General features: G+C 46.6%; 1 protein-coding gene and 2 long non-coding RNA genes across 10 annotated transcripts; 1 reads left to right on the forward strand and 2 right to left on the reverse strand.

Annotated features, from left to right (window-relative positions):
* Nucleotides 1–908: 908 nt before the first annotated feature.
* TSEN2 (tRNA splicing endonuclease subunit 2) lies at nt 909–41,282 on the reverse strand. 6 transcript variants are annotated; one of them, XR_011527340.1, is made up of 13 exons: nt 41,188–41,279; nt 35,886–36,087; nt 34,298–34,379; nt 28,442–28,478; nt 22,546–23,071; nt 21,616–21,693; nt 15,384–15,434; nt 12,651–12,789; nt 11,296–11,384; nt 9,596–9,632; nt 8,934–9,045; nt 7,712–7,801; nt 5,080–6,715 (listed from the first exon to the last, which is right to left on the reverse strand). XR_011527340.1 is itself a non-coding variant. In XM_008525648.2 (12 exons), exons 2-12 carry the CDS (start codon nt 36,072–36,074, stop codon nt 6,656–6,658), a joined length of 1,401 nt encoding a protein of 466 aa, XP_008523870.1. In that variant the 5' UTR covers nt 36,075–36,092; nt 41,188–41,282; the 3' UTR covers nt 909–6,655. The 6 variants fall into 6 exon arrangements, 4 of the variants coding, with proteins under 4 accessions (XP_008523870.1, XP_008523871.1, XP_070432587.1 ...); XR_011527339.1 differs by having other exon boundaries at nt 35,886–36,092; nt 41,188–41,262; XM_008525648.2 differs by lacking the exon at nt 11,296–11,384 and having other exon boundaries at nt 909–6,715; nt 35,886–36,092; nt 41,188–41,282.
* A 3,214-nt stretch (nt 41,283–44,496) lies between these two features.
* On the forward strand, nt 44,497–53,041 carry LOC103554546 (uncharacterized). 3 transcript variants are annotated; one of them, XR_011527341.1, is made up of 6 exons: nt 44,520–44,733; nt 46,133–46,283; nt 47,658–47,716; nt 48,422–48,591; nt 48,881–49,335; nt 52,523–53,041. It is a non-coding gene; the product is annotated as an uncharacterized lncRNA (long non-coding RNA). The 3 variants fall into 3 exon arrangements; XR_011527342.1 differs by having other exon boundaries at nt 44,523–44,733; nt 49,013–49,335; XR_545724.2 differs by lacking the exons at nt 48,422–48,591; nt 48,881–49,335; nt 52,523–53,041 and having other exon boundaries at nt 44,497–44,733; nt 47,658–47,937.
* Nucleotides 53,042–54,315: 1,274 nt separating this feature from the next.
* Nucleotides 54,316–58,412, reverse strand: LOC139076090 (uncharacterized). The gene is made up of 2 exons (XR_011527343.1): nt 58,298–58,412; nt 54,316–55,628 (listed from the first exon to the last, which is right to left on the reverse strand). It is a non-coding gene; the product is annotated as an uncharacterized lncRNA (long non-coding RNA).
* Nucleotides 58,413–71,192: the final 12,780 nt, after the last annotated feature.

Here is a 71,192-nt window from a genome sequence, read left to right on the forward strand (position 1 = left end):
TCTGCCCCATCTCCAGAGCTCACTTCATTACTTTACTTCCAACTCTTTCTACCACCTCCTTCTCTTCCACTGTTACCTACCAGGGCATAAAACAGGCTTCTCACTTCCTAGAGAAAATAATTATGGCAATGCTTACACTTTGGTTTATCTGAAAGGGAAGAACGAATACCTACAATGTGCCAGACCCTTTCATATGTCATCTCACTTAGTCCGTGAACAAACTCAGGCGGCAGTAATTATGCCCACTTCGCAGGTAAGGGAACCAAGGCTCAGAGTGATTCGGCAGTGTTCCCAGGGTCACCACTATTTTCCTGGTGTAGACTTGGAATTTGGACCCAGGTTTTTCTGATTCCACTTTCTACTCTGTCAGGACGTGCCATTTAAAAATTAGGAAGAAGAATATCTACCTTTCAAACACTGTTTCTGAAAAGGTAAAAAATTTTAAATGCTAGAACATGTTCACTTAAATGATAGTGAATTGCTTTCAAATCAAAACTACCTCAGTTTAACAATTTCACAGATGTGCTTTCTCATATCATGTATTCTTAAGGGAAGCATCCCTATATTTTACAAAATAGTAAACAGATTTTAAAAATGTTCAGCCTACATAAAAAAAGCAAAGATTTAGGATAAATTGATGGGTTTATGTATCTCTAAATTTTAGAAATGGGTCTCAGTTACAGTTTTAAGGAATTTAACACACAGGGGACAATTATTTGAGTCTGTAATTCAATTTTTAAAAGTTCACTTCAGTTGGTAAAAACACACTTGGAAGGCGGGTGGTGGGGAGACAGTTCATTTCTTTTTAACCCAAGTACTTCCCCACAAGGGGAAAACTAAGTTAAGAGCCACAGTCAAGTAAATGGAAACTTTTTAAGAGAAAATGAAAATGCTTTAACAATGTAAAATAAGACAAGATAAAAACTTTATTAAGTAACAATGAATTTTCAGATTTGTATACTATGCTCAAAAGCATAAGGAAACCTAACCAGCTCCAGCCTGGTAAACCTGCCTAAAACCACGTCCCCTTCACATCGATTTAACCCCTGCCAAGTGTTCCGTATGAGCTAATGACTTTATAGAGGTCACTCTTTATGAGAACCTACGACAGTAAAGGCACAGGCGTCGCCACTGCCCCTTAAACTTTGGGGATGAGATCAGAAAACGTCAGCCTCTAAAACGGAAGCTAAGAGAATCAACACGCAAGGACTGACTCCACAGTAACCGCTGTCGTCATGGCGTCAGCTGTGGCTCTTAGGACACCGGGATTCCCCGCCCCCAAACGAACCATCACAGCTGCAAATTACTGAGGGGGTCTCAGGGGCCAGGCACTGTGCTAAGCACCGTGTAAGGATCAACCAGCCCACCCAATCCTCCAGCAGCTCGCTGAGGTCGAGAACATTATCAGTGATTCACTTATTTTGATTGCAGTGACACTCATAGCACGTAAACCTATTTTAAAGTGGACAATTCCGTGGCAGTTAGCACATTCATAATGTTGTGCAACCACCACCTCTCTAGTTCCAGAACATTTCATCACCCCAAAAGGAAGCTCTGGACCCACTAACTGGTGGCTCCCATTCTTTCCTCCCCCTGCCCTGGTAACCACCAATCTGCGTTCTCTATGGATTTACCTATTTTAGGTATATAACTCGAATCATGTGACCTTCTGCAACTGGCTTCTTTCACTTGGCATGTTTTCAAGGTTTATCCGTGTTGTAGCATGTGTCAGTACTTTCTTTCTTTTTGTGGCTGAATAATATTCTACTGTGTGTATGTTGATAACATTAACTACGTTTAACAGATGAGGAAACAGAGGTCAGGATTGCACAATCAGTAACTGGATGAGCTGGGATGCAAACCTGGGTGTGACTTCAAACCCAGCACGTACCCATCTTGCTCTCCACCTAAGAACAATCAGAGACCAAGGGACTGCTGAAGCCTGATGCTGAAACCAGTCTCATAGTTAAAAATCCTGAAAACTGCAAGCTACTGACTCTGACCCGAGGACGGGGTGCCTTAAAGGCAGAGCAGGCTTGCAGTTGCAGCACCATTTACTGGCGCCCCTGCTCCCTGGGCTGGTCCGGCACCTTCCAAGGGTGACCACCCAAGTCTACCTGCAGGTTCTTCAGAAGGCAGGATGACAGTAATCCGGCTCGCTCCATTGACAGAACAGCCCCTCCGGCATGTAGAAGGCCCTCAACAAACATCCCCTTACCTCTCTCCACTTTCTGTGCACAAAGCATGCCTGCATTTATCAGATGGGCCTAACTTCCACAGGCACATTTTAGTTCTCAACCCAGATTTAGCTCAGAATATAAATAAATCCACTGTCTTCTTGGACTCTTGCCAGTTTGGTGGGTTTGAGTCACTCCTTCTGGAAGGGAGGAGAAACTCTGCTATGTGTCAGGTGCTTTCTGAGTTCTCCCCCTTTATCCACATAACCACACAATGAGGTAAATATTATCATTGGCTCCATTTTAGAGATAAGATGATTGAGGCTCACAAAGGGCAAGTGAAATCATCCAGGGTCACATAATCACCGAGAGGGAGAGCTGAGATTTGAACGGTTCCTTTCTAGAAGGCTCCTTCCACTACCTAGCCTTCAATAAAATTCTCTGGGGAACCTAATTAAAAGCTAAGAACCATGCATTGTACCAAGGTTCTTAACCTTGGATCCAGATGGTCTTCACAGAATTTGTGAACTTCCTGACACTGTATGCAAAATCACATGCACAAGCATGTTCCTGGTGACAGGAGCCTCAAGCTGTACCCCAACCTTGAGGTGGGGGACCACTGCCCAGCCGTACCAGCAAATACCCAGCCCTGCCATGGGCGGCCTTTCTCTCTAACCTCTACCCAGACAAGGCCTAACAGGCTGTATTTCTGACTTCACGTGATTTTCTAGGCTGGTGTCACTTCAGCTGTGGTGATCTTGTAAAGTTACTGAGGGCTCAGGTTAAGTCCTCTGCTTGCACATCCTGGCAGTGGCGTATGGCAGCCACATCTCTGAGCCTCAAACCTTCCTCCTCTGGAATGCCTCATGACCTGAACTCAGAAAGCTGTTGTAGGATAAGAACAACGGCCCCATCTCAACTCCCACTATCTGACTATTTGCTATAACGATTTGCAAAAAACATTACCCTATATTGGCCATCCAAATAGAAAACAACCAACACGGAAGAGCCTGCAGCAAAATCATTCAAGTTGAGCGTGTGAACTGGACCGAGCACATGGCACACGCTGCTCTTAGCAGACAGCCCGATGCTTATGCTGTTTAGACATGTGGTGTGTTATCACCTCATTTTTCCCACTTTAAGCGAAAATGTCTCCTACAGAAGTGGAAAAGCCTGTGAAGAAAGTAGGTGAGTTTTAGAGCCTAGGAAATTTCCTATGTTAGACAAAAAGAGAAGTGATAATGTATTGAGAAAGGTGATTACATAAAAGATATAATCCTGGCCAGGCATGTGTCCCCAGTTTCTTGTGTTTTTTTGCATTGGGTGACAAAATATAACTTGGGAATAGTGTCAATTCCGCAAGCTTTCACAGTGTTCTTGAGCATGGTGTGCTGCTTTTATAAAACTAGTTAAATTCTTGTATGGAGGATGCATGGCCAGTCAGTGTGATGCCACTGGGCACATGCTGGCACAATGGGAGGATGTGAACGCTTGGGGAGAGCGGGAAAAGTGATGGACTAGAGAGAGGATCTGGGGAAGGATTTCAGTTTTAAAGCAAGTCTGGAGGGCTCAAGAGATTTAAGAACCACGTAAGCCTGATGCTCTGAAGGGTGTGGGTGAAGGAATTTCCGTTCTCTGTGAGGCTGCAGCATCTCCTCCAGTGACCTGTACAAACTCCCAAAGGTGGTTTTATCGCAAAGCAAATTTCCAATCTTGATGAATGTGAGCTTTTTTTTGAAAACGAATGCCATCTTGTACATTTATTTCAGAAGGCAAGAAAAAACTGCTAGGATATAATACTTCCAAAAATAAGCTAATACTGCTCTTAGCTGGAAATTATGAGGGTGACTGATGTAAACCAAAACCTTTGCTTGTGTGGCATTCCAGAACCCCCAAAGACGGCCCTTGGGTAATGCTGAAGAGCGCACGGCCTGCTACATGGTGTTCAAACCGTATACATGAAGAAGGAAAGTCTTTCACACAAGGCTTCTTTGACTAAAGATGCTGCTTTTGGACATTCTTCCAGAGCTTTCAGTTAAAAGTAATATCTGCATGGTCTTTTGGCTTTTCTACATCTTTACTGTAGTCTTCATACCAAGGAGTCACCACAACCCTCAAGGCACATTAGCTGATGGGAAAGCACTTTACGTGGGGCGCTGATGGAATGAAGGACTTTGAGGATTCACAGAACAGTTTTTACCATAAAGGCATTTGATGCACTGATCAGGCTTGGAAAGAAGTGTCACCACAAATGATGAACGAAATAGGGAAGAAATGGCTCCTGAAATTTTTTGCTGACTTACAAGGTTTTGAGAAAGTGATGATTCAAGACAAAGTCTTTTACTTTGCTAAGGAGCCTGGAGTGAGCAAAGAGGACAGTGAAAATTCTGAAGCACTATTAGCATCACTAATGAAGAGCGAAGAACTTACACTGAGAAGCTCCTTCAAACTGATGGTCGTTATCGGTCTGAGGCAGGGGAGGAAGAGGAGCTCCGTTATTCGAACGTCAAATCTTAAAAGTGTAGAGCGTGCAGACATGCTTTTGTTGCGAGAACAGGATCACGACATTAACAGAAGCACTGTGTGAAAACACACATCTCTAAGCAGAATCTAGGTTGACAGAAGCTCTAAGATCACACATCAAGGGAATGCAAACAGATGCCCATTTTGGCTTTTTTCATCTCGCAGCTTCCAAAGATGGTTTAGCCATCCAGTTCCGGAGCCTTGAGTGCTGAGGAAAAGTCTGTCCGCCTTCGATTTGGACACTGGATGGATCTCTGACGTTTGTCTCCCTCACACCTTCACTGGCCCTCTCCTGCTCATCTTCCCCCACCCTGTGTCCTCTGTCCGTCTCCCTCTTCTTGCCTCCAAATGCAGCCCCTCAGGCAACTCTTCACCGACATCAAGCCAATTAAAAAAGGCTTTATTTATTGCGTCTTATTAAATGTTCGTTGCATTTATTATGCATCTTCATACATTATTTCACCACATATTTTTATAACAAGTTCACTGACGCAAGATGCAATTTTTATCTAAAGTGGTACAATATTGTTGTGTACTGTACACAAACATGCCCAGCACTGAGCTCATTGAGAAATAAATAATTAGGTAATTGGTTTTTTTTTTAAAGATTTTATTTTTCCTTTTTCTCCCAAAGCACCCTGGTACATAGTTGTGTATTTTTAGTTGTGGGTCCTTCTAGTTGTGGCATGTGGGACGCTGCCTCAGCATGGCTTGATGAGCGGTGCCATGTCTGCGCCCAGGATTTGAACTGGTGAAACCCTGGGCCGCCGAAGCAGAGTGCATGAATTTAACCAGTCGGCCACAGGACTGGCCCCGGTAATTCATGTTTTAAATACTTTCTATGATACAGAAATCCTTTGTTGGTATTAAATGGATTTTAAAGTATTTGAGTAATTGGTTAAGTTCTTGGACAAGCTGAGACATGTTATTATTTTTCCATTTAAAATAATGGAACATAGGGTCCTGCAATCCCCAACTCTGCTCTCCGGCTCTCTTTTAGGAACACACGGGATATGGATAACGAGATGCATGTGCACCAAAGTGCCCTGGAAACTGCAGCGTGCCGCATAAACATAAATTATCATTTTCAGGTAAAATCAGAGAGTAAGAGAATTTCCTTGTTGCTGGAAGAGTCCACTTAGGACTCATTTAGTCCAAGCTCCTCAATGAGTGGATGAGGACACAGAGGCCCAGAGATGAGAAGCTCAGGGTCAGTCAGTCAGTGACAGATTCCACGATGGATTCCGGCTCAGGGCTCTTTTTTCTCCCCAGGGTAATTGTATCTTCTTTTTTTTTTCCAGTTTCAGATATTTATTAATCAGTGTAAACCCCAACACAACACACCAACATGATTTCATGCATTTAGAGGGGGAATATTTCCTGGTTAAGTGGAAAATTGTGCGGATGGCTTCTGGAAGACCTTCATTCTAAGTAGCTTTATAGTGAAACATTTCATTTAGAAGTCTAAAAGAAGTCTACCTTCTTTCTTCAGTTTGCTGTAATCTACATTCACTGAGAAGAGCTTGTATTGATCACTGGGACCCGGTTTGTTCCAGGGTTCTGGGTTATTCTTTCTGTCCCAACTGACATCTGGATTGAACACTGCCGGGCACAAGACACAGAGTGGTGCTCCAGCACCTCTGGCTCCAAGAAAGATAAAGAGGGGGATCAAGCTCGGATGTTTCTTGGCCGGAGTGAGGATCGGGCGGATTGCAGCAGAGGCCTCGAATCCGAAGGACAGAAAAACAAACCTGCAAACCTCGGGGCTCCTTAGTCACTGCTGGTAATTATATCTTTTAAAACACTAACGGTTTTCTGGTGCAGGGGGCACTAGGCCCTTTAAAACTTTTAAATTATTGGGCAATTACAATATAAGGACTCTTTACCTCGCCCTAAACTTGGTTTATCGCAGGAGACTCACTAAGAATTTGTTGGTGAAATGTGAGGTTGACTTGCTAAAGTTCGTCTTGGTCACTCCTCTCTCGTGAAGAAACCCAACGGCTTAGAATCACCTCCTGTAACCGATCAAAACAAAAAGGCGACTGAGCATCATAAACAGAAATGAAAGAACGGGCCAAGCATAGGATACTGCAGCTACATTTCACAAAGAGCTGTTTATATGACGATGCCTGCTCCCATCCCTTGTAACTGAACATTTGGAGAAAATGTGAATATAGCAAAACACACCTTACATGCAAATAGTATCAACCCTAATCACACAAAGACTGTAAAAGCTAAATTGCCTCAGCTGTGGGATTCTACTTGCACATTTCATGATTAGGAAGGCCAGTAAGAAACCTAGTATTTAACCCCAGAACCAGGTCTAAGATGGCACTGGTATATCTAGGTCATCACTGAGAAGGAGAAGAGGATCAGGACCAGCATTTGATGAAAAGCTAACCTGGTGGGGATGAGCAGGACAAACTGGGAGACGAGGCTCTGGGGCCCTGGAGACTGACCATCAGATGGGTGGTGTGAACAGGAGGAAGGGTGAGATGTTAGGGATGAAGAGAAACAAGGACGTGCTGGCTGCAGGGGAGGAGTCAAAGATGGGGGAGGTGGAAACATTAATAAACACTGAGTGACTGGACCAGGAATTTGGCAGCCCTGGCAGAGAAAAATCCGCCAGGAAGATTGGAGGATGCTCTGCTCAAAGCAGAACCCCAGAAGCCAGACGAGAAGTTCAGGGAGAGAGTGAGTCACAGTGACCCTTCGAGTCTCTGGGAATGAGACCCAGGGGAGGTCCCGGCCTGGCGAGGAGGTCCCCGGCTGTTTGCGAGAGCAGTTTCAGCTGTGTGGTGGGGACAGAAATCAGACGATATCGCAGGCATAGGAGCAACAGGAATTAAGGGGGAGTGACAGTGGGTTCAGTGGGGGAAGAGCCCGAGAGGGCCTTCTGTACCAAGGCAAGGTGATTTTCATTTCTTCTCTTGGGACCACGTGTCCCAGAGGATTCAGTACGATGGACAGCATGCTTAGGATGACGTGAATTTGTCTCCGAGTTCACCCACCTGAACTTTAATTCTTTTCATACATTCTGGTGACTCCATTTCTTTGTCAGTCATGGTAGAGGGTTTAATCAAATAGCACAGCATAAGTTCCTATTGAGAAACAAAAACAATCTCCATATCCCACAAAACAACACAAATTTGGGTGTGTCAGCAGGAGATGCAGGCAGCTTCACTCCCTCTCGCTGAGGCTCCCGGAAACATCACCGAGTGCAAACTCACAAGGCATGTCAGTTCCCTCCTGGGATCCTAACTGGGCTTGCCTTCTAGATTAAGGAGCTGCCATTTATCAGTGCTGATGTGGCAAGAGAAGGCAAATAAAGTAGATATACTGATTATAAACATAGCATTCAAAATATTAAATATAGGACACAAGTCCCATAAAATGGGCATAAAAACACTATAAACAGTATAGATTCCCTGTTTCTACAGGACAAAGCTACTTTTTAGAGGCTAAAGCCTAAGCAACTTAACTTGCACTCAAGACAGTTGTCATCTGGCCCCTGCTGGGCCCTCGGGCCTCCTCCCACCAGATCTCCAGCAGCAGGGGGACAGTGTTGGGGGGGACCCACAATTTGTTTCCAGTTAGCAAATTACTAAATAACAGAGAACACACAAAGCATTCAGTCCTACTAGTCCTGGTATAAGATGAAATTTCCCTCCTATCTTGATGGCAGCAGGAGACAGTGGAACACAAGCCAGGAAGTCAGATGGCTCTGGGTTTGAATCTCAGCTCTGCTTATGAGCTGCGTGATCCTGGGTGTGTCACTCAACATCTCTGATCCTTTGATTCCTCGCCCTCAGGAGGAAGATAATAACAGGGTGGTACAAAAGCATGTGGAGTGTTTAGCAATAAATACGAATCCCCTTCCTCTCTCAAGAGATGTCTAACTTTGAAGAGAAATGTGCCAATGTTTTGACTCCCTCATGAATGTGTATGAGTGAATTCTAAGCACATGCTGGCTGTGCTTCCAGCTGCACCCCTGGGCAGGAAGGCAATGCCCACCCCCATCAGTCACCACAGCAGCACAATTCCTGGGGCTTAGCACCAGTTGGTGGTGGGAGCCGACATGAAGGGAGGACAGCTTCTAGCCCAATCTTCCAGAACTTCACTGGAAGGAACACTTTGAAATTCCTACAAAGGACTTTTCTGATTCTACTACATTTAAGAAAGAAAAAATCCAATCATTTCAGCAACACTTGAATGCCAAAGATGATGTGTTACCTTGGACACGTTAACCGAAACTCTGCTCAAGGCAGCCAGTGACTTCCAACTGAAAGGTCTGCGGAGAGGGCCCTCGAAATGGTCGTCAACCAACTCAACAATGACAGAGTAACTGGAAAACACATGAAGGGCGTTTTAAAAATAAAAAGCATGAAGTCATGAATCAAAGCACGAAAGCATGGTTAAAAAGAATACTGTCTGTCTTACCAAGAACAAAGATACAGAAAATAAAACATATATCATCTGATCCTAAACTTCCCTAGACTTCCACTGAGAAAATATTAATGAAAAACTCACACTTTATGTTACAAATTTTCAGGCTGATTTCAACATTTACAGGAAAGGACCAGAAATATTTCTCCCAACATGAAAGCTGTGAATTCACTCAACTGTTTAGATATTAACACTCAATAACATTAAGATGAACAATTACTACATAGATTAACTCAATGTTTAGTATTAAAACACACATTATGATAACCTACTTATCATTTTATAAGTAGTATAACAACATTGGTATATAAGGCACAGACATATCGGATCTATCCCCATCAGGCTAGAGGAGCATGACTCTGTTTCTATGGCACTGAAAATTAAAGTTGAGGCCAGAAATTTCCTTGTGTCCCTTTAAGCCATTAACTTATTTAACAATCACTCCAAACCTTGCGTGGTAAAATGGAGGGCCTTTTCGATACAGCACTGCAAAGAAGAAAAAGAAAGAAAGAAAATTTATCATCACTCAAAACCAAAAGCTCACTTTATTATTTAAGTTTTTTCTTCTCCAAAGTGACAAACACCCAATTATCTCTCTGTGGGTAATCTGCAATATGCCCTGTGGTCTATTTTTAAAGCCCAAACTGTTTTCCCTGGAACAAAATGCAATTAGTAAAGCAAATCTGTTGCCAAGACCCTAACACCTTCATCCCACCCCAAGCCCACAAATGAGCCCCCAAGTCAAGTACAGAGATTCTCGTCTTGCCTCTTGTCTTCAACTCTCCAGATCAGAGTGTGAAATTATATCAAGAGTGTGAAGTTTGCATAATGTGGATCAACATTTTCTTATTCATTTCAAATCAATGTAATTCAAAGTGTCTGAGGAAAGGTGGCTGGGCAGCACCTTAGGTGTTGGTGCTAGAGATAAGACTCACGCCTATTTTTAAGAAATTCCACGTCTAGTTGGGGAAAAGAGTCACATGGCCATCAGGCCATCTTAGATCAGTCTACCCAACTATTGGGGACCAAAGGAGGTGGGGTCAATTCAATCTGTGGAGGTCAAGAGCTGCGGCCCAGTGAAGGAGCCTGGGGCCAGGGACTCTGCCACGTGCACTCTGAAAGTGACAGGGAGCCCTTCAGAGGCACACAGTCTGTGGCAGGGAGGGGCTAGCTGTTCACAAACCCATTCCTCTCTCCCCAGCATGTGGCTAGACTATGTCTCTGTCTCCCAAGCAGCCAGGCACGATGTATGTTATGTGGCACTTCCAGGCTGGCCCACAAAACTCTCTCATGTACCAAGCCTGTGCTCCTTCCTTTTTGAAGGTGACCTTGGAAGCCGTGTGTTGGAAGACTGTGCAGCCACAGGGAAGAAGCCTGGGCTCCTAAAGGACCTTTGGGAGTTGGTCTGCTGCCACTCAGACACTGGCTTTGGATTTAACTTTTATTGTTAAGCCCCTGAGATTTGGGGTTTATATGTAACTACAGCTATAGGAATTACCTTAACTAATACACGATTAAATCTGGAAGCTCTTGGCTGTCCCCTGCGCAAAAATCAGTGCAGAAAAGCTTTGTTTCCTTTGAGGAACTGGCGGAATTTTCCTTTTTGGCCTCATCAGTCCTGTAGCTACTCACACTTCCCTTTGGCTCAGGAAGCTCAGAACCAAGTTTGCGCATGAGGTTAGTATCAGTGCAGGACCCCATGGATGATACAGTAACCCCCCACCTAGTCTACATTTTCTTCGCTGCTAGCCTACAGCTTCCATGGTCAGGTTTCCTTTTTATATTTCCTATTTAAACTGTATTTAAAGTATTTGGCAAGACAGCTCAAATTCACTCTTTAAGGGCACAAATTTGAGTAAATATCCAAACATACAATTCTTAACTTTTTGAGATATGCTGTAGTGGAAGGAAACCATGTATTGGAATGAAATTGAATTCAGGAGTTTTGTTTCCTGCCCAATCTCTTCCACTCTTAGCTGTGTGAATTTAAGCGAGTTATTTACTTCGCTGAGCCTCAGTTTCCAAAATTACAAAATAAAGACATGAGGGGAAATTAAGATCTCTCTTCATACTATCTCCACGGGACTTACTTAATATGCCCAAAACACGAATCCAAATATCTAGGCATTATCCCTGATTCTTCTCTTACCCAAACATCCCACATCCATTCTGTCTGCAGGGCTGGTTGGGCTCAGCCTCCCCTACTAGCCACTCTGCTTCCATTGTTGCCCCTGCAGTCTATTAGTAAGAGAGCAGACAGAGGGTCCTGTTAAATTAAGTCATTAAATTTAAGTCACTCCTTTGCTCAAAATCTCCCAAGACTTCCAAACACCAGAATAACATTCAAAGTCTTTGCCAGGCCCTACATAACCTGCCCCAGCCTAATTCTCAGACATCACCTCATGCCACTGTACTCCTGGGATGTCTAAGTTCTAGACACACTGTCTATGCTGTTCCTGAGACTTGTTGAGTGTGTTCCTGCCTCAGGGCCTTTGCACTTGCTGTCCACTTTGTGCCTTACATGTTCTTGCCCAGATTCTCAAGTGACCCATTCCCTCACTGTGGTCACATTGTTTTGTTTGTTTGGTTTCTTTTCGGGTCACATCTTTTCAGAGTCCTTTCCTAACCATCCTAACTTCCTTTACTCTCCTTTATTTTTCTTAGTACTTAATTGTCCCTTACATTACATTACACATTTATCTGTGTGCCTGTTTGTCTCCCCCACCAGAATGTAAGTAGCTCCATCATCTTGTTCACCTCTGTACTCTTGGCACTAACAAGACCCGGCCCACAGGAGACCCTCAGTAAATATCTGTTGCGTGAAGCACTCGCCTGGTGCAGATGCCTTACATAAAGTAAAGATCCGGGGAGGCAGCACTGTGTAGAAGTTTCTAAGAGCCTGGGCTCCAGAATTCAAAGCCTGGCTCTATAGGTTACTGGCTCTGGAAACTATTGGGGTAAATGACCCATTCTCTCAAAACTGCAGTCTCCCTATGAGAAAAAACGAGTCGAGTAGGACGTCCGTCGCACAGCACTGCTGTCAGGGTTAAGTGAGACAAGAAATGTAAAACTCTCCGCAGTACGCTTGGCACACAGTAAGTGCTCAGTAAATGGCAGCTGTGCTTACTATTACCATTATATGATTACTCTCATTTGCTAGATGAGGCAATTGAGGCCCAGAGGATAAGGCACAGCCGCATATCATACGACCACACGGCTAACGAGAGGCGGGCGTGGGCGCTGGGGAACTCTTTTCTAAGGTTGCAGAGCGGACGAGAGAAACACCTGATGGAGGCGGCAGGCTGCTGCTCCCCAGCTTTTCTCTAGACTCACTTTTCACTCTTTCTGGACACACCCACCACCCCAATCCACATATTCTTATCTAAGTCAGAAGGAGGACATCTCAGAAAAAATCAGAAATGGCACACAGAACCAGTTCCATTTTCACCCTAGGATCTGACATAAAGCCTGGTTCTCACACCTACCAAACCAAGAATCACTTACACAAATCTGTCCCGTACTTAAGTCCCACTTTGGGCACCCAGCCCTTGCTTCGGAAGTGATGGTACGCCATGTACGTAGTCCTGAATGTGGGCTGAATTACGGTGAAAACTTTCCAGAGTTTCACAATCGTTAAAGGTTCCTAAAGTGATTGAAAAAGAGAGAAAAAAGGCAGTATTATGTATGTACTGACTCATCACTCAGCCAGTGAATCACCATCCACACTCGGCATGGAGCTGAAGCAGTGAACACAGCACACATGGATGTGACTAGAAGACCTGGACTGCTCTGTCCGAGGCGGCAGCCATCGGCCACCTGCCCCAGCTGAGCAGTGCTGCAGGTGGAAACACACACGGAACCTCAGAGACTTAGCGTGAACGAGGGAATGTAAACTAGCTCAGTAATTTTGGATATACTGGGTTAAATAAACTACGTAAATAATATAAATTAATCTCCCCTTCTTTTTTTAAAAACTTTTTAACGTGGCTACCAGAAGATTTAAAATTATACACGTGGCTTCCATCTGAGGCTCATGTTTCCATGGACAGTGCTGCTTCAGAGGACTTGGAAAGGCTTCCCTGAGAAGCGACAGCGAGACGAGGAGGAAGCAGCCAAGCGCGAGGAGGAGGTGGAGGGCACCTGGGCGGCGGGGGCTGCGGGAGCACACCCCAGCGCAGGAAGGGGCGAGGGCGGCGCTCAGGGCAGCAAGCCCGCCGGCCGCAGCACAGCAGGTCCCACACAGGCCACGGACCCTAATGAGCAGCTTCTGTATGTCAAGCCGTGGTCAGAAACGCCATAAATAATTTTGTAGAAGCTTAAAAAAAAAGCTCTATTTAGTGTTTGAAACTAGAGAATTTATCTCAGGGCATAAATTAATTATCCAATTGCTTAAAAGAGGATTTTGTTTCCAAGGTAGGACTTGAGGAGACTGAGAATGATTCTGCTCACAGAACATTCTGATGTATCAATACAAAAAATACAACAAAAAAATAAATTTGGAAAGTTTTCCACTTCATTTCAATGCTTAGTAAAATGGTCAATTCCTCAGCTGGTTTAGGGTTCACTCAAGGAGATTTGCTCAGTTTGTCTAAGATTTTAATACCATAAATACGAGCTAGAGCTGTTTCATTTGTGTTTTCTTCTTTTTGCAGTTGCTCCTAAGGTGGAAGCTCCACACGTGTGTTGCCTTCCAACCCCACTGTGAGGAAACGCTCAGGCCCTCCTCCAACAGCAAGCCTTGCAGAGACCGACCTTCCCACACGGACTGCCCACCACACTTCAGAGGCAGAGAACTCCGGTAGCAGCTAGAATGTTCTGACCAATTCCAGCTAAAGCCCAAAACAGGAGGCGGGTGGGGGGGATGGGCCTAGAATGGCCACCATGTGGGAAGATGAGTCACCCACCAGCCAGACACCTGTTTCCAAACCACTGGAATACTAGTGAAAAAGATCTATATAATTAGAATTTGATGAACGATAAAGGCATGTACTCCCAAGAACAGAATTAAATATCCTTTCTCTGTTCTATTCATTTATGAATTACCCTGAACAGGTATTATATTCACATGATCCAAAATTCAAAAAGCATAGTGGCTGGCCTCACGGCCGAGTGGTTAAGTTCGCGCCCTCTGCTTCGGTGGCCCAGGGTTTTGCTGGTTCGGATCCTGGGCGTGGACGTGGCACCGCTCCTCAGGCCATGCAGTGGTGGCATCCCACATAGCACAACCAGTGATACTCACAACTAAAGTATACAACTATGTACTGGGGGACTTTGGGGAGAAGAAGAAGGAAAAAGAGAGAGAGAAAAAAAAGCACAAAAGTGTCCAGTGACGCCTCCCCTCCCACTTGTGTGCCCAACCCCCACTTCCTCTACTAGGAGGCAAACAATGTAGCAACTTGCTGTGGGACCATCTTTCTTCTAAGGGCAGCAGGCTAGAGTGCAAAACCACAGGGTTTGCAGCTACCCTGGCATAGGCTCAAATACTAATTCTAACCAAGCAGCTGTGTGACCGTGGGTGAGTTACTTATTTCCTCTGGGCCTCAGTCACCTTATCTGTAAAATTCTTCCCAGGCAGAGGTAAGGATTAGAAGTATTGCATGCAGAGTGTCTAACACACAGGCCCCACCCAGGCTGGTACTAAACACTGGTAGTTTTCATTTTTTATTTTATTTATTTATTTTTTAAAAGACTGGTACCTCAGCTAACATCTGTTGCTAATCTTTTTTGCTTTTTCTTTTTCTTTCTTCTTCTCCCCAAAGCCCCTGAGAACATAGCTGTATATTCTAGTTGTAGGTCCTTCTGGCTCTGCTATGTCGCATGCCACCTCAGCACAGCTTGACGAGCAGTGCTAGGTCCGCGCCCAGGATCTGAACCAGTGAAGCCCTGGGCTGCTGAAGTGGAGTGCACAAACTTAACCACTCGGCCACGGGGCCAGCCCCGGTGGTTTTTATTTTTGTTGTTAATTTTCAGTACTGTTCTGACACAGATTTCCTGATCATCATATAAGATAGTGCTCTTCTCTCGTCTCTGGGAATGAAATTCAATCTAAAAGGGTTAAAGCTGGCTTTTGCATGAGTAGGACCAATTCAGAACCCAAAGCCTAAACTTCGAGAAAACATTCCAATTTTATTCAGTGAAAGTAGACACATTTGTATTAAAGCAACATGGAAATTATTACAATCTGCTTTTAACATCAGGAAAATTTTAAGTGGACTGGATCCAAACAAAACACCTTACCTTGTCATAGTAAATACTTAGACATCCCAGAGCGTAGACGAGGAAGAAGGCCTGAAAACAGAAAATGCTCTTTAAATTGTTTCACGTTCCTGAGAAATTAGTTTCCAGCTTGATTTCTCTTTGCCTTAAACACAAATTAATGTCCTTAAATCACCAAAATGGTCAAATATTTTTACCATAAACGGTGCATTCAAATTTCAAGGATTAAAAAAAACTAAGGAAATATGAATGTCACAAACTGGCTTAGAATCAGTAAAAAACAAAACATTTGTATGAATTTTCCACGTATTTTTTTCCTTAAAAAACTACAGCTAAACTGAAAAATGATGTAAATAGCTATAACAATAGAAACCTTTGCTCATTGGCTTTTCCTAATAAAATTAAATAACAATATTAAACTAAGAAAAAAATTTTCAGAAAGAAATATATAGGAATTTGTGCAAAGTTGGCTGCGTAGATTTGGCTTCTGTAACAAAATATGAGTTTCTCAGTCACCCTTGCTGTAAAGCGATTTCTTGGTAAGATTCTCGCTCTCATCTCTGTGGCCCGGGTTCGTTTCCCAGTCAGGGAACCACACCACCCGTCTGTCGGCTGTCATACTGTGGTGGCTGCGTGTTGCTGAAAGCTAAGCCACTGGTATTTCAAATAGCAGCAGGGTCACCCATGGTGGACAGGTTTCAGCAGAGCTTCCAGACTATGATAGACAAGGAAGAAGGACCTGGCCACCCACTTCCGAAAAAAGTGGCCGTGGAAACCCTAAGAATAGCAGCGGAGCGCTGTCTGACGTGACGCCGGAAGGTGAGAGGATGGCGGGGCAGGGTTCTGCTCTGCTGCACACAGGGTTGCTAGGAGTCGACGGCACTAACAACAAAACCTCTCTTTCCATTAACTTCATTACACACTAACATGTTTTACTCACATGGGGAAGCAGGAGGAACGGCAAAGAAAGTCGGCCCTAGCTGAGTAAAATCACACTTACATGGAAATAAAAATCACTTTTTGATAAAAGTAAGATGCTGTCAGATACCGGTGCCACCAAACAGGCCCTGCTGTTGGCTCCACACATAGAGGGAGGTCAGGATCCAGGTTTACACCTGGACAGACGCAGCTGAGACTGGCACATAGGAGGGAGTAACTAAATGGTGGTATTAGTAAAACTGGCTTACTTTCTTTTGAAATAAGAGGATGGAAGATTAGATTCATAACCAAATGTCAAATACTCCGCTGCCCCTGCCACCAGGCACAGACGAGGTGGGGCCCTTTCGTGTTAGTATGGCCACAGAAACACAGGTGCCTCCCTGAGCCCTCATGCTTCCTTCACCAGCATGCTGGCGAACAATACTTACTCAGCTTGTTTCCTCACTGCCCAGTACACAGGAACAAATGACAGGAGGACCTGAGAGAGCACAGGCTATGCAGGAGCATGGGTTTCAAGCAGCAACAAGGTCCTGCTAAGGAAACACCTCTGTGATCCCTGAGGCATCGCCTGCATCCACCCCACTGTTGTTCTCTCCTGGCCATCTGATGACTTCTTTTTACAGCTGCAGTTCTCAAAGTGTGGTCTGGGGATCATGGGCTCCTCGAGACCACTCCACGGGGTCTCAAGGTCAAAACTATTTCATGATATTAAGGCATTATTTGCCTTGTTTATGCTCATTCTCTCCAGAGGCTCATTCTCTCCAACAGACTGATACGGAAGCAGATGTGAGAATCCTGCCGACTTCTCTAAAGCCAGACCTTAAAGTGATTTGCAAAAATAAAAAATGCCATTCTCACTGGATTTGCTTTGAAAGAATATAGTTATTTTTCCAAAAAAAATTATTTATGTTAACATATAATGGGTTTATTATCATTATTTTAAACCACATAAAAATGCTCCTTGGGGTCCTCAATAATTTTTAAGAGAGTAAAGAGGTTTCAGAACAACCACTTTAGTTTTACCCAGATCCAAACCGGAGTGTTTCTGAAGACGCAGGGATCATCTGCTGGTCCCGCCCCCCTCTCCTGAGGCCTCTCTGCTCTCAGCCCTTGGAAGTCCACTCTCCCCCGCAGCCAGAGCCATCTTCTCAGCAAGCGAAGATCATGAGGCTCCCAGGACTAAAACCCCAAAGGGCTTCGCTGGCCTTTTGTTTCCCACCGCCTCCAGCCCCTGCATGATCTCACCACCACTCTTTCTAGCCATGTTGGCTTCACTTCTGCGCCCTGAACACACTAAGCTCGCTCCTGCCTTCGCCTCTGCAATTGCTATTCCTGCATCTGGCATGTTCCACCCCGGACTCAAAGGTCACTTCTCAGAGAGGTCTTCCCTGATCACTCAGTTTAAGCAACCACCGCCCCCCACCCCCCACCCCGCCATAGCCTTCTTCAGAGCACTTACTTTTGTCTGAAAATATCTTTCATATATGTCTCTCCAACCAGAACGTAAACTCGGTGAGAACAGAAACTCTGCCTGCTGTTTCCTTGGCCTAGAAGGGGGTCTAACACATGGTGGATGCTCAGCGCTTGTGTTGAAAGAATACAGAAATAGGTCTCTGGATCCTGCCCTTGGTTTAGGGCCAAACTGCCAGAGCCACCTGGAGCAGGCCTCTGCAGGCCAGCCCTTTCAGCTCCTTTCTCCTCTGTGTGGACACTATGAGCTACCTCTCCTTTCAGCCACGGGTGGCAGCCTTCCCAGGTGTCCTACAATCTTATTTTGACCTTTTCTCTCCCCATGGCCCACTGCTTATTAACACAGAATACCACTGTTCTTCAGGTGGACAGAGACGGTGGCCAAAAGCTGCAGTGGAAAGACAAAGTTGTGTCTTCAAACAGCCGCGTCCTGCTTTCCCTTTCTTTTCCTCACAATTTTCACTTCTTGGTTCAGAATGGTGTAGAGGAAGCATGAACTCTGAGATATGACAGACTGGGCTGAAATCTTCGTTAATAGCTATGGCCTTGGAAGTTATCACTTAAACTCTCCTACCTCATTATAAGATGGAGATGATAATGCCTTCTTAGTTAAAAGATTTAACGAGCGATGCAAAGCACCTAACTGCTCAGTTCATTTGAGTTCCCTTCCCTTCCTAAAAGCCATTTGGATATTGTAGCCAGGGAAAGTTCGATCCAATCCTTGCCTAGCAAGAGATTCCCTCCTGGTATCTGTTAGGATTTGAGTTCCTCAGAAACTGACCAGTGTCTTTGTATTCTCAGCAAATACACATTTCTCTAAGAACTGATGAAACCAATGCCTCGTTTTTATTTGCCTAAAATGGTGGTGGCTTCTATGACTCCATGTAAACTCCTATTAGGTACTTATTACAGATGGAGAGGATCTTAATTCCACTGAGTTGGTTTTATCTATAATTAAACCATCAGTAGACTGGGGAGGTCTTGGTCCCTTGAGATCTCACAGTTGTTTTTACTTGGATATACTAATAAGATGGAAGGAGAAGTTTAATGATGGTTTTTAATGTCCTATCGCTAGATCTAGTTACGGCCCCAGGCATTATAATGGAAAACCAGTAACAATAACAGGTCTCTGAGAGCAGATCTTCAAGCCAGCTGTGGTATTATCATTCTCAACCCCCAAAAGAACTGCCATGAATCAGCACAGCGGGGCTGACGGGCATTTATGGAAACACATTCAACCGCACAATGGATGCGCCAACCACGGGTGATTCATTCAAAGGAAATCTGCCAAAACAGAACTGAGAAGCAGAGCTAAGTTTAACTGTGTGGTCCTTGAAAACTTCAGCAACACATCTCCGGAATGCTCTCAGGAACCAAGTAGCTTCCAAGAACACAGAGCAACCTCATCTCCTATCTTTCTCCTTCCATCTCCTGCCTTTCTTCAGGGAGTGTTTGGAAAGAGGAAGCAGACAGCAGCATCTTTTTTTGTCAGTAAAAAGCATCAACCAGATCAGTGGGGGTGAACGCCCAGTTTCTGACACTCAATTCTCTCTCTCCGCCTACTGCTGCCATCTCTCAGAGCTGACAGGCTGGCAGGCTCCTACCGGCCTCAGGCCTCCCGCCCACCATCACATCGATGTCATCTTTGGTCACTGCCACCCCCCTACTTAACCTCCTGCGGTGCCCCAGTGTCACCAGGATCAGGTCAGACTCCTACTTGCAGATCTGCCCTTCTTGATCTAGCCCTTCTGTGCTGTCACCTTCAGGACTGAGCTGCATGAAAGAGCCCATGCCGCCCCCTGTGTCCACGTGGCAAGCCCCTATTTATCCTTTAGCATCTGCAGGCATCACTGATTCAGCAAAGTCTTTCCAACTTCTCTCTCCCTTTGGACCCCACCAGTTTCTGTGCAAATCCCACAGCTCGTACACACCCATTTAACAAATAATTATTAAGCACCTAACAGCTGTCAGGCATTGGGACCAGCGATACGAGAGGAGCAACACTGGCACAATCTGGACAGCACACTGAACTGTGATTACTTCTGGGCTGTCTTTAGGACCAGAGCCAGATTCTGTTCATTTCTCTATTGTTAGTACTTAGTCCGGTGCCTGGCACATAGTAAGTACCCAGTGAATATTTTTTTTGTGATGGTAAAGGAAGGAGTTCCAATTAGCTACTAAATATCTTTTACTAGTAACTTAATAATCATAGTGACAAGAATAGCAGGCACTAACACTTACTGAGCATTTGCCACATACAGGCACTGTGCTGAACCCATTACATGCATTGTTTAATTTCCAGAACATCTTATGAACAAGGTGTTATATAACTCTCATTTTACAGAGAAGAAACCTGAGGCTCTGAGAGGTCAAGCGCCCAGAGAATGGGCGTCCACAGTGCTCCCAGGAGAACCTCCTGTGATGACGGGAACATTCTACACGTGCGCTGCCCGACAGGAGCCACTGCCACACGCGGCTGCTGAGTGTCTGAAATGTAGCTGGCACAAATGAGAAGCAGAATTTTGAATTTTGTTCAGTTTTAATTAGTTTAAATTATGGTCACACGTGGTTAGTGGCTACTGTATTTGACAGCACACTAAGCTATCTCATTTGTAAAATGAGGAGATAAAGTAAATAATCCTAAACATCCTTTCTAGCTCTGAAGGTCTGTTCTTTGTACCACTGGCCTCACCACAAGGAAGGAAGCCAGAGCAGGAGGTGAAGGGAATATGGAGACACGATTTCTTCTCTGTGGACATCTATAAAATTACCTGTGTGGATGCATTCAACAAGCACTTCTTGAGACCTAGACACACACCAAGAACTGTGCTAGACACTGCAGGAGCTATCGATGACGGGCAGGAGTGCTCCTGGAGGGGAGGCACGCTCAAGGGCACGAGACCGAGGAAGGGTGCTACCTTCAAGGGCAGGAAGGACATTTCTGCGCACAGCACAAACATAAGCAAAAAAGGAGGGACTGAACATCACATGACCAGAGACAGAGGAACTCCAAATCAGAGGGAAAATATGATGCAGTTTCTAGAAAGCCACTTTTAGCCAACTTTCGAGAATGCAGCTATTGCATTAAATAAAGGAAATTCGTATTAGTAATTCCGCAGAAGGAAATACCTAGAATCCATTTACGTAATTAACAGTCGTTACACAACTTGAATCATGCATCATAGCTTATTAAAAGCTGGTGAAACTCTATGAATATACTAAAAACCAGTGAACTGTAAATTTTTTTCTTTTGATGATGAAGATTGTCCCTGAGCTAACATCTGTGCCAATCTTCCTCTATTTTGTATGTGGGACACTGCCACAGCATGGCTTGATGAGTGGTGTGTAGGTCTGTGCCCAGGATCTGAACTGGCAAACCCCAGGCCACGGAAGTGGAGTGCACGAACTTAACCACAACATCACTGGGCCAGCCCCTGAACTATAAATTTTAAATGGGTGAACAGTATGGCATGTGCACTATATCTCAATAAAGCTGTATTTTTTTAAAAAGCTGGTGAAAATTAGTAACAATATTTGGCCAATCTGAAATCTTGATGTGAAAAGGAGTGCTTAAACAAAACCCTTGGAACCTCTGTGGAAGGACGGAGGGAGGGCCCACCAAAATGCACATCTCAGAACTGATGACAGGAAGGCTGAGGGCTGGAACTCAGGCTTCCCACTCTGGAAGCTGCCTGTGGTGATTTCACCACTGAATTGCAATATTCGATTGCTGAATACTCAGTTACTGAATTACATACAGAACTGCATTCTGAGTCAGACTTATCTATACCAGATTGCCCAGGCCAAGACCAACGGCTGAAAGGATGACATGCTGGAAACATACCTCTTCTAGGCTGAGCTGCAAATACTCAAAGATCCTATACGGATTTCTTCTGCATATTAGCCTCTTTTTTTGCACCAACTGAAGAGAAAGAAATAAAATATATACACAACACTATAGGTTATGGACAGGTGATTGCACTTTTAAAACAAACATTTTTTTGATAAATTTCCCATTTCTTGGATTAATACCATTAAAAAGAATTTTTTGTTACTTCTGTGGAAAAAGAAGTTTCAGTTTTTCTACTATTAACAGTTTGATTTCTTTCCTTTCTTTCTTCCCCCGTGAATTCTTCCCGTGTTGTGATCATTTTGTTGGTTGATTTTATGTGCAGCTTTTCACCTGACTGTACCTCACACGCACGTGCCCAGGTTCTTCTTAGACTTCCCAAACCTCATTCTAAAGGCTGGTAATATTTCTTTGAATGGGTGTCTCACACGCTGCTTAACCATTGGGTTGTTCCTCATTTTTAGCTCTTACAGATCATTCTAGGCTAACTGTCTCCGACAACTTGCCCCTTAAAAAAGTGGCTCTTAATCTGCTTCCAATGCTTCTCCTGTGATGGCTGACGTCACTCGTGAGACCCTCCCCCACGGCCATTCTCAAGACTGTGCAATGACCACTGCATTTCTTTCTCCCAAACCAGGGAGAGAATATTATTGGACCTGCTTTAATTTATAGATTTTTAAAAAGTTAAGTTATTCACAAACTTGAGGTTTTAGTTGAAACAGCTCTCATGACTACTGAGCCACCAGGGCTGGGACCCAGAGCCTGCTATGGGAGCGTCTGCAGTGTGGTGCCCCGCGCCACCTCTCACGTACCCGGGTGCTTAATAGGGTCTGCTACCAGTTCCGAGTAAGAGACTGTTGGCCATCATCTGCTATGGGCCAGAAACAGACGGCTGCGGAGGAAGATTTATCCTCTTCCACTTACTTGCTCATTTGGGGCATCCTCCCTCTCGCTCTCATCACACACGACTTCCTCCACGAGCACGTACTCGTGATCAGGTCCTTTCCCTCTGTCACAGATGAGTCCCCCGTGTTGGCTGCTGTCGTCACGCTGAGTGCCACACAGGGGGAGGGGAACATCCTGTTTGCTGCAGTGGACTTGGGGCAGAGGTGCAGGGCCTGTTACCACGTGTTCATCTGAGCTGCGGACAGCCAGTGGGTCACGCCCAGAGCTCTCCTGCAGGCAGTGTGATTGCGAGCTGGGATCCTCCATATCAGTCGACTTTCCCGGGTCTCCATTTATCACAGAAACCTTCTCTCCAGCTGCTGTGCCTTCCACTTTGGAAACCATTTTAGAGTTCAGCTCATCCTGCAGTGGAACCTCTTCCTTCCTTTTTATACAAGGATGCTCAAGCGGTTTTGTGTAATCCTCGAGGATTCTATGCACTGTACTCTCGTCCTGCCCTTGTCTTTGCATGAGCTTTGTGGCCCATTCTATACTATGCTGATACCTGCAAAACAGAAATACTGTTAGTAACAACACTTGAATTTCGATATTTAAAAGTCAACAACAGAGCATGTAAAAAGATGGGAAGGTACTATGCTAAAATTTTTACAGCAGTTTTTCTTAATAGTTGGCCATAGGTAAACGTTTTATTTCTACTTTTCTGCATTTTCTAAGTGTTCTGCAATAAACATGAATTACTTTGTTTTTATTATAGAGCTTCATTTAATTTGCTTAATTTGAAAAAACAAAAAAGACCCCAGTTTAACAACGTATGAAAACTTACGTAATTTAAAATTGGTGGACTAAGTGATATAGGTAGATATAGAGAGAAAATGGCCATCCTTTGTCAGGATTTGTTTTGGACTATTTTTAATTTTGTATTATATCAATTTTTGGTTTTCAGATATATATCCTAGTCAATATAAGGAGCCTTTGTTTAGTATTGGAAAGCAAAACGAGAATTTCAGCGAATACTTTTCACAGCACCTACTAAGCTCTCCACTACATATGGAAAGAAGTAATTATGCTTCTATACACATGGCCAGGCATTCTAATAGAAATGGCCCTTTTTTTCATAACAATTTTCAGAGTTTATTTTAATGAGAAAATACATGCTTAGTTTCTAAAACTTGAAGGCAATCCTTTTATGACTTGGGAAGTCATAAAGTTGTAGGCAAGACAATGGGGCTCTGCCTAATGATGCTCCAGGATGCCTTTGTGTGATGTCTCAAGACCGCATGCTGGAAGTCCAATCAGCGCACGGCTAAAGACACTGTGAAACTCGAGCGCTTTTTGCCTCTTACCAACAGCAATTAGTCTGAAAAGCACCTAAGGAGATACGTGGATTGTGGGAAGACATGTAATTTTACTTTTCCCCTTGAGTATTTTGCCTGTCTGTGAATGACTGAATAGGTCATAGTTTATAAACTGCTACATCTCACACACAATTAAACAAGGAAATGGGCTTCTGCTGTATTTAAAAGAGATTTGTGGCTACTTAACCCTGACTCAACAGAAGAATCTCCAATCTGTCCACATCCTGTTTCTCCCACATGGAGATGAGCATGCATTCCTACACATTGGGAACTGTACTGTAGATTTAAAGATTAAAACCTGGCAAGGCCACCCCGATACCTAAGAGGCAGGATGATGCAGAAATCACACGCATGGACTTTGGTACCACGCACGTTTTGTGTTCAGTCTGGACTCTGTCACTTCTGTGTGACAAAGCCAATTACTTAACTTCTCTGTGCTTCAGTTTCCCCATCCGTGAGATGGGGATAATACTGCTACCTCTTCATAGGGATCTTGTCATGTACTACTTTTTATAATCAGGAAAAAAAACATAGCTGTCCATAAAACAGCAGGGCGTCTTCTCACCTGTTACACTGCTACTCTTGCATATGGTTAAAAGAACTTTCATTTGAGAGATCTAAAGAGTCTCTGCTCTTCGTATCACCTAAAGCATTGGCTCAGGCTTCATGGGTCCATGACCCACAAATAAATCTCCTTTGACACAAATTTTTGTGTCAACGTGTATTTGTGTCAATGTGCCACATTGTGTCCATGTGAAAGGGATCCACAACTTTGATCAAATTCCTTGACTCAAAATATGTGAAGGTACTGAATTAAAGGTTCAACAGCTCCCCCTCTGAGTAGAAGATCGGGAACTGAGAGAGCGAGCACACACAGGTCACTGCTCTACTCTTTGCAACAGAGTGGTCGAGGCAGATGTGAGTTCAAATCCTTACTCCATCACGTTCTTGTACCCGCAAGGTGACCCTCCTCTCTAAGCCTCGGTTCTTCCTCTCTAAGCCAGGGATAACTGTGCCTACTCATGGAGTTGTCGCAAGGATTAAAGGAGACAAGACACACAAACAGCTCAGCACATAAGTGCCCAATAAATATTTGTTGCTATATGATTGTGGAGTTCTTAGGGGAGACCTGAAAAATAAAATCATTTTGACTCAATACATATTACATTAAAACAGTAACATTTTAATGAATGGAAATGTACATCTTAAGTAACTGCTCTTAGAAAGCAGGGGCAGCCGTGGGGGGACAAGTGCTGCACCAGATCTGGGTTCTGGAGTTGGCTCTTCTGTGGGATTCTGAGCTAAGCCACTTAGCATCTCCACAGCTTTTGCTCTTCCACCAAATGCCAGAATCACGCCTGCATTCCTGCCTCATAATGACCTCAGATCTTTGTTTTCGAAAGCTCAAATGAGACAGTGGCTGCAAAAGTATGTAGAAGAAAGCCTCTGAGTAAGACTGGTGATGAAAGCAGCCAGAAACAAATGACTAAGACATTTGGTCTATGGGTCACAGAGCAGGTGTCCTCTCACTGCCTGGCAATGCCTTAAGAAGCCAGGCCCTCCTGCGATTAACCCCAAATATTGCTGGAGAGGTGGCAGGAAGAGAAAAGTGAAAAGTAGCAGTCAGAAAACACAAGGGGGAGAGTGGCAGGAGGAAAAGGTGGCAGCTATGACTAGAAGTAGCAGTGAGAGTAGCGAAAAGCAGACCCATCTCAGGGCCTCAAGAGTACCGAATGGTACCATCTGATTACGCCTCAGCTTCTCATGATCCTGTGTCCTCGAACATGCCTCTTCCATTTGCACAGAACACCCTTCTCCATCATCTTATTAACACCCATTTATCACTGAGAGTTCACAGCAAAACAATTCTGAGTACAGGATCTGGAGCCTGTCTGCTTAGGTCCAGATACTGACCTTGAACAAGTTACTTAACTCCTCTGGTTCTGCTTCCTCACCTGTCAAAGACAGATAACAGGATCTACCTCGCAGGGGTGATGTGACAACTTGAGGAGATAACCCATAAAGCTGTTGCTAGTATAGTACCTAGCACATGGAATATGCTCCAGAAATGCCAGATGCACGACTACGTTAGTGTTCTTGTTACGTGTCAACTCCTCTCAGGCTCTGGAGCTGGACTGCCTGGTCTGAGCTCACGTAATCCTGGGCGAGCTATCTGTAGGTTCTCCATGTACAGGATGGAAACAACTGCACCTACCTCAAAGGTTTCTTCAGAAGATGAACTGAGATGATACAGGTAAAGCATACAGACCAGTAACCGGCACTGTTGGAGCAGTTAGCACCTGTTGGCTATGACGACGATGACGGTGATATCTCATCCTAATATTTATTACAGATGAATGCAACTGTTTACTTCTCTTCCTCTCCCACCAGACTACACATCCCTCGAGAATAGAGATGAGATGCTTTCCTCCTCTTTTATCTCCAGCACATACCCAATACCTGATGCATAGGCGCCTGCAGTAAATGCTGGCTGAATGAAGGGCCACAAATGAGGAGGGGGACCCCACATCACCCCCAGAGCTGCTCCCTCAAGGACAGGACCCTACAGACTTTAGTGCCCCAAGGGCATCACCTGAGGGTCCTGATGCTCACCCTCAGAAAAGATTACATGGAAGGTTCTCACCACCCAGGGACAATCGTTGTTGGAAAAAGGCCAATTAGAGTAAATCCACTTGAAACGGGGATCAGAATTTCAGAGCGAATAGTAAAGTAACAATTACAACAAGCACTTAAGTTGAAAAATTTACTTAAAAACAGGAAAATGAGTCCATTTTTTTCTAACAAAATTTAGATTGTGCTTGCTATTATGAACAAATGATGACTGAAGCACTGATGAGGGGAGGGTGCATAATTTTCTGACAGAACTGTCAGATATGCTGAGTTCCTACCCCCAGCCCCTGCAAATGTGACTTTGTGTGGAAACAAGGCCTTCGCAGATGTAATCAAGTTGAGATGAGGTCATACTCATTGGTGTCCTTATAAGAAGAGAGAAATTCGGACACAGAGACACAAGGGAGCCCACGTGACGACGGAGGAAGAGACTGCACTAAGCTGTCTACAAGCCAAGGATTGCTGGCTGCCCCCAGGAGCTAAGACGACGGATGGCAGGACCCTCTCCTAGAGCCTTCTAAGGGAACACGGCCCTGCCAACACCTTGATTTCGGACTTCTGACCTCCAGAATGGTGAGAATAAATTTGTTCTTTTAAGGCATCAAGTTTGTGGTACTCTGATATCACAGCCGTAGAAAACTAATACAAAGATCAATAAAATTGTTGTAATGTTACACTGTGATGCTTCCGAAGAGATAACCTTCAGGTACGTGGCAATCTCCCCCATCCAGAACCTCACATATTCAAACTGGCTTGACGTCACGTCATCTCACTGCCAGCTTGCTCAGGATGCAGTTCTGAGGGGCAGGCTTCTGCTCTGAGTCCTAATGCTGGCTGCAGCAACCTGCCTACACTGCAGCTTCTCCAGGGGTGAGGACTCCGCTAGGGTCTTAGCAGGCCCCTCCCACAGACCAGAGCCCTACCCATCCCCAGGCTGCAGTGACAGCCAGAGCAGCCACTGAGATCTCCCTGGTGCCTCGGCCTCCCAGCCACTCCTCTGGCCACGGAGATATCAGGCTCATAGCCAAAAAGCAGCTGTCAGATTCTGCCAGTACATGCCAGAAGCAAGACGAAAATCATCACAGGCTTGAGTAGTTTTAGAAGGCTTCATGGAAGAGTTACGACTCGAGCTGCACCTCAGGGACAATGAGGATTTAGATAGATGAACATTTAGTCAACGAAATCCTACCAAGTGACCACTAAGTGTTGGGCTGCAGAGAGGAAGTAGGTGTGGGCCCTGCTCTCCAAGAAACAAGGGTCTAAATCCAGGTGCATGATGGACGGCACAGGAAGGGGGCGCCTAAGCAGACCCTGGGGGAGCTGGAGGAACAACCCAACTCAGCCGAGGGGAAGGTGGTAAGGACAGAAACTGCAGGAGAGTGACACATACGCTGGACCGCAGGACGTGCAGGGACAGGCAGGCGGTGCGCGTGGTTGGGGGGTCAAGGAGAAATGTTCTGGGATATGGGAACAGCAGAAACAAAAGTCCAGAGGAAAGGATCATGGCCGTATGAGAGGACATGGGGGAGCCTCTGTGAGAGGCTCTCTCTCTGACCCTATGAATGCAGCACCTGGAAGGAAGACAGGGCCATCCCCGCCACACAGAGCAGGGGGCCAGCGCCAAATCCAAGTCTACGCATCTGAGCACCGAGAGACACAGACATTACAGGATAATCATTCCCACTTTGGAAGGAATTAACGGGCAAAGGATTTGGCTTAGGATTATTTTTAAAAATAAACTTACTTAGTGTATTTCAAATATAATTTGATCCACATTAAATTCAGACATAATTTACAAGGACACACCTACTACAAAAAGAAAAAAAAAAAAAAAAAAAGGCGTGGATTGCCATGTCGGAAAGGCTACCTAAAAATAGATCTGAATTAAACCATAATTGTGACCAAGTCCAAAGGTCACCGAGACTTACTTCTTTGACGTGATTATAGGCATGTCTGTCTTCATATCTGTAACAACAAAGAAGTTCTATTAGTTCAGACAAATTTTCTTTAAGGTGAAAAAACAGTGAAAATCTGGGAAAGACAGAGAATTTCAAGATTTGCCATATAGCACACCTAGGAGCTTGAGTAGGCCTGTCCACGCAGTGATGGCAAACACACGCTTTACACACCATCACTCCCGGCACCCACATGCCTGCAGGTGCTGCTGACCCATCACACACTCTTGCTGGGCTCAGATGAGACCTCAGAATCCTTCTCAACTCAGCACTCTAACTTCTCTGCCACCTTGGAATGCTCATTCCTCAGCTTTGAGACGACAATATTGAGGCCCTAGAGTTGTATACTTTACCCCATCCTCCCGTGCTCCGCACAGCATCCCCAGGGAAAGCTCCTCACACGTGCCTCCAAAGGGCTGGAAAAGGGCCTTTCATGCAGCATTCGTTTGGGTGTGGATCTGGGAATTCTGGGTTCTAGTTCCAGCTCTGAGCATCTAACAGATGAGTCTGTTTATCGGGTCACCTAATGGTCAGGGTTTCAGTCCTGATCCCGCCCGACCCTGCCTTTGAGCAAATCATTTCTCCTTTCCCAAACTCAGCCTCCTCTCTGGCACAATGAAGGCCTGCAAGAGATGACGTCCAGCTTTAAAAGCCCAGGAAGGTGAGCTCACAGGCTCCAACCTCCTTAGGAATCTGTCAGTTTTCTCAATGTCATGACCTCCTTCCCCTGGTAATTTAACAGTAAACAACAATTTAACAAATTTTACTGACAGCCTTCTATGTGCCAAGCACTAGAGGCAGAAGTAAGCAAGCAAATCCCTTCTCCTTGAGATGCTCACAGCCTAGCTGGGGAGACAGACCAGAAATGACCGATTCTAACTCAAGCTGATACATGAACAAGTACAATATTACAAAGGGGCCAGTTAACTTTACCTAGAAAGGTTAGGGGAAAAAACACAAAAAGGAGGAGTAACTGAGCTGGGCTCTGAAGAATGAATAAGAGTTCACCAGGGGGACCAGGAGAAAACAGACAGAGGAAACCAAGCACTAAGGCTGAAAGATAGCAAAGGCATGGCAGCTTCATGGGATGGGAAGCAGGCTGAGGTGGCTACAGTGCCAACGAGCAGGAGACAGTGGACAGAGAGGAGGGTGGGAGACGAGGCGAAAGCCAGATTTTCAAGAACCACCTAAAACGGACAGTTGAGATTTACTTCTTTAGGGCAGCCCACAACCTTAATTTCTGTTCCTTGGCATAAATTCATTTCTTTCAAGTTTCTATCACTATTTAAAACATAGATACTACATACATCAGGAAAAGATTCTCGACTGTTACAATTATTATACTATTGGAAAACTTTCTAATTTTTGGCCAAATCTCAGTAACCGCTACAGCAGGGTGATGGGTACAGGCAGGGTCATTATGCTATTTGCTCTACTTTTTTTCTCTCCTTCTAAAACATTTACTATAAAAAATGTCAAAAACATACAAAAGTAGAGAGAACAGTATAATAAATTCCCACGTTTCCGTCCCTCAGCTTTAACAATAATTAACTCGTGGCCAGTCTTGCTTCCTGTGTTCTTCTGCGCACTCCCCTGGTGCCCAGATTATTTTGAAGCAGATTCCTCATATCATTTCATCTCTAAAAAGTTCAGTATATATTTCTATAAATACTATATCACACTTTTAAAAATTAATATCAATTCCTTAGCATCATCTAAAATCTAAGTACGGGAGTCTCACATTTTTTTTCTTTTTTGGAAAGTCAGCTTGACTCAAAATCCAAATCAGGCGCATACACTGCAATTGCTATATCATAAATTGATTCTGAAATATATGCTTCCCCGCCATGACGTTTTTCTCTGTAATTCGTTTGTTGAAGAGATGGGTCCTCTGTCCTGTAGAACCTCTCTCAGTCTGGCTTCAGATGATTACATCCCCATTGAGCGGTTAACACGGTGCTACTCAAAGTGGTCCCAGGCCCGCTGCTGTCCTCAAACTGCTCGTGGACAGTCCAAGAAGAGAGGAGGGGCTCGCGCCAACTTTTAGGCAACCATCTCACTTAGCACTCTGCTTAGGTCAGCTCGCCTCGTCGTCACAGAGAAGGCAGCTGCAGGCTGATTTCCATGCTGGTGCAAAGGTCTCATCTTGCTGCACGTCAGGACTCTGAGCAGCACTGGCCTGACGCGTCCCTCTGCCCCCTGCGTTTCCTGTGAACTGGTGGAACTAGAGGCTTGATCAGACTCAGGCTCAACTCTGGGGGAAGCCTACTTCCTAGGTGGTGCCGTGTGTTTCCATTAGAACACACAAAATGTCTCGTTGTCTCTTCTATGCCATCGGCACCATGGTTGATCAATGTCTAGATCTAACAATTCATTAGAGGTTGCAAAACAGCGCAATCCCACTCTTCCCACTATTCCTTCTAATCCTTTCTAATCCCACTATCCCTTCCGCTCTATAAAGAGAACCAACCCCTCGCTAACTCTTGGGTTACCCCGAGGATCAGTTCCTGCTTCCCAGTTTTCAAAATAATGAGTCCTCCACAGATGAACAATGAGTTTCTTTTCACAGTTAGGGGCAGAGGGAGAGAGGTATCAATATGAACTAAAGGATTCAGGCATTTGGGGGGTATTATTACGAATGAATGGATTTTAAAATAAATTGCAGTATTATTCTTGGTGATGTTCAAATGTTTCCATCTTTGGCCAGTGGGAGTCTTTTTTGAAACAAGCCTGGTAGTTTTCGGCAGCTTCCTTGCTTCCCGGTACAGGATGTTTCAGGAAAAAATCCTGGCTCTCAACCACACCAACATAATTACTCATGTGCCTTATCACACAATATATATACAACAGCCTCAGAATAACAGTACCAATACTACCACCTATATAATGATTGCTGAAAACAATATAAAGATTATTTTGCAGCTCTTTCTTTAGAGTACATGGCAGGTTCACGGCATTGATGGCCCCAATTCTTCAGCTCTCCCATCTGCCAAGTCCCTTGACTCTGGGCCAGCAGAATACTAGCCAACATCATGCAAGCAGAGGCCTGCAAAGCACTGGAACAGCGGGGCTTGCTCCTGACCCTCCACCACAATCATGGGAACATGGCTAGGGCAACCTGCTGGAGGACGAGCTACAGGGTGCCCAGCTGAGGCCCACCTAGACCAGTCGACAGCCAACCAACAACCAGACCCTAGTGAGTCCAGCTGAGGCCCACCTAGACCAGTCGACAGCCAACCAACAACCAGACCCTAGTGAGCCCAGCTGAGGCCCACCTAGACCAGTCGACAGCCAACCAACAACCAGACCCTAGTGAGTCCAGCTGAGGCCCACCTAGACCAGTCGACAGCCAACCAACAACCAGACCCTAGTGAGTCCAGCTGAGGCCCACCTAGACCAGTCGACAGCCAACCAACAACCAGACCCTAGTGAGTCCAGCTGAGGCCCACCTAGACCAGTCGACAGCCAACCAACAACCAGACCCTAGTGAGTCCAGCTAGACCCATTACTGGACTAGATCCATGGAGCAGCCGCTGGTCCATAACTGACCAGATGGATGAGCACATCCAGCCAAGGTCAGCAGACCTACCCAGCAAACCTGCAGACTTGTGAGCAATGTGGCTGCTGCTGGAAGCCACTGAATTTTCGAGTGGTTTGTTAAAAAGCATTGTGACAAGAGAGAACCAATGTAAAGTCTATGCCATTAGGATTGAAGAGTCAAATTACCATGTTTTAAAGTCACTCAAAATAGTTTCACCTTGTCTGGCTATACCATCAACCTGATACACAGATTCAGCTGTTTTTTTTAAATAATTGCTTTTAAAAATTTAATGTTGTTTTGTAATCATCTAATACATTTACAAGGTTCCAAAATCAAATCTATAAAGTGTCATCTCTCTCTCTCCACCCTGTTCCACCTCTCCCCTATAGGATTTAAAAAAATTATGGTTTATCCTTCCCTGTATTTCAAAAACATATTTATATCCTCCCCAGGTAAACCATAGCACATCACGCAGACTTTCCTTTATCTTGCTTTCTTCACTTAAAAACGTATCCTAGTGATGCCCCAGTCCTAGCTCAGCTTCACAGTGCTTCATTATATGAACGCACTACAGTTTATTCAATGCTCCCCTCCCCACGTGCACCTGGGCTGTTTCCAGCTTTCTAATATTAGAAATAGTGCTGCAGTAAAGAGCCTTGTGCTATTTCTTTTCATATCTTTGCCAGTATATCTTCAAAATAAATTCCTTGAAGTGAGATTGCCGGGTTAAAAGTAAATGTATATACTAGGACAACTGGATATCCACAGGCAAGACAATAAAGCTGGACCCTTACCTTCCATCATATAAAAAACTAACTCAAAATGGATCAAAAACCTAAATTTAAGTGCTAAAACTATAAAAGTCTTAAAAGGAAACATAGGGGGAAATATGCAGGAGCCTGGATTTGGCAAAGGTTTCCTAAATATGATACCAAAAGCACAAGCAACAAAAGAAAAAATAGATAAAACAGACTTCCTTAAAATTAAAAACGTTGTCACTTCACACCAATTAGGATGGCTATCATCAAAAACAAACACGAAACAGAAAATAACAAGTGTTGGTGAGCATATGGAGAAATTGAAACTCTGTGCATTGCTGGTAGTAATGCAAAATAGTGCAAGTGTTATGGAAAACAGTTTGGCAGTTCCTCAAGAAATTAAAATAGAATTATCATATAATCCAGCAAGTCTACTCCTAGGTATGTACCCAAGAGAAATGAAAACCTACGTGGACGCAAAAACTTGTACATGAATGTTCACAGCAGCATTATTCATAGCCAAAAAGAAAAAACAACCCCAATGTCCAACAATGGATAAATGGATAAACAAAACATGGGATATCCATACAAAGGAATATTATTTAGCCATGAAAAGGAACGAAATTCTGATATATGCTATGACATAGATGAACTTTGCAAACATTATGCTAAGTGAAAGGCACAAAAGGCCTCATCATGTGTAATTCTATTTATATGATATATCTAGAATGGGCAACTTCATAGGCACAGAAAGCATACTAAGGTTACCAGGGGTTGGCGGGGGATGGAGGACGGGGAGGAAAAAGAAAAAGCATATATAATTTTGCTAAACGTTGCTAAATTCCCCTCTGAATGGTTATACCACGTGCATCCCCAACAGCAATGCATGAGAGTGTTTCCCAGGGGCTCGCCAGTGGAGCACAATGTCAAACTTTCGGATTTTTGTCAACCTGATTGCTGAAATGGTATCTCAGTGCAATTTTAGTTTGTATTTTTTCTTATAATGTTTTAAAAAATCCTTTTTAATTATGTTTTAACCTGCTGGTATTGGTTATGTAATCACCATGAGACTTCTTAGAGAAATACACTAAAAGATTAGTATATTAAAGAGGAGAGGACCAGCAAGTGCCTATACACATTGGTACATTTTAACAAATACATCTACGTCATGGTTATTGTTGTAAATTCTAATTCTAGAGATAGAATATAAAACTCATTTTGCATACAGGTGAGTAGGTACTTAATTACCAGTACCTTCCACATGCACAGTACTCTGCTAGGCAATGCTTAACAACAGAAAAGCCTGAATAACACTTTTGACAATCCCAGAAATTAGATCACACACATTTTCACCAATCATAAGAATCCTTTCACCTCTATGAGAATTATTCTAGTTGCTATTTTTAACAGTAAAATTGCCAACGTGCATGTCACTCCTCCAGAATTTTAGTTTATAATCTGAGGTATAAGAACAAAAATGAAAGAAAATGATAATTTGCCAAAAACACCCTGAATATTGCACGAATTTACCTTTCCATTTAGCAACCAGCTTAGGATCTGAAATTGTGAAGTTGGGACGGCTTCTAGACAGGATACCTTTTCCAAAATAACCCTTCCAGGAAGAGAGAAAACACAGTTAGTTCATGTTTAGTTACGGACCTTTTATCTGAGGGAGAAGAACTATTTGAGTTATCAGGAGATTCATTCCACTTTTCACAGTGGTACATGTTCCCTCTAATCAATGACCATTAACAAAGATCTTAGCATTTCTCTTTCTGATTGTTCGAAGAGCACTAGCTAATTTTCAGTAGATCTCCTGTGTCTCCTAACCACTGGCCTCACCCTGGGTCTGGTGGGCTGAGGGCAGGGGGCGGGCCGAGGCAGGCTTTCTTCTTCCCGTGTGGGGTCGGAGCACCGTGCCTGACAGCAGGAGCCCAGCCTATCAGTACAAAAAGCTTCTTGGATCCTCTGGCACCCAGAATGGAAGTACTCTTCTCCTTCCTGTTGATTCCAAAACAACATAGATTTTTTCCCCTCATTTTTCTAAACTGTAAAATATTTAAACCCATATAAAATTGAAATAATAAAATGAACACCCTTCACCCTCCACCTAGATTTAGCGATTGTTCATTCTAATGTGTGAAGTATTTTACAAAGCCTCTTGCTTAATGTCATGTACTGGAGGGTGGAGAGAGACTGCCCTTGGCCTCAACCTCCATCTCACCAGGGTCAATGCCACCCACCGCACCCCACTTTGGGGAGGTAGCTACATACATATCTTCTATGAAACATCTAGAGAAGACCTCTTTACAGAGACAGGCAGGGAATCAGCACATGCCTCGGCTGGAAGTGGGAGCAGGGATTGAGTGCAATGGGCACAAGGGAACTTTTTTGGTGATGGGAACAATTTAAAACTGGATTGTGGTGATGATTGCACAACTCTGTGAATTTACTACCGCCATTAAATTGTACCCTTAGAATGAGCGAATTTTACAGCTGTAAATTATACCTCAATAAAGCTGTTTTAAAAAATGTCCCTAGTGATGAACTGGCTATGGAGTTAAAAAAAAAAAAAATCAAGCTACCAATTTCAACCCAAATCTATCATTGATGGAAAACAGCAAAAACTAGAACTCATCCTCAACTAAGAAGAGGTCCCCAACCAGGTGAGACAGCAGATAAGGAGCCAGAGTACATGCTGAAGGCTCATCCATGAGCCAGGACAATAGGCGGCTCTGCGGTTACCTCTGGGGATGGAACAGGAGTGAGCAAGGAATTTCAACTTTTTATCCATTACATTTCCATAAAGTGCCTGAAATTTTTTTTAACAACGAACATACATTGCTTTTATAATTGAAAGACAAGCATGGTCAACGCATTGACCCAACTTCATTGCTGAAACGTGGGTTCACGGGCGGGGGTGTTATTCTCACAATGTATGGCTTCGGGGCGCCTGATTCAAACCACACTGTGCCCAGAGAGAACCAAACCGCACACACGGCAAGAAGACATGTAGTTTATGGTTTGTTTTGGGAGACGGATGGAACAGGGAGAAGGAGAGAGGAGAGCTGGCCCAGGGCTGTCAGGCAGCAGCCACACCAAGGCCACCTGCACTTACCTTCCCGTACAGCTGCTCAATGTCTTCTGCGCCCCTCACAATTACATTGTTGTTTATCATTTCAGCGCAGAATATCTTGAATTCTTTCCTAGGGTCACAGTCCTGACCAAAAGGGATCGGCAAAGGAGACTCATAATTCTCATATACTCTTCTTTTCCTCTTTGGGGCATGGAAAACTGCTTCCGCCATTTTTCATGGGTAACTGTTCTTTAAAGGGTAGACAATAAGGAGAGAGAAAGATAGTTAACCAATAACTACACTGGTCAAAAATACGAGTCCATTTACACCCAGCCTCAGAAAGCTTTGTGGTCTGTGGGAAAAATAAAATATTTATAAGGCAGTGAACTAAAAGACACAAAGTGAGACTATTTTGTACGAGTAGTGCAAATCCCATTCACCTAAAATATCACAATTAATTCTCACAATAATGCCCAAGAAGTCGGTGGTACTACTTCTAATTTTAGCTGACAAAACTGAGGCCTAGTGACATGCCCCAAGTCATAATGCTCTGCACAGGTTTCCGGAAAACGAGCACAGTAGGATTTCTGCTATTAGGATTACTCCCATTCTTTCACTTGCCCAACAGACACCTACTGAGAACCTACCAGGGGCTCCTAGTACTCAGAGGTGCTAGGCGTACACAGACAATACCAAAAGAGACCCTGTCCTCAAAGAATTAAACCTAGTGAGCACTTCATTTTCTAAAAAAGGACCTTAAAATACATTCCAAAATTAGGTCAATCTTCTCCCAATTTTTAAGGTCAATTAAGAAATAACAACAACAATGACAGCAGCAGCCATCGTTTCAGGGTCTATCACGTATAGCAGAGGAGAGTGGCTGAGAGCAGGGACTCTAAAGCCAGACTGCCAGGGGTGGAATCGGCTTCATTGCTTCCTAGCTGTGTGAATTTGGGCAAAAGTTACTTAATCTCTCCATGCTTTGGTTTCCTCATTTGCAAAATAAGGATAAAAACAGACTCTATCTTACAGTGCTTAGAATAGTACCCAGCACGTTCTGAGCGCTATGCGTGTATTTGCTATAATTATTACTGAGGGGTGAGCACTATCAATACCATTCAACAGATGGGGAAACAGACTCAAGTTAGAGAGATTCTGTAAAAGGCCCCAGAGAGTGGTGGCAAGAGATGACCCAGATCTGTTGAGCTCCAAAGCCCAGGCTCTTCTCTCTGGGTTCTGCTGCAAGCACAGGCAACCTCAGTCCCTTCTTTCTGAAAGCTCTCTACTTCTCAAGGCTAGAAGCTGCAGGGTTATGGAGAATTATGAAATTACTTACTGTGCACCCAGCACTACAAGGGAGTAAAGGAAGCAAAAGTCAATACCTCTCCATTCCAGGCCTTACACTCAACCCGAGGAGACAGAACAAGCACATAATGCTCACAAAGGCAAGTTGGAGGCAGCACAACAGGCTGCAATGCAATAACGGCTAAAGGAAGGAAGTAAAGTTCAGTGCATTGTGTGATAAAGACACAGAGCCACAGCAGATGCATTTAACTCAGGGAAACTCAATCACAGCCAAGAGGAAAGAAAGTAAACAGCGTAAGAGACTGGGCCAGCCACTCCACTCAACAAGCAGACGCCCGGGAATGAGACGGGACTTAAATCTGCTGCTCCCTCAGTCTTGGGTCTGGACTCGACGTAAGCTGAGAAGGTATCTGGTGCTTGAAGATACAGCAGAGCCGTATCACACACGTTTAACCTACATGGCTCCAAGCCCTCAAAAGGAAAAAGGTAAGACTGGTTATTCACCAGCCCAATGAACACTGAGCTGGATGCGATCAAGCCTGAAACAGCCAGTGAAGGCGGCCAAACCTGAGGAAGGAAGGCGAGTGGTTTTAAGGGTTCATGACCATTAAAAAAATTTAAAAGCCTTGTCCAATGTGTGATACCTTTCTCCACCCTCGCAAAGAAGTTGAGGAATTAAATGAGGACAGAGAAAAACACAGACAGAAGAAGAGGTGGAGAAACTGATAAATCAATTACAAAGATAACTATGAAAAATAAGAATCAGCCAATTGGAACGTTCACAGTATTGCCAAAGTATTCCACGCAGAAAAACGCCAGAATAATTTCTAAATAAAATCCCTCAATGGAATTACACACTGAGCATGACTGTACACATTATAAATATAGACACACACATATGCACACGTATTGCCGTATAGCGTTCACAACAAAACCATGCACACTGCACGTTAATGGGCAATCAAGAAATTTTCTTCCAAGGGCATTTTAACTAGATTTTCACTTGCTGACTTATCCCTCAACCCAAGCCAACTACTGTATTTAGTACTCAACTGAAGAAACAGCAATTTATTCCAAAGCAAAATAAACAATGCTGTGTTGGCTTTTTTGAGGCAGGATGTAGGTCTCTAGTGAGGAACTTTCTAGGGATTTCCAGGAACAATTTGGACTTTTATGAGCTTTTCACTTTTATAACTTAACCTCTGGTTAGTATTTGACTTGTACATATTACATTTGGAATTTTTTTACAAAGAGAAAACTTTTAATGGCTAACTTCAAGGACTTTCAATTAAATTCTGTCAACAAGAAAAAATGAAAGTAATAATTTAATTTTCCTGGTTTGCTTAGGATTTTCCCTTTCAGATTGCTGCTATACTCTAACAAAAGCAGGAGTGAGCTATGACACTTGATGGCAAGAACTTTGTACTCCAACTCAAGTTTGTGTGATAGAAGGGTTCCTGCAATAAAACCTCAAATTCTGGATCTAGTGCCACCCCTGCCCTTGTGACAGCATGTATATCAAGAACCCGGCTCACAGTAGGTCTTCCACATATGCAAAGCTGCCATTATCATCATGTGACCTTGCCCAACCCACTTCAGCTCTCTGAGCCCAGTTTCTTCATCTTCAAATTGAACAGGACTGGAAAACAGTTTGGAAGTTACTCAAATGTTAAACACGGAGTAACCATATGATCCAGCAATTCCACTACTACGTATACATAAAAGAGAAGTGAAAAGATATATTCACCCAAAAATCCACACGTGAACATTCACAGCAGTATTATTGATAATAGTCAAAAGTGGAGACAAGCCAAATGTCCATCAGTAGATGAATGGGTCACCAAAATGTGGTCTATCCATATAACAGAATATCACCAGCAACACAGGAATGAAGTACTGATGCATGCTACAGTGTGCAAGAACCTTGTAAGCATCACGCTAAGTGAAAGAAGCCAGTCACAAAAAACCATATGTTGTGTAAGATCACTAATCTGAAATGTCCAGAATAGGCAAATCCATAGAGACACAAAGTTGATTAGTGATTGTCAGGTGTTGGGGGAAGGGAGAAATGGGGAGTGACCGCTAATAGATATGGGGTTTACTTTGGGGTGATGAAAATGTTTTAGAATTAGATCGCAGTGACGGTGATGACTGCAAAACTCTGAATATATTAAAATCACTGAATTGTACAAGGGTGAATTTTATGGTATCTGAATGATCTCTCAATAAAGCTGTTATTTAAAAAATTCAATAGGACAAACCAGATGAGCTCTAGTTTCAAAGTGTTGTGGAAGAGTTGTCTCGTGCTGAACTTGGAAGACATAGCTGGGGAGAAAGGATTGAATTCGCTGTTCTCCCTATTTGCAACAGGCATTTAAGAAATGTTTCTTTAGTACCATGATAGGAGGACAGCACGATGTAAGATATGGGATGTGAGTAAAATTGGATGACGTAACTATCATCAGTAGGTACAAATGCTAGGCACTGCCTGTGCCGTATGCTACACGTGTGGGTACTACTATCCTCATTTCACAGACAAGGAAACTGAAGCTTAGAGAGGGCAAGTCATTTGCTCAGAGCCACATTGCCAGGGAAGATAGGCGGTTAGTAAGGCAAGGAGACGGGGCATGGTAAGAAGATTGGCCTAAAAGAGGACCCATGTTTGAAGCACACACAGATGTATAGGATGGACTGGGCCAGCAGTCAGGGGGTCTGGGATGTGAAGGCTGATTTAGACTTTGAGCCAGCTCAGGTTCTTAAGCAGAGAGAATGACAACTGAACAGAGATTAAGAAAATTAACCTGGGGTGGCATATAACAGTGGCTCTTAAGCTTGGTTGCCCTTACTCACCTGGGTAAATTTATAACTACTAATTCCCAGGCCTTACCTGCAATTACATCAGAAATTCTGGAGTGGGACCCAGGTGATTTCAACAAGTAACCAAAGTTGCCAACCACTGGTGACGAGACAGCCTATAAAAACTCAATTCCGACAGCCTCCTGGTAAGTACTGTTACTATTCCCGTTGTACAGATAAGGAAAGGGACTCAGAGGGGCTGAGTGCTATGCACCCTAAGGGATTGATACTTTTCCTTTCCCAAACCTGGGCACACCCGACTTCAGACGCGTTAAGTAGGGCTTTATTCCTTATTCTTCCCTTGAGCAGACAAGCTAACTAACACCTTTAGGTGCTCAGTATATATTTACTCAAAAAGAAAAAACAAAAGAAAAAGGAGAAGGTAGCTCGACTTAATTTTCCAACCCCCTGGGACCACCTTGCGAAACAAGCCTGGTTAAAACCTCCCGCCCAGCACAGCTCACCTTCTCCCAATTAAAAAACGTCTGAAGCTCCAACTGTGTACCTGCTAGGCTAATGGAGGCAAGGATGAAAGGGACAAAGCAAACAAGCCCGCCTCGGGGGAGCTTTCAAGTTAGAACCCGAGACCATGCCGTATATAAACAAACAATAAACCTTTGAAGGCTGTCAGGAGTAAACGGGTAATTGCAGGAAGGCGCCTCATACTGGGCCTACCATTCGGAAAGTGTCAACCAGACGGTGGCTCTAACTGCAATAAACGAGTGCACACAAGCCAAAAAGTGTTAACGGCCCAAAGAATTTTTAACTCCTTCTCTTAACTTATCCCTTTGCTGGTCTCCTTGACCGCACCCCCTCCCCCCCAGCAACCCCAATAGCGGCTGAGGGTCCTTTCGGGCAGAGACGGTGTCGGATGCATGTCGGAGCCCCCAGCACTAGACGCGGTGTTAGTGTTTCCAGAAAGAACGTGAAGTACGAAGGGCTACAGGTGAATGGAGAAGGCAGAGAGGGGTTAATTCCGGCAGCACTAGGAAGCCTGCCTAGTCCAGTCTGGCCCGGCTGTGCGACGCTGGGGAGGTCTCTGGGCCCTTTCCGCTCTCGCCCCGCAGGGCTTTCGAAGAACGCAATGCCTCCTCTGGCAGCGAAACCCACCCCGCTCCAAAGTGCTGCATCCACAGCACTACCGGCCTCCGGACACCTCCCGCTCCGCGCCCAGGCGCCCTACCTTCCACGCGCCCACGTGCTCGCCGTTACCCTGGCAACGCCGGCTCGGGGGGCGGACACCGATGCCGTCAAGCAGTGCGGCCGCAAAGCCAGCCTAGTGCGCAGCCGCAGAGCTCGCCGGGCCTTTGCGGAGCGCGCCTGCGCACAGCCTGAAGGCAGGTCTTGGCGTACGGCTTTCCCCTCGCGCAGTGTGAGGCAGAGGCGGCCCTTCCTTTTTCCTGCCTTCCCTGGGTTTCTGCGGGCGGCCTTCTGCACAGATGCTGTTGTCGTTTAATCCTCACAATGGTCCCGCAAGATCCATTTTACAAATGAGATTCTAAGTTACTTGTCCAGTGTCACATTGCTGGGAGGTAGTGGAGCTAAGACTAAAACTTCCCCGTGCAGTGTAAAGGACCCCAGGCCAGGGGTCAGACCTGCGTTTGAATCCCCTCTTCCCCCCTCACTAGCGTCTGGTCTTCAGTGAGTGATGTAACCTTTCTAAGCTTCAGTTTCCTCTACTGAAAAACGGGTCCTCCGGATTATGAGAGATGAGCAAACCGAAGTGCCAGGGGAAACCTAGAAGTTACTCCCAACCTGGTTATTTTAAAGGAGGCCTCGTAGGGAGTCCAATATATACCTTCTCAATGTGAATCCCAGGGTAACCAGCACACGTACTGCACATGCTGGACAGAAGGGGAAGGTGGGTGACAGAGAAGGGTGGCGAATAATGCCAGAAAGATTCATGGGGCGAGATGTGATGCACTTTGAAATCTGGACGTTTCTCAGCTTTCTCTTGTCTCCAGGCTCTGCACACTGCTGCCTCTGCTGGAACATCCTTCTCCCCTCTGTTTGCAGCAGTAATTCCTACTCACACTTCGGGTCTCGGCTCAGATGTCTCTTCCTCCAGGAGATTTCCTCTTGCCTCCCCAGGCTGGCTTTGGTGACTTTCCTCTGTGTTCCCGCCCTAGCCCGGTGCACCCTGTGTTGTCCCTGTTTCCTGGTCCTCCTTAACTGGACTGTGAGCTCTTCGTAGAAAGAGATCAAGACATGGCATTCAGTGGATGGTCTGCCTGCACAGGCCTTAACTGCTCAGCTAAGGAGTTCAGACTTTAAATAAATCAAAATCAGAAAAGCTTCCTGCTTGGAGTGTTGCAAAAAAGAGAAAATTTTGGCAAGATTCACAGAATAGTGGTATCCGGATGGATTGGAGAGGGAAGAGAGCTGGAGGGAGGCTGTAATATTGCCCCAGAACATTCCAATTTAGGAAATACTGATTTTAGGATTAGAGGGTTTTAACAATGAAAGGGAACTCAGAGGTTGTCCAGTTCGACTTCCTTATTTAACTGATAAGAAAGAAGGTTCAGAGGCACTTGTGTTGCCTGAGGTAGCACACAGCAAGTCTGAGGTGGGGCTGAGACGAGAGCCCGGGCTCCTGAGCCTCTGCCAGTGCTCTGCCTCGACTCAAGGGCATGGGATTTGCCCATGAAGGGATCTCAGGTGGCATCATCTGGAGCCCTGCCCCACAGAGGGTCCAGAGGGAAAGCTACCGAATAAGATATTCTTCCTCCAAGATTTTCTCCTTAATGTGTATTTTAAACCTTTTGTTATGGTCATTTTCAAACATACACAAAAGTAGAGAGAATAATTATCACTTCCACAATCTTCAAGCTTTGGTTCCTTGTTTCTTTTACACTCTCCATATACATAACTTTATCCCACTGCTGGAGTACTTTAAAGCAATCCGAGACATCATATAATTTCTCTCATAATATTTCAGTATGTATCTCTCGTAGGTAAGGACTTAACATTTTATTACATATACATTATATATACACATAGTTGATTCTCATTATTCACAGTATTTCTGTCGAGTCGCCACACACACTGAATTAGTGAATACTGTAATGAACCATTGCTCCTAAGGGGAGATACAAGGTTAGCTTCCTGCCAGCCTCTGGCCACATTTTCATCAACAGATCAATACATAACCTTGTTTTTCGTATGTTTCTGTTTAAAGACACTTTATTTAATGTCTGCAGCTGACTCATTAATATTGAACTCATGGCCAACAGCACTATTAACTCATGCCTGAACAAAGTTTATTTAACGTAAGGCACTTCACGCCGTCTTGGCTTAGGAACACCACACAGCCCTTTAGCACTCTGCTTGGGGGCCATTTTAAACAGCGAAATTACCAACAGAAAGTGCAAAAATGCAAAAAATGTGGCACTAAAGAGATCGCAAAAAACACACTTGTTCACATACAATATGAGAGCAGAAACAAGAAGACAGAGTATCGCCTGTTGACTTTGGCTGGGAATGTGCATATTGGGAGACTCAGATTTTTCTCTGCTCTATGCATTGCATGTCTGCGAATGACCAAGCGCTGTGAGTACTGATTTGGGCATTACAAATAAGTTTTAGCTAGTAGGTGAATTTGCAAATGCAGAATCCATCAATAATGAGGATGGAGTGTACATATACATCCCCAATATCATTAGCACATCTAACAAAAGGAACAATAATCCTTGACATTATTTATCTGTGAAATGTTATACAGAACCTCCATGTAATATTTGGGATATACTTATACTAAAAAAAAATTATCTGAAATTGAAGTTCAACTGGGTATCCTTATCTGACCACCCTAGTGACAATTTACTGGGCATGCTGGCCACTTTGCATTCTATCTTCCTTAACTCTCACCACAGCCCTGTGAGATAGGTGTTCCCACCTCTATTTCAGAGTTGAGGTTCCCTCACCCGCCCAAATTCTCAGAGCTAGGAAGTAGTGGAGGCCCGGCAGGACTACAGGCTTGCATTCATTTTAATCCATCATGCTGGATACCGGCGGGTACTGCATTGACAAAACACAGTTTTAAAGGTGGAAATACAAAAATGACGGACAGTAAGTGTTGGTAGCAGGTGAGGGAAGACCAGGACGGTTGAAGCTTCCGGGCAGAGGTGGCCTTCGAGCTGAGCCTGGAAAGAGCGTCAGCCTCAGGAGACTGGAGACGGGGAGGGAGATGGCGGGCTGGGCGCTGGGCAGGCCCACGTGTCGGGCAGGTTCTGGAGCCGGGTGGCGCTGGGCCCAGCGGGGCAGGAGGTCGAAGCCGACGATAAGGTCCGATAGGCAGGGCGGGGCCCGATGGTGGAGGCGCTCGAATTCCAGGCTCGGCTTTTGGACTTTACCCCGCAGACAACGGGGAGCCACCGGCGTTTCCGAGCAGGGCAGGGCGGCCCCAGCGGTCGCACCATTGTTTTTTCCCAGACGGGGCCGACCCCTGCAGTTCTTCAGCGAGACCACTAGATGGAGGTATTTTAGCAAATTTAAACCACCCAGCCTTTCGTGGGCACCACTTTCCGGGGAGGAAAACAAACACAGACACCCCACTAAAACTCAACATAAAAGGCGAGGGCCGTGAAACAAAAACCCTTTCGGGGGCAGCCCAGCTTCCCCTTGCCGGGGGCACGGAACCTCGGAGAATTTCACCGCTTTGAAGGAGAACACGTCCAGGGCGAGCAGGAAGGGGCAGCTTCAACAAGTGCTCTCATACGTGATCTACCACGTAAGCCTCCCAACAGCCCTTCAAGGCGGGTGTCATTATCCCATTTCACAGGCGGGGAAACAGAGATGCTGAGGGCACGTTTGCTCAGTTGTTTACTGAGCTGACAGCAGCCTAGGTGAGGGATAGAGTTGACAGCATGTGGGAAGGGGAGCTGGGCAAGCCCCCAAGGTGTTGCTCTGCTGGGCCCATGGTCCCTTGTACAAAGGTTTCGGTAGTGCCTTTGGATTCTAATTCAGTTGCTAAAAAAGCCTGTAGCATGGATGATAACAGCTACTGGACTCCTACCATTTGCACTCTTCCAGGTGCTTTTTAGAGATAGTCTCACTTAAGTCTCTCACAACAACCCAGAGTTGGGGATTATCACACACCCATTTTACAGGGAAGAAAAGGTGAAATTCAGAGAGGTGAAATGACTTGCCCAAGGTCACACAGGGAGTAAGCACCAGAGGGGGGATGGATCCCAGTCATGCCAGCTCCTGCCCTGTGATTAACAGTCAAACACATTCGACTTCTGGGTCAATTTCCAAGAGAAACTTAGGACATAGATGCCCAAAAAGACACATACAAAGAATTTTTATCAAAGCACAGTGGTTTGTAATTAAAAAAAAAAAAGGAAACAATCTAAATGACTATCCCTAGAGGAATGAACATATAAAATGTGATATCAAAAGTTAATGCAGTGAATACTATGCAGCAATTAAAAGGAATGAACTAGGGGCTGGCCCGGTGGCACAGTGGTTAAGTGCGCATGTTCTGCTTCAGCAGCCTGGGGTTCGCCAGTTCGGATCCTGGATGCAGACATGGCACCACTTGGCAAGCCATGCTATGGCAGATGTCCCACGTATAAAGTAGAGGAAGATGGGCATGGATGTTTGCTCAGGGCCAGTCTTCCTCAGCAAAAAGAGGAGGCTTGGCAGCAGATGTTAGCTCAGGGCTGATCTTCCTCAAAAAAAAAAAAAGGAATGAACTAGCTCCTATAGACATATCAAAATGGATCGATTTAAAAAACATAATGTTTGGTGATAAAGGCAAGATGCAGAACAATATGAATCCTATGATACCATTTATGTAAATTAAAACACACCCAAAACAATATCAGATACTGACTATATCTATAGGTATACTAAACTACTTAAAAATAACAGAAAGGATATGCGCCAAATTCATTAGTTATCTGTGGGACTGGGGTAGTAGATAGGCTAAATGCCTTTAGCTTTCTCTCTAATGTTTATTTCTTAAGAAAAAAACCTAGAAGCAAATATGGGTGATGGGAATACAGGTGATTGTTATTTGTTATATTTCCTTATCTATTTTAATTTTTGCACAAAAAGATGCTTTCAGGCAAACAAATAAATACCAAGATAGAAAACTACAAAACCAAAATCATTTTCCTATTTAGGATCAACTGTTTGAAGATGGCGGTTGCCAGGACTCCTGAGGCGAAGAAGGGATCAGAGGAAGCGGGCAGCTCCCCACCTGCGAAACACAGGCCTGGGCTCTGTTGTCGTGGGAAGGTGGCTTGTGGGGTCCAGCTCACCAGCATTTCCAGAGTAAGAGCCCGTCCTGGCATCCCATAAATGGGCCCTGACCCCTCACAACTGTTGCCCCTGCCAGGGAGAAGGGAGTGCCAGGGGAGGCCATGGGAACCCCACAAGGAGGACAGAGAGGACCAGGAGGGGTGCAGGGGCCCCGGGGAAGATGTGGCTCCTCTGTGGGACTGAGCTGGCTGGAAGGGGCCACACCCTCTGGCTTCTCTCCCTCCCTTCCTTTCCTTTGGTCATTTTCTCTGAACTCACTCGTGGTCACAGAGACCATTTAATGTGTGTCCTTGAGGGGCCACACCCACCTTCCAGCACCAGGTGCTCCAACACCTAACTAACTAACGTTCTTTGCAAACAATCACTACAAAGAAATACAGAGAAATAAAGTCTTATGGCTTTTCCTCTTTTGCCTCCTCCTGTATATTTGTCATACTACCCAAAATAATATGGGATATAGAGAGAGCCTAGCACTTTCCTTACATTAGCTCATTTCCCCACTCATTTATTCCTCATAATAGCTCTGTTAGTAAATACTTTTATTCTCCCTATTTTGAAGATGAGGAAAGTGAGTCAGAGAAGGTAAGTAATTTTCCCAAGGTAACCCAGCTAAGAAGTGACAGAGGTAGGATTTAAACCCTGGTCTGTCTAACTGCAGGGCCACTGTGCTGCATTAATATAATAAGTTTTATGGTCTCATATATTATCCTAAAAAGGAAGTACAGAGAACCTTTTGTATTTTGTTTTGTTTCTCCCTCTCTCTCATAAAAATCTTCTTTGTTTCAAGTTGCTTTTGTCTTGTGTGTGACCCCCTTGCAGCTCAGGATCATATTTTCTGGGTGGTTGAAGAACTCTTTGGTCTGCTCACAGGAGAGAGGGGAGAACAGGCCCAACACAGCCCAAACCTGGCTGTCCTGCCGGCCTGGGTATGTCTGCTTCCGATGTCAAAAGGCCTGAATTCCAGGCAAACCAGGAATAATGCCCCAGTCATCAAATTTGAAACCAAAATTCAGCAAAGACATGTATTTGCTGCCAGAAAGCAAATAGCTTTTTCTTTTCTTTCTCATTTTTTTTCACCCAAACAAAACATCCTCTTATGAAATATGTCCAATTTGCAATATTTACTTTCCCTTTATTTAATAACAGGAAAGGGTTTGCTGCACTTTTGTTGATTTTTGCATTTCTTATTAAAATTCTTAAGGGGGTTTTGGGGGAACTTAATCAGCAAAAAAGGAGGAGGAAAACAACCCCATCTGCATTCCGCGGGCCTTATTAATGGAGGAAACTTGCTGTTTGTCTAAGAGCATTTTCTGATGGGAGAAGGCAAATCGCCACGTGTTCCAGAGCCTTCCTCTGACTCTCTTCTTTACTGTGCTTCCTTCTCAGCTGTGTCCGGAGCTCTGAATCCCTTGTTCCAAGCTTTCTGCCCAAGAAGATGGAGCTGGGTATGCCCCACTGCCAGGCTGGGAGGGAAGCTAACGTCCACTGACTATCCCAGCATGTTCTCTGCACCCACCATCTCACCTCCCCTCAAATGAGCCCTCCCGGCAGCCTTCATTTGGCAGATGAGGACACTGAGGTGTAGAGGGATGAAGTCCCTTGTCCAAGCTCCCTTTCTTTGTAGCTAACATTTCTTGAGATTAAAAGTAAAGGATTCCTGTATTCATAGAGTCTTACATCCAACTGAGTCCTCATGGCAACTTTCTGAGATAGCTAGACACTTTCCAATTTTCAAGGCTCAGAGAAGTAAAGTGACTTGCTAAAGGTCACAAAGCTGGAGGGTTGCAAGCTGGGTTTGAGCTGTGCTCTGCCTTGACTCTCACATCCATGTGTATGTTGCTGCGCCACACTGCCTCTTTGGGGCCTAGAGCGGCATAATATTTCTTGTAATGAAATATGCCAACCCCCCTAAAGTTTAAAATCTCTCCCCCTAGGAGATTTTGGTCCTGCCTCCCTTGGTTCCAGAAAAGTAACTTCAAGGACTTTGTTTTTATATTTTCATTCTACCAAAAATATTTATATTTATATACATTATTATTATTTACATTGTAGTATTATTATTATGAATATGTATATTTCTAGAATTGTGCCTTGTACAGAGTAAGTCAATAAACAGCATCGCAGAGAGTCCCATTGCTCTCCTCGTACAGAGACAGGAACTGAGGTCTAGAGAGAATCAGGAATTTGCCCAGGGCACCAGAGGGCCAGAAGCAGACTCCAGACCTCCCGATTCTCTCCACACGGTGCTGCCCCCGAGCGAGGCTACAAGAGCCGCCTTCTCATTCATCCAGCCCCTACCACGTGAGGCCTCATGCCAGAGGTTAGGACTGCCAGATAAACCCAATGCCGTATCTGATGTCAAGGTTCTCATGGTCTAGCAGGCCCGGGTGCTCTCATAAATGTGGTAAATGCTACAACGAAGGGGGTTCCAAGGACGGAGGGGGGCTCAGGAAAGACTTCAGGGAGGAGTGAACATAAAAAACGAGGGGGAATTGGCCAAGTCGGGGAGGGCATCCTGGGCAGAAGGACCTGCCTGAGCAAAGGCCCACCTGGAATCCTCTTTCTCCTCCCGCCCTTGAATGCAATCTTTGCTGTCGTTCCTGCTGCAGGCACCCTCCCAGACCACAGCTACGCAGGGCCCCTCTCGGGTGCCTCTCCTTCTGCTTCTTTGGGCTACTCCACTTGCACCCTCCTCTCCACTCTCCAAGTCCTCTCTAGCAACGGCTCTCCACCTTGTACAGGTCAGAGACCCCCTAGGAGAGTCTAAGGAAAGGCTTGAAAAATGCACAAGGACATAAACGTTCCAAAAGTGGAAAGCGCTGTGGAGTTTCACAGACCCCCGCCTTGCCCCCCGCCCCCAAAGCTGCTTTCACTTGGAACGCAACGGAAGAGGGCAATTCCAAGACAACGAGAGAGGCAGCCACCCCAGAAGGTGTCAGCCACACTTTGTAAATGCCCAAGGAAAGGGCAGGCAGTCCAAGGACGCACAGGAAACAGGAATGACGGTTGCCTCGAGAGTTCAAGCACGCAACCAAGGAGGATCCTAGGCCAGAGGGAGCCCTAGGTAAGTGTGGAAATGTTTCTAGAGAAAGACATGTCCGTCTGAAGGAGGGCTGGGTAGCCAGGGAGGCAGAGGGGAGAAAAAAGGGGACGATGCCCTGGCCGAGGATTCGGTGGATCCCAGCAGTAGGTCTGGGTTGCCCTGACACTGTTAACCCTGGAATCCCAGAACCAACCCCTCCCTTTTCTCGTTCTGTGCTCACCAAGCATCCTTCTGATTAGAATTTGGCTTCCAGTGGAGTGTGCCTACAGGGAGCTGGTGTGTTGGCTGGAGGACACGTGTATCCGGTCCCTTTGGCAGTTATAGTTCTCATTGTAAATTAGTAAATTGGGAACAGACAATTCACAGAAGAAGCAATACAAATGACTAATAAGCATATGAAGAAAATGTTCATCCTCACCAGTATTCAAAGAAATGTAAATTCAAACCAAAACCGAGATTGTTTTCTACCTATTAAATTAGAAAAGATTTCTTTTTTTAAGCTGGTACACATTGCTGGGAAAGGGATGGTGCAAGGGGCACCCTGTGCACTGAGGACGGGAGCACAACGCTACCCGCTGGGCAGGCAAGGCGCGGCCCCGCTGTGGGTGTTCTTTCCACGCCTACAGAACAGATCGATGCAATCTCCTCTGCCTGAGGAACATGACTCTTTTCTCATGTTTATGAGTACCTGTTATGTGCCAGGCTTACGAGACACCATGGCGGGTAGGGGCCACATAGAAATCTTAGCCCAAATGCCAAATGGTCTCAGACAAGAGGGAGGCTGGAGGCCAGTTCCTGGGTGGGCTGGAAAAGGAGGAGACGGAAGAGGTGAGGGGGAGAAGATTCAGCTAACCTTCAACACCCCCCATCTCATTCTCCCCTTAGTTCCAGGTCAAGCTGAGGCTCTTGGGGCAACAGCAGGAATTTCCCAGAGCCGAGGTCTTTGACCTGTGTCCCCTCCTGCAGAGACTGATTTAATTGGTCTGGGATAGGCCTAGCCATAGTATTTTAAAAAGCATCCCAGGTATTTCAAATGTGCAGCCTGGGTTGAGAACCAGCGAGAAAATGGAAAATAAGAAACCCATGTAAGCAGCGGTCAAGAGCTTAGGCTTTAGGGCCCCCAGACCTGGTTCAAGAGCCAGCCACTTACTGCCTGGGTCACCTCTGGCAAGACACTTCTCCTCTCTAAGCTTGGGTTCTCTCTGTAAAACAGAGATCCTGTATCTGCCGCATGTTGTCATGGCGAGGATTAAATGAGGCGATGCAGGCAAAGCATTGGCCAGTGCTCTGATATTCATGGTTATGATTATTATTGATCAGCCAGATACCAACATATGCTGAGGTCTAGCAGGAACAAGGGACACAGGGCTCCCAAGTTTTCTGAAAACTGCACAGGAGAAAAACCTTATACTGAAACAGTTCTGACCATCCACTTGGTTTTTTCTGTCAATTGGGAGATGATCCCCATGGTTTTACTCAAGCTCCGGGATCTTGTTCCAGCTGACTATGCAGATGGGGAAACAATGTATGATTCTAGCCCGAGAATCACGATGCAGAGCAGATGGAGCTGAGCAGCATCAGGACTGAGCTGATTTTTCAATGCCACCATTGACTGGCCTCACTTTTGTGAAGACAGCAGTTAAGAGTATGGGGGCCTTCAGACCTGATTCTGCTGGATTCCACCACTGACCAGCTGTGTAACCTGGGGCGAGTGACTGCACCTCTCTTGGAGCCTCAGTTTCCTTGTCTCTACCATGGGAATAATACTGGTCCCTGCCCCAAATGGCTCTTGGGGAGGATTAAACCGGTTAATGCCGGTAGAAGCTGGGGATCTGACGTCCATTAGGGTATCCATGAACAGCCGCCACGCAGGCCTTTTCGCAGCCGGGACCGGCCCTTCCCACCACAGCTGGATTCCCTCGAGGTGCTCACGCCCCACATGGGGCTGGCGGTGTAACTGCTCATGTGTGTGTCTTATGGAGGCCCTCGCCTGATCCACCCGTCTCCTTCGGTTCCATGGTTCACTCTTCTACTCGGCCGTGGCACAGGGAACATGTGTGGAACTGAACTGACTCCTCTCCCTTCCCAGAGGAGGAAATCGAGGCTCACAGAGGGGCGATGACCTAGGGAGCTGAGGCCACGCACTGGACACAGTGTCCCAAGGCTCAGCTGGCTGGGGAAGGAATCTCAAAGGGGGCCCACACCTGGGCAGAGGGGGTGGCGCCTTCAGCTGCCTTCTTGGGCAGTGAACTTTAATGGGGGGGGGGGTGGCAATGGAGGAAAAAGAGACCCTAGACACCCCTGGGGACTCCCGCCAGAGATGGGTGAGGCTTTGCAGGTGGCTGGAGGACCAGGCTGAGCGGGGAGGGGGAGGGGGCACGAGAGTACAGTTCAGGCCCTTACGGGCAGGGTGACTCATCTGAGCCAACAGGCTGGTGAGACATAGAGAAACTCAGGGTACAGGAAGATCAGATGGGATAACACGTCTGAAAGTTCTCTGAAAACGGTAAATCAACCTGAGAGCAGGGGCTCTGGCTTCCAATAGATCTGGATTCAAAGCCTGCTTCTGGAACTTTCCTGTGACCTTGGGCAAGTGGTTTGACCTCTTGGAGTTTCAGTTAGCTCAGCTGAAGGGAAGGGGCAGTGGCAGTAACTGCCTCAGTGGGTTGCTCTGACGATTAAATAACATCAAGCGGGTAATGTGAGTGGCACGTGGCCTGGCATGTGGCCATCCGTGGTGTGCCCAGGATGTGTCTTCCTATCCAGTTCCCACTGATCTTTCAGCCTTGCCTGATTCGCCTAGATGGAAAGGCCCTCTCGCTTCTCCACATTCTCATGACATTTTATCTAAGCCTTTCCTACAGCACCTGCCAGACTAGACGTGGCATTCATTGCTATTTCACGAACATGCCTTATCACCCCAGTGGCCTGGGTCTTACTCATCTCTGTGTCCACTGTGCCCAGCATGTGGCCTGGACGCTCTCCAGAGAGGCAAACACTTACGGCCTGGCCAGGAGGCAGGAACGGCAGCTGGGTGGTAACTCTCCTCGTCTTGATACCAGAAAAGAGGATGTCATTTGTACTAATGAAGTACAGAGAAGAAAGGAATTTGTAAATACATTTTCAAAAATTCTACAGACTTCTTTTGATTGGTACAATTGAATTCATATTTTTTATGAATACAACTTTCTGTTGTTCTGTTTTTTAGGCTGTAATACAGATGAAATGAAGGAGAACTTCCCATATAACCCACAGGGCGATAAGTCCACCTGGAATGTTTGTTGAAGAGCTGGGTAGGGAAAGTTGGCCCAACTGTAGAAAGCCCTATCAGCAGCCATCAGCAAAGGCCAAAACAGATAAAAAGAAAAAGTATGCAATCTCAAAGACTGGAGAATTCGAGAGCTCACACTTATTTGCCCTTGTGTGACATGACCTCCCTAAGTCATAGGTTGCTCACCTGTGAAATGGAGGAAGCAGCGCTAACCTTGCAAGGACATTGAGCAGTCTGATGATAACGTGCCCAGAGCTAGCATGGCAGCTGGCAGGGACTGTGCACTCAACAACGCCAGCTACTCTTACCAGTACTACCTGGCAGTGACGCAAACTGACTTTTTGGACTTATTACGTGAAGATGAAAATGAAGTGTACATAGAAAAATGATCTGTAGCTATCTCTAAGAGTGGGCCCAACCCAATATCTCTTAAATAGATAAAGCTTTCAAAATTGAGATTTTGGTTTTGAGTCTGCTCAAATGGGAGGTAGAGTGGAAGATGCGGGGGGGGGGGGGGCGGGGGGTGAGGCGGGGTCAAAGAAGAATGGGACGGGCCGGGATCTCAGGAGCTAAATGCCTGGCTGCTGGGGTTTTCTTCAATAAGAAAGTTCAGGAACTACTTCCAACAGGCACCTGAACCTATGACTTATCCATCATTAATGACCCCGAAAGACACCCAACCAACCACGAAATAAAACCACTCATCTAAATATTCTAAATATTGAGCCAAAAAGACTTTCTTCTTCCTTCCTTCCCTCCCATCCTCTCAATGTAAAGTCCCCTTTCTGCCTGGTGATTTTCCAAATCTAACTCTTCAGGACAGAAATGCCTGTGGTGTTTCTCTCCCCTTCTTCTCGCCGTCGTGGGGTGAACACCCTGCTCCTCTGTGCTCCTGATCTGCAGCCAGGGGGACTGGCCTGAGAGTCACGGGGCTGAATAGCCCACTTCTGGCTGTCTGACCCTCGGGCAAGTCCTGTGAGCAGGTGACACTTCAGGCCCTTCCGGCTCTGCCATTGTGACCCCAGCGAGGCCACCTGCGGGTCTGGAGCCTGACCGACTGGAGTTCCAGTCCCCATCCCACCACTTACAGCTGGGTGGCCTTAAGCAAGGGACACAACCACCAGTGGGTACACAGGGGTGTAATACTGGGACGTCCCCTTTAGGGTTGTGGTGGAGATTAAATGAGACGCCACATACATACCAGGTTTACACATGTGCTGGCACATAGTAAGCGCTCCATAAACGTTCCCCACTATTGCTTTTATGCAAAAGAGGGTGCAATGGCACATCAGATGAGTCTCACACTGACTGTGGGGCCCCACCCCAGTGTCCGCTCTCCGCCAGTGCAGAAATGCTGCAGCTCTATCGGCCAGTGCTGTGGCACCTCGTGATCTAACACTTGTGAAAGAGCGAGGTGCAGTGGCTTCTAGAGAAGCTCATTCCAGGTCAGGGCCAGGTCCCTGCCTGGGCTTCCTGGAGTCCCCCATCTTGCTGCAGGGGTGGACATGTCAAGCCAAGCAGGTTGTGTAAATGAGTAAATCCCATGTGCCTAACAGCGGGCTGGAGAGCACATGCCCAGCCTACAGGCACAGAGATCAAATAATGTTTTCAAACGCTGCCAGCCAAACAAGATTCCACAGCCCGATTCAATCTGCAGGCCTAATTATGGGACTCCTCGCGCTGCGTGACTGCTTGCGTCAAGCTTGAGTCATGTCCTCATCGCCACTATGTACGTGTGCGTGTACCTGCTTTATTGAGCTATAACTCACATACCATCCAATTCACTCTTTTAAAGTATACAACTGAGCATTTTAAAAAATATATTCACAGACTTGTGCAAGCATCACCACAATCAATTTGAGAACATTTTCAGCACCCCAAAAAAAACGCCCCTACCCATTAGTGGTTATTCCTCATTCTTTCCTCCTTCCAGCCCCGGGCAGCCATGAATCTACTTTGTGTCTCTATAGATTTGCCTATTCTGGACATTTCATCTAAATGGAGTCCTACAATATGTGGTCTTTCATCGCTCCCTTCTTTCACTTGGCAGAATGTTTTCAAGGTTCATACACGTTATAACATCTATCAGTACTTCATTCCTTTTTTATGGCCAAATATAATTCCATTGCATAGACAGACCACATTTTGTTGATCCATTCAGCTATTGATGGACATTTCAGTTGCTTCCACTTTTTGGCTTACATGAATAATGCTGCTCTGAGCATTCGTGTACAAGTCTTTGAGTAGATATCTGTTTTCATTTCACTTTTGAAAGGACCTAGGAGTGGATGGCTGGGTCATATGGTAAAGTGCACATTTAACTTTCTAATACACTGCCAAAGTGTGTTCCCACGTGCTGTACTGTATCATTTTGCATTCCCATCAGAAGCGTATGAGTGTTTTAGTCATTCCACATCCTCACCAACACTTGCTATGGTCAGTCTTTTTAGTGTTAGTCATTCTGATGAAGGAATAGACGTGTCTGGTAGTTTTCATTTGCATTTCCATGTCCTTACTCTGAACCACCACGGGCAGCTGCCTGGCCCTGCATCGGACACACGATGAAGAAGAGACAGCTCCAGCCGTTGAGGGAGCTGGCCTCGGAGGCCTCGGTTACTGCATTAGCCTCCTATGCAAAGGTTGTCTCCGCTGATCCATCAGGGTAAACAAAGAGTAGGTTGGTAGTGCAAAATCTGGAAATCCGGTGAAGAAACGAGCGAGCGTTTGGGTGGGTGGTGGAGGGAGCGGGGCAGGGGCAAAGCTGAGAGCTGACTTCGCAGTTCGCAGGTTGGCTGCCTTTGTTTTCTCAGCACGTTGGAATCTCCTGGCTACCAGCCTTTTATTTCCTTTAATTAGCCTTCCCCACTGACGGCGACAGGTCAAGATTTCTAGGAAGTGCTCCAGACTCTGCCTGACAGACATACGTCCCAGGAGTTCATTCCTCGGGGCTGAAATGCATCCTATTTCTCACCCTTGGAGCTGACTTAGGGGCTGGCAGGACAGCTGTGCTTCTGGTGCTTTGACTCTTCATCCCCTGCTTTACCTCCAAGAAGAAAGAAGTGTATTATTTACAAAATATCTCTATCGCGTAGAAAATATCTCCCTGGGAAGAATTAAACAGTTACACATTAAAACCTTTTAAAAATGCAGGCATGCGTGAGCTGCCATTAGTGCACCGGCCTCCGCAGACCTATTTGGAGTCTATTTGGTAGAAAAACAAACTACTAAAGCTTCAAGGCAAAGTTGGCTCCCTTAAAGGACACTTGGCTGTAAATCTGGGCACCGTGAGCAATTCCTTAAATACCAACAACTCGCACGGTCACCATTTTGGGGAAGGAAATTTCCTAAATGTGGTGAGGAAATTTTAAGAGTTCGGAGCAAAGTACTGAGAAATCAGTTCCTAACCTATTAAGCTTGTGGTGCCGAGTAGGAGACAGGTCTATGAAGAAGTAAATGATAAGATGCTGTGATAGCTGTTATGACAGAGAGATGGACAGAGCATTGCGGAAGCACGGGAGAGAAAGCAACTGTTTGGAGGATGGTTTGGGCTATCTTGACAGAAAAGGAGACACTAACGTCGGGCTTTGAAGGATGAGCAGAAGTTTGTTAGAATATAACAGAAGGAAAAAACGAACAATCAGAAGAGCATGCATAAGGCAGTAAGATGTGAAACCATGGCAGGTTCAGGAAACTGTGGGTCCTTGAGTGAGTCTGAAGCGTCGAGTGGGTGAGAGAAATGGTGAGAGGGAAGCTGGTGAGCTCGGCACAGGCCAGATCCTAAAGAACCTTGAGGACCAAGAGAAGGAGTTTGGACCTAAGCTACTGAAGTGTTTCAAGCAGGACTGTGACCTGGTCAGAGTATGTTGTTGAGAGAGCACCCTGGTTACCACGAGGGGAAGGAATGCACAGAGCAGGGCTGGGAGCAATTGCACGAGGTGCCGCGCATGGCCCGTGGATGTGTGATGTGCCAACACCATGCCAGCTACCTGAGACTGGAAGTGAGCTGGCAGCACCCCCAGGTGAAACTAGGGCCTGCTGGGGCCCGAGGGAGGGGTGCCCACTGCACCACCAATGGACCCTTCCCAGATCAAAACCCACAACCAGAAGGGGGACGTTGACTCTGTTCCTTCTTGGGGCAGATCCCGGGACACCATGTATCACTGTGATTCCAGGATGGGAGAATGGCCAGGGCTCAGCCGAGACTGCAACAACCCAAAAACTCCAGGCACTTTGCCCTTGGTATCTGAACCCCCAACAGCCCCATGTGTCCTAAGCCCGGATGACAACCCAGCCCCCCTCACAGCCACATCATACCCGGGGAGGCAGGCAGGCCAGGGCTGGTTGGACCCCTTGCTTTGCCAGAGAAGGAAATCGAAGTGGAGAGAGGGGCTGGGGCTTGCCCAAGCTCCCAGGATTTAGAAAAGGTAGAGTCAGGACTTGGATGAAGTCTTCAGATCCCCAAGTCCAGGCTGCTTCTCACAAGGGGTCAGGAAAATGAACACCATGCTACATGCTGTACATACCTTTTCTTACTTTAATTCTCACGACTACTCCCATTTTGCAGATGGGGAAACTGAGGTTCCAAACAGGTAGATTACACGTGGTAAAAGGCCTGTCCATTTGATGCCCCACAGATGCACCGAGCTGCCTTCCCAAATCTGAAAACAGACTTGGACGGAAATCTCCTTCTATGCTGGCAGCAGTCAAGCATCTTTGCTAAGTGAGGGCTGATGGAGACACAGGCCTCTAGAGACGGTAATACTTTCCGCACTGACACGGCAAAGGACTTGCAAAACACCACGGTATTGAGAGGGGTTTTTGCAACTGAGCTCTTGTGACAAGGCAGAGGCCATAATGCTCAGGGACTGTGCTTCTTTTTAAGAAAATCATTTTTTCTCTTTTTGACAAATAATTCAGATCCCAGGCCAGTGTCAGAGCAGCCAGAGGAAGTTGCCCTTCCCCCCGGCAGCACCCACTTCCTCAGGCCCGGCAGAGCGGCCTGGCTGCTATCTCCCGGCCGCTGCGCTGAGCCAGTCCCAGGTACTCGGAGTTTGTTTTACGGATGGGTCTGTCGTGAGTCAATATGATAATGTTTCCTGTGAGAACTTTATTTCCCTGCATTGTTTGCAAAGTCTGTGTGTGTGTCTGAGCACGTACTCCTAATCGCGGGGGTGTTTGCTGTGCCCCGGTTACAGGACACCCCTGGGGGTGGGAGGTAGGGGCCCAGGGAGACCAGACTGGGGTTGTCCCCGTCCCCTCTGGTGGCAGGGAGAGGTGGGTGACTCACACGCTCAGGTCTCGCCTCCAGGCTGTGGTGGGCTGGCTCTCCTCTTGCTGGAAGCCACTTAAATCAGTCATCTCCAGTTGGGACAGACTTACTGTGGGCCCAAGCCACACTGGCTGCACCACCCCCAAGGGCTGCACCCGCCCATGGCCCTCTGGGGCCGTCTGGGACACTTCTGAATAGTCTCTTTAGGGCAGGAGCTGACCCTGTCTTTTAGCTTCTTGATTTGCAGATGGGGAAACCCAGAGAGGTTCCATGACTCGTCTGAGCTAAAACAACCAGTGGGGAAGCACCTGGTGCAGCAGGAAAGCAGGGTCTTTGGAGCTAGCTGGTCCTGGGTTCAAATTCCGACTCTGCCACTTGTCACCGGCCAGTTACTTCATCAGTCTCAGTGGCTTCAAATGCCAAATGGGGTTAATCATACTCACCTTGCAGACAAGCTGTGAGCAATGATTCAGAAGACAGAGACATAGCATGTGCCACAGGAGAGTAGGGAGCATTCTTTCTTCCCATTTCCCCTGAGATACAAGTCGGACGTGGGACTTGCAGGCAAGTGTTACACAGGAAATGCCTCGGGCGAAGGCCAGGTGGGACCCCAGAGCCAACAACTGCACCTTGCTCACACGGGTCCTCCTCACACCATTTAATCAAAGCCATTGGACTCCTGAGGTTTCCAGAACAAAGAGGAAATGGCCCTGGTGCTAAGAGATGGCTATCAATATTAGTCAGTAGCTTAGCAAGAGTTTTAAAAGAAGAAGAAACTGTAAGTCGCTCAGTTCTCCTTAGCTTCTTAGCCCACTGCCCACTTCCTTCTCTGACCACCACCCCCCATGGCACTCAGGGGTGCCCTCACATTTGTGGTTGTGAACTTACCAGCTTTGGTGACATCTCTTAATTCTTTCAACTCTCATTTCCATCTTTTGCAGTTATGGAACTTTCTGGTGGACACTTGTTCTGATCTGCCCAGCATCCCCTTCTTCTAGAATCAGAACCCAGTTTTGGTTTGGAGCTTCTCCCCGCTTCACTAAATGCAGTCTTTATAGACTGTCAATACAAGCGCCCAACTATTTTTGGCCAAGGGAGGGCATCCGACCCCAGCCAAGCCAATTAGATGCTCTTCTTGGGAGCTGAATCTCGAGGGGAATAACACAAGGACTGAAAATGGTTAGAGCTGCTTCATCCCAGAGAGGTTTCCTAAACACATGAGCCAGGTCTGCTGTCTAGACCCCAGGGACTGCTTTCGATCCATTCTTTCCATGGCATGATCTACAAGCCCTCTTGCTGATAACGTCCCAGTAAATTTCATTTGCCTGAAAGTGACAGTTCTTGTCTGTTGCTTGCAACCAAAGCATCCTAAGTAACACACAGTGTGCATGTACACACTGATATCTTGCCTCCTTCACTTGTCTCATGAGCAGGAACTGAGCCATATATTCCTTCACTCATTAATTTATTCAACAAACCATTACCAAGTACTTACTCTGCACCGGGTCTGTGCTGGGAGTTGGGGGTTCAGAAATGAAGAGGCAGGGCCTGCCCCCAAGTAGCCCAAAGTCTGATATACCCTCAAAAAAAATGTACAAGGTATTCCTCCAGGCGTTCATTCACTCAACTAACAACAACTTAGCGTTTGTTAGTTAAACCTCCTTTGGGCCAGGCGCTGTGCTGGGGCTGGGCTGACAGTATAGAAGATGGAATCCTCGTCCACATATAAGCCATAGCAATCTGCACCAAGTAGGTGCTAAAAATGAACTCAGAATTCCAGAAGGGCAGAGTCTGAAGGCCATCCAGAATCCACACAGCCCACTGGTTTTCAAACAATCCTGTGGGGTCCTGGGAGTTGAGTATTGATGTTTCATAAAACATTCTACTTTTTATAGCTTTATTGAGGTATAATTTACATACCATAAAATTCACCCATTGTAAGTGTACAATTCAATGATTTTTAGAAAATATACGTTGCTGTGCAACCATCATCACAATCCAGTTTTAGAATGTTTCCATCACCCTACAAAGCTCTCTCATGCCCATTTGCAGTCAATCCCTGCTTGATGCATTCTATTTTTTAAAAAAGCTAGAGCAAAATTTAAGAACCAGTGATCTATTCTAACCTACTTATTCTACAAATGGGGAAACTGAGGCCCAAAGAGGAAAAAGGGGCTGCTGAGGACACTTAGTGAGCCAGTAGCATTGCTGAGATTCAGCTTCAGAGCAGCCTGATTTCAAAGCCCAGGGTCTTTTCACTCCTGGGAGGCAGTACCCAGTAGTAGTTAAGAGTCCAGGGATCATGCAGCGTGAGCTCAAATCCTAGCTCCACCATTTATAAGCTATGTGACCATAGGCAAGTTGCTTAACCTCTCTGGGCCTCAGTTTCTTCCTCGGCAAGTGTGGAAAAGAATAGCACCTACCTCAGAGGGTTGGTGTGTGGATTCCACAAGGTAACTTATATAAGGCACTTAGCACAGTGCAGGGCGCAGAGTAAGTGCTCAGGGAGAGTTGGCTAATAATGAGCATTTCACCACATCGCTGTCTCCCAATTTACCCTCGGAAATTTGGAAGTGAAAATGGCAGTGACTAAACAAGGCCAGGCCAGGCCCCAAATGGAAATACGTGTACAGAGGCAGCTTTCTAAGAACATGGTGCAACACTCCACCCTGGGGCAGTATCCCCCCGTTTGGCAGATGGAGCAACTGCCGGGGGCTTGCTCAAGCTGCCTCGGACACAGCAAGGAGAATCAACGGTCGCCGTTTGTTCCTTCCTCCCCAGTTTCAGCGTTTCCCAACAGGCCCACAACAGCACATTTCATCAGCGGCCCGGAAGCCTGGCTCCCTTCCTACTCCCACCCAGAGGGGCAGATAGGATTCTGGAGGACAGTCAGGAGGGACCAGGCCCAGCCCTCTTGCCCTGCCCCAGCCGGCACTTCTCGGCCCCCTGAAACATCTGAGCTGCATGGAGCTGGGGCAGGGCACCCAGGCAGGAAGATGACTTATCACAATGCCACATGCCTTGTGTGTGTTCTCTCTGTCGGCCTAAGAAGGAAGCTATTCATATCATGCCCCTCAACGGCGGAGGAAACGGAAATACGGAGCAGGTGCATGTTCACCCTGATGGGAGCTCCAAAAACACACAGTCCCAGGAAAGGAGAGGTGGGATGAGGGCCGGGGATGCAGCAGTTTCTATGAAGCAGAGTGACTTCTTTGTGAGCACACGCACGTTACACATATTTTAGACGCACTGGAAAGAGTCCTGCCTTTGAAGCTAAGCAAATAGGGCCTTGGGTGAGTTACTTAGCCTGAGACTTCACCGGGGGAAGCACTGCCTGGTTTGCTAGGTTGCCATAGTGATTAGAGATCCTGTATGCAAAAAACACCTAGCCTGGGGACTGGATGTTCACTGAGCTCCTCCTGAGTGCAGGGCATCGAGGTGACAGTCCTGCGTCACTTAACGATGGAGACGCATTCTGAGAAATGCGTCGCTAGGCGATTTCATTGCTGTGTGAACATCACAGAGTGTACTTACACAAACCTAGATGGAATAGCCTCCTGCACACCTAGGCTGGATGGTACTAATCTTACGGGACCACCGTCGTATACGCGGTCTGTCATTGACCTAACTATCGTGATGTGGTGCATGACCGCACACAGGTAAAACTCCACCCAACCCCAAGGAGCTCTGGTCTATGTGAGGACAGACAAAATTCTGATGAGGACTAGAATAAAAGTGCTACGGGAGAACCAAGGAGGGAGTCAGGGAGGGCTCCAGCCTTCAATGGTGAATGGACTGTTGGCCGCTAGAGAAGGCTGTGTGGCCTCGTGTAGCTGGAAGTCAGGGTGTGGGAAGGGGAGGTGGGAGGTGAGAGGCGAAGCTGGAGAGGCCAGCTGAAGTCAGAGCGTGAGGGTCTTGAATGACGGAAATTTTTAACTCTGTCATGTGGGTCATAGGGAGCCATTGAAGGCGTTCGAGCACGGGAATGACCCGGCCAGAGGGGCCTTGATCTGATGGCAGTTACACTCAAGTCGAAAATGGGTCTCCTTAAGGCTTCTTCCCTGGGTACCCTGCCGGAATGAAAGAGCAAACACTCACTGAGCGCCTGCTGTGTGGCAGGCGGCTGTCGAATTTAGAAGTGACGTAAATACATGCACCACTTTAACAAAGGGCTTACACAGTTACCGGAGAGCAGATGATCATTCAGGGAGCGGGGAGCACTGCTGAACCCCAGCACCAGTGAGAGGCGCCACCCCCAGCACAGGTGGAAACAGCAGGGCCCTCGGGCGGGCAGTCAGGGGGACGGCGGAGTTCAGCCGCCAGGGCCATTCTGTCTACGGGCAACAGGTCCTCAGCAGCCACTTCTGTTAGAGTTCCTAATGATGACACTGGCGGTGAGAAAAAGGCACCGACACCTGGACACCCTGTTTACCAAGGCAGAGAATCGCTCATCTTATCACTACCGTGAATTAATATGCAATGAGCACATACAAAAAAAAGAAATGATAGACACAGTTCCTTCCTCCGGGTCCTCACGCTCAGCTCTCTGGGAGAGCCTGAATTATGCTCCAGCTACACCAGGCCAACTGGAGGAAGACACAGGTGAGGCCAGGGCACTGAGAAGGACACTCTTTTGCCACTGGCGTCACTGGGTTAGCCATCATCTACCTGTACTTTCTCCAGACACTCCGAGACCCCCACCTCTTCACTGCCTGGCTTCGGGCCACCTTGCACAGATGTTGTGGCCACTAACTAGGAAACTGGCGGCCAGCCTTGGGCTTCCCTGTACTCTAGCTACGGAAAGTGATGCTGTAGCTTCTCCCGCGTTTCCCCATTGTTCCATGGCAGCCATAAGCACCAGGCTTGCCTGTAAGCTCAGGCTGACATCTGCTGCTCTGGCCCTACAGATGCATCCGAGCAGGAGCCTCTATGCTGCAGCAGTAGAGACAAGGTTTGAGGACAGATGTCCACTGTCCAGCTTCAGAACTCTCAGTCAAGAGTCACACCTGCTTAGCCCTCAGCCGCTTCCTCCCGGGTACCATTGAGGGCAGACGCAGACCCTGACCCCACAGTGCTCAAAAACCATCCAAGCCCAGGTCACGCAGCAGTAGCCTGAGTCACCCCCTCCAGGGACCCTGTGATCCATGATCCCGTAGCCTTAGGAATTGAAAAGCGGGGTGGCCACTGAGGGCCGGGATGACCAGGAAAGTGAACCGAGAAGGAGAAAGAGAAAAGCATGGGTAAGAGAGAAAGTATTATGATGAGAGGGAATGGAAAATGTTACAAAGGAGGGCGCTGACATTTTTCTTTAGTGTAGGTGTATGCCTTTGGCAGGATAATTTCTTGGCATATTAACTTCTGACTTGTTCTTGCTACTGTAAGAGACTCAAGGAAGAAAGACAGTATCATCTCCATCCCGCCACATCAGCTTCCTTCCAGAGAACTTACTGGCCTTTTCCTCCCGAAAGCCTGTGCCCCCAGAGGTGATGGTACTGGACGATTCTGGATGAAGAGAGGTTCAAGGGTCAGGGGCAACGGAAGTGGGAAGGAAAGGGCTGTGTCCACTGAGACGGGTGGGCAGCCTGGGAGGCGGCCTGGAGTAGCCGAGCCACTGTCAGGCGTGCTGGCACGGAGGCCCCTGGGGGAGACACGGGAGCCAGGACCTGGGATCTTGGCTTGGCTGGCAGGGAGGTGCCACCTGCCTGAGTGGCGAGTGAGAACTGCAGAAGCAGCCACGAGAGACTGAAGAGGCCCTTCCTCAGCTTTCCAGATTGCCGCACCCTGAAAACACAACTCATCTGATTGAGAAAGAAAATGCATTTACTTTTATGCTCAGGTGCTGTGGACCATTTCACACCTCATTCTACAGGCACAGAAAAATCGATGGAGAGGAAATCACCACCCAGTCTGGGCAGTGCTGGTGACGATTGCTTCTGTCCTTGTGTCATCCGCAGTTTGCACCTTGTCCATAATGAACAGGAATTACTTCTGTCATAAGACTTTTCTTTCTTAAGATGATGAAGCAGGTTTCCAAACAGCATTTTGGTAAAAAAGAAAATTGATGTAAATGTATGTAGGTATCCACTTATACGGAAAGTTCGGGAGATGTCGATGGCGCTTGTCTCTCGGTGCTCAGATTGCAGTGGATTCTTACTTTCTCATTCTGAGATGAATATTTGAAATGAATAGAGAATTTCATTCTCACTGACTATATTTTTTTCTACAATAAAATGAATTTTATAGTAAAGAAAAAATAAATGAAATATTTTCAAAAGGGGAGGGAGGGAGCTCTTCCCCCTGCCCCCACCTCGACCCCTTCCTGGACCAGGGAGAAGAAGGGAGGATCTCTGGGTGGGCGGTGGTCTAAGCAGAAGCCTGCATGTGACATTGAGGCTGGCTGGGGCTGAGCTGAGGGTAGTCTCCGTGAGAGCCTGTGCTGGGTAATGAGGCTGGGCAGGGAGGGAGGGACTGGACTCCAAAGGCTGTCCATCAAACCCTCATCCGTCCCCACATTAGTATTTGCATCAAACTTTGGTGAAAGCGCCCTCATCTGCCCCTGCAAAGTATAGAGCCCTGAGTTCCCCATAAGTGGAGGGGGTGCCTCTCACGAGTCACTCAATGTGAACCTGGGCTGTGATTATTCATTCAACAGGTATTTTTTGGGTCTCTGTGGTGCTAGGCCCCTGGACGCAGAGATGAATGTGATAGGCTTCATGTGAAGGAGCATGAGCTTCTTCAGACAGACCTGGATTAGACTACTGGTTCCACCTCTTTGCTGCTGTGCAGCCTTCGGCAAGTTACTTAACTTCTCTGGGCTTCAGCTCATTTAAGAATGAGGAGAATGCTACACATCCCCTGAAGGGGGCTGTCTCCAGGGTTAAATGGGGTAACATCACAGGCAAAGCCCCCAACATGGAGATTGGCACATAACAGATGCTCAGCAGAGGTCATGCTCCTCTGTCCTTCTCTTGGGTCTCTTGCAACTTCTCTACTCAGAGGCAGACGGACAAAGGAATATTCACACAACAGTAATAATGATGGCGATACAATGATGATGATGTTACCACTTATTAAGCATTTATTTCGTGTCAATCCCTCTGCCAAGAGCACGTATGGCATTTCATTCTCAAAGAATCCCTGAGAGGAAGGGGTTACTGTTTCTATTTTACAGAAAAGGATCTTGAAGGTCAAAGAGGCCAAGTAATTTCCCCAAGCCCACACAGCTAGGAAGTGGCAGAGCGGACTTGACTCTAGATTTGTCTTGCTCTTGGCCATGAAGCTATATTCTTCTCCAATCCAATAAATGCCAACGCTGAGGTCCGTCCAGGGCATTAAAGGAACATGGAAACGAGAATATGGTGATGGGGGCCAGCTGAATCAAGGGTAGCTTCTCAGAGGTGGTGACATTTACACAGGTCCTTGAGTCACTCGTTGGGAGTTTGTCAGGCTCTGTGCTAGGCAGATGCAAGGTTAATAAGATGGTAGCTGTAGCCATAAGGGTTCCCAGGCTCATGTGGAACCCAAGGTTCCAGCTACGGAGCCCCTGACTCCTCACCCACCTTTCAGGACAGCAGCCTAAATTGATTTAAAAACACCCACTGGGTTGACAAATATTTACTGAGTGCTTCCAAAGCTGGGTGCTCCAGAGGGATCAGCTACTGAATTCTTCCAGCGACCTGCATCATGCAGATTCTCCCCTATGCTAGGACAACGACACGGGCCAAGGGACTTGCCCAAAGCCACAGAACTTGCAAGTGGCAGATCAGGACTTGAATGGAGGTCTTTCAGGCATCCGCTGCCCCATGTTTGCCCCTGGGCTACCCTGCAAATCTGGACAGTTGCTGCATTAGGGATCCTGTTACGAACGCAAGGAACTGGCCTCCCATCCAACCGGGCATCCTTGGCGCAGAAGAGCCCGTCCTCTGAACGGAGCTGGCAGACTGGGCTGGGGCGTCTGAGGGTCCTGCAGCCCTGAGTTCAGATTCTGACTCAGGCATTTAAGAACTCTGTGGCCTTGGGTGTCATTTCCCCTCTCTGGGCCTCAGTTTCCTCAACTACAAGAGGGAGTGAGGCTACCTCCTCCATCCCAAGAATGCTGTGAGAATAGGAAATAATATATGTTCAGTGCCCTGTCCTGTGGCTGCCACTCGATGGACACCCGAGAAAAGTTTGTTGTGTTTGTATCTAAGGAGCCCAGCATTGTTTATCGGGGCCTCTGACTGGCAAACCCTTGACCCAAACCATTGCACAACATTGGTCCTGATCATATGAGCCTTTGCACCAGAGCTCAGGTCCCCTGAGTCCCCATGGCCTCATCCTGAGATGCTGAGCCCCATGTGTGTGGCAATAACTGTCTCACATGGTGGCCGCCTTTCTTGCAATGGGGAGTGTGGAGGTAGCCAAGACCTCAGTGGTGTCACCACCGCGTGCTCCGTCCCAGAGCGGGTTTGCTCTTCTTGGGGTTGCTAAACATGGCCATGTGTCCCTGGCACCATTCAGGGAGCTCATGCCAGGGCTGGAGTGGGCTGTAGATAGACACGGTCCCTAGAGCCCACCATTGGTAAGGACACAGATGTCCAACCCTACCATCTCTTCCATTTGTCCACCTTCTACGCTTCAAGACAACAGACTTAAAGGGTCAGGGGGACTAGGGTTCAAATCTAGGCTCCCCCACTTCTTAGCTATGTGTCTGTGGGCAGCTCTCTTCCCTTCTCTGACCCTTCATTTCCTCATCTGTAAAATGAGGTTTATCGTTTCTACAGTTTAGGGCTGCTGTAAAGATTAAGCGACGTGATGGGTGTGAAGGTTCCAGCATAAGGCCAAGGCCTGAGTATCTGTTACTTTTCCAGTGACCTTAGATGCCCACCTTTTCTCTCTGGACTTCAGTTTTTTACATCAGACATGAGACCTGATGGCCTCTCAGGGCCTTTCCAGCTCTCACAGTCTCCAGGCTTGTCCCAAACTGGAACAACAGTCTTGGGTAGTGTCAGCCATCAGGCAGGAAACGGAGGGCAGAATTAGCTCAGTGTCACTTGGCCACTCAGCTAGAGGCTCAGGGCAAGCCGCAGAGAGGCCTAGGGCTTCCTGTCCTCAACTTCCAAGCTGTGAGGAACTTCCCCTCGCGGGGTCAGAACAGCGGCTCAGCTGGCTCTCTGCCCACCATTAAGGTGTCTGGACACTCTCCTGGGCCACTTTCAGCCATTTGAGCCTATTCAATTTATGGTTCTCCTGAGCACTGGTTTGGATTGGCCTTTCCTTATTCAATCTCTATCCTAGCTTTCCAAAAATAATGCAAGCTCTTGGGGGAAGGGGCCGGGGGTCAGATTTTACATGGTGCTAGGGCAGAGTCAACACTTCTAAACACTCAATTAGTGTACATGCCAGGCTCTATGTGAACACTGGGGTGAGAGCCAGACTCCAAAATGGCCCCCAATGATTCCAGCCTCCTGGTATTCATGTCCTTGTGTAGTCCTCTCCCACAGTGAATAGGGCTGACCTGTGTGACCAATAGGATGTTGTGGAAATGATGGAATGTGACTTTCAGGTCTAGGTCATAAAAGGCACTGTGGCTTCCGCTTGCTCTTTTGGATCACTCACTCTGAGGGAAGCCAGCTGCCATGCTGTGAGGCCTCCCGTCAATGGCCATGTGAGTGCGCCATCTTGGAAACAGATCTCCCAGTCCCAGTCAAGCCTTCAGATGATGCAGCCCCAGCTGACACCCTGATGCAGACTCATGAGACACTCTGAGCCCAAACCTCCCAGCCTCCAAATTCTGACCCACAGATACTGTGTGAGACGATAAACGATTATCATTGTTTTAGGCCACCAGATTGGGGGTGGGGGGGCGGAATTTGTTATGCAGCAGTAGATAACTGGTACACTCAGAGTAAAAAATGATTTATCAGTATAATGAACCACTCATTCCCTCTTCTGAGGGACTCTGACTTGCTCACAGGCCCCAGTGCCTAAAACATGGTGTTTTACCCTACAAGGAAGTTTTCCCAATTGTGGTTTACTGACCATCTCTTTCAGGAGCACCTGGGATGCTTGCCTACAATGCAGATTGTTGGTGCCACACAACACTTATTTGGCTGGTGCCCTCATCACATGGCAGGCCCACTTCCGATGTCAGCGACAGCTGTGGGGATGGTTTTGCGCATGCTCAGGCTGACCCTGAGCCGTCAGAGGCCCACGCCTGTATGTGCAGCACACCTTTTTACATTCTGCTCCAGGACTTCCTTCAAGGTTGTGAGAGCCTTCTCAGCCCACATACAAACACTTAGCACTTATGTCAGGACACCCCAGGGGGTAACCTTCTACCAACGGGGGATGGGAACTGTCCTTCTGGGGAATAATCTTGGGAGTATGTATCTACTGAGAGAGCAGCAAGCTCAGCAAGTCACACTCATTGACTTTCCCTCCCTCCTGGTCTCATTCTCCTCACTCTCTCACTACTGCTTCCTGTAATCACCTTCCAGACACCACCTGCCCCCTCGGCCCCACCTTGGGCTTGGGTGAACCCCTTCTAAGACATCCTGAATCAGAGTCTATGAAGCAGCTCCCAGGAAATTGCATCTATTCAGGTTTCCTGGGCGGTTCTCAGGCACCCTCAATGTTGAGAACGCTGCTTAAAGTAGAGGTTTCCAGTGTGAGGACCAAGGGCTCTGCTTCCAAGAGCTGCTCAGTTGTCAGATGTGCTGGACACCTTCCATCTGCCTCTCCAGGTCCATCCCCACCTCTCTTGGTGCTGCTTTGCACCCTGGGAGGCTGCCCTGTATGTTTTGCAACAACAGGCCTCTTTGCCCTCTGGTTTCTGGCAGGCTTTGGTCAATGGGACACACACAGGGACCTGGGGCTTATTCCCCTGGATCCCTCCCTGGGGGGGTCCCCATGAGCTGGCTACCCTGCTGGACCAAGGTTACGCAGCTCGCTTGCTCTTCAGTTTCTGGTGACTGCTGTCTCTCTTTGTCATTGTAACTAGCCCTGGGTCTGCCTGGTCCCTGTGGTTTCACCTCCCCACCCCTTTGTAGATAATCCCTCTATTAAACTCTCTTCAAATTACCCAATCTGAGTGCGTCTGCTCTTTCCTGGTGGGACCCTGACACAGTGCTCTATGTGCTCCACGCCCTGTAGTGGATGGGATAAATCACGTTTCCCTCAGGTGAGGGTAGCAGTTGCAAAGTATCTGTCCTTCCAGAATTCATTTCCTTTTCCCTGACTTTTTTTGGAGATGTTCTTGCTTCCCCAGCAAGGTGGAGGTGGGGCTCCACCCTTGCTTCAGGGCTGAGACACAGGGATAAGCCCATTGGCTTTTTTTTTTTTTTTTTTTTTTGAGGAAGATTAGCCCTGAGCTAACACCTGCCTATAATCCTCCTCTTTCTGCTGCAGAAGATTGGCCCTGAGCTAACATCTGTGCCCCTCCTCCTCTACTTTATATGTGGGACCCTGCCACAGCATGGCTTGACAAGCGGTGCATAAGTCTGCACCCAGATCCGAACTGGCGAACTCTGGGCCGCCAAAGCAGAACGGCCGAACTTAACTGCTGCCCCACCGGCCAGCCCTAAGCCCATTGGCTTTTTGAATCCCCTTGGACACACGATTGGTTAGGTGGTACATCACGTGACTTTGGCTGGTCCAATCAGGTTGAAGTTCTGGCAGACGCTACCCGGAAAGACCAGCCATTCCTGGTCTGGGGGCCGCCTGACTGCCCTGGACTTCTTGGCGGTATCAGAGCTTCCCCTCGGGCTGAGGTGCCATGTGGGAAATTGTCTCCCTCCCTTCTCTGCCAACTTGAAAACTGTGTGCTCTTGGGCAGATTACTCAGCAATTCCGAGCTTGGTTTACTTCTTAAAAAGGGGCACAGGAATTTTACCAGAGCCTCATTGGGTTCCTGTAAGACTTAACCAGAGAACTCAGGAAAAGACTTGGAACAGAGGTTTACTAAAGCAGCTCTTTTAGGCTTTACCCAGAGGCCTCTTCTTTCTTAGGACCCAGATATAAGTCAGTGGAGCTGGGCTGGGAAGGGGTTACGTGACAGTCCCCTGCTGAGCTCGGAATTGCACCTCCCCCCAGTGAAGGCTCTGTTACCCAACACCAGTTCACAGGCCTCTCCTGCTCATGGGACTGGCTTTCTGTGGCTCCATTCTGCTGGCTCACCTGATGTGCCCAGGAATGTCCGAATCACCCCTCCCCGAGACCCACATGAACTATAATCAAAAACTGATTTTCCCATATTTCCAGTAGACAGGGATCTCTGAGAAGAGTGGGAGCTGGGCCTGGGAGGCATCCTGCTGGGAGGGGCTTTGATGGCTGGCTGGCTGGAGAGGGGTAGCTGGTGCTGCCGTGCTTGCCGTCCTTCTGGTCCACTCTGTCTTCCAAAGCCTTGTGAGTCCCTGCTGCAGAGATGCCCGGACCCTCTGCAAACAGCCATCTGCTCGCAGCCGGGCCTGGAACACGAGGGAAGCAGGACCAGGAGAAGAGGAGGACGGTGCTTAGCTCACCTGCTCCTCCCGTGGCTGAACTACAACCCCAGAACACTCCCCCATTAGAGTTCCTCTCCTGAGTTAAACACTGCTCCATTCAGGCTTCCCTTTTAAAAAGGCAAATGTTGGAAAAATAAGAGGCCTTGTAGGATCTGGATTCTGCCTCATTTCCTGCTGTTCTTCCCTATGAGCCAAGTCCCATCCCCAGTGGACTACTTAGTGTTTCCAGAACCAGGCCATGCTTGGTTATACCTCTGTGCTTTCACCTATTCCTTTCCCTTACCTGGAATACCTTTCCACACCTTCTCCACTGGATCGACTCCTGTTGGACTTTTAAGACTCAGCTTAGGGACCGGCCTGGTGGCGCAGCGGTTAAGTGCGCACGTTCCGCTTCTTGGCGGCCTGGGGTTCGCTGGTTCAGATCCCGGGTGCGGACATGGCACCGCTTGGCAAGCCATGTTGTGGTAGGTGTCCCACATATAAAGTAGAGGAAGATGCGCATGGATGTTAGTCAGGGCCAGGCTTCCTCAGCAAAAAGAGGAGGATTGGCAGTAGTTAGCTCAGGGCTAATCTTCCTCAAAAAAAAAAAAAAAAGATAATAAAATAAAATAATAATAATAATAAAAGACTCAGCTTAGTTGTTGCCTCCTTCACCCACTAGACTGAGTTAGGGGCTCTCCCCTACGTTCCCATGGCAGCCTGGACCACGTTCTAGCATTGCTAGCTGTTGGTTTACTTGTCTGCCGCCCTCACTAGACAGTGTGTTTCGTGAAGGCAGGGTCTGTGCCTGGATCACCCCAGTGTCCCCAGCACCCAGAGTCTGGTACACAGCAGGTGCTCAGGGCATTCTCACTGA

The sequence above is a fragment of the Equus przewalskii genome, chromosome 15, assembly GCF_037783145.1.
Source record: "Equus przewalskii isolate Varuska chromosome 15, EquPr2, whole genome shotgun sequence".
NCBI classification, from domain to species: domain Eukaryota; kingdom Metazoa; phylum Chordata; class Mammalia; order Perissodactyla; family Equidae; genus Equus; species Equus przewalskii.

Coding starts and splice junctions, on each gene's coding strand:
- TSEN2 (XM_008525648.2), bottom strand. CDS start 36,074: ATGGCGGAAGCAGTTTTCCATGCCCCAAAGAGGAAAAGAAGAGTATAT. Junction 23,072..28,441: donor CCTATAATCACGTCAAAGAA/GTAAGTCTCGGT, acceptor TCTGTTTTGCAG/GTATCAGCATAGTATAGAAT. Junction 9,046..9,595: donor CCTCCATTTTACCACGCAAG/GTTTGGAGTGAT, acceptor TGTGTTTTCCAG/TTACTCTGTCATTGTTGAGT.